Here is a 59,507-nt window from a genome sequence, read left to right as displayed (position 1 = left end):
TTTTGGGTGTAAGGCTTTGGTTGTTTTTTTTTTTTTTTTTTTTTTGCTTTGAATGGTGCTAATCTGGCAGCTGTCCTGTGAATACTCCTCCATTAGCTGCTGCAGCTGAATACAAGCCTATGCTACCTACTTTCAAGAAAGAAAGTTCTTGAAAAATGAACAAAAAAGATTTTTTTTTTCCTGTTTTTGAGGGGTTGTCAGGTGATAGCGGATCTGAAACTAAGTACTTTTGGTCCTTTTATAATTTAGAAAGCCTAATTTGAATAATATTCTAAAAAAAAATGCTCATTGATGACTGGCTTTTATATTATTCGTTCTCTGAAGACAGAAAAGAAAGCTAAATGTCTGCGGAGGTATCACTCCTTAAAAAAGCCCTTCTTCTTCTTCTTTGCTTGAATGAGAAGCATTGTACACAGGCATATGAGTCCTATATGAGTGTCAAGTGCAATCGAACTCAGTGCATTGATAAGGTTAAATATGTACGCATGAGCTGAATATAAATCAAGTTCTGAGTCGAAGCCTAAAGATTCAAGGCTAAATCAAGAAAATTAAGCAGCTTGTCCTCCATTTGATCTGTTTTGATTCAACCCACATGAGATAACGATCAGCTCAGCGATGTAGCTGGGATTTTACTTACTTACTTATTTATTTATTTACACCTTTTATTTATTTATATGTAGTTTTAAATACCACCCACGTCTGCTCCACATTCTTCTTGTCTCCTCACTGCTTAAGATCTAGGCACTGCAGCAGTGGAGCTGACAGTCTTTTTGCTTTGTGATTCAGAGATTCTAAAGCATTGCTTAGTGCCTTTTTTTCATCTGCTAGTGAGGGTTTTTGTACACATGCCAGTCTAAGCAGGAGGCTTGTTTGTAAAATCAGTTTATTTTAGGGTGAAATGTGTAATTTAGAAATTGAACAAATCCAATTGCAGTCAACTTACCAGTAATCAAGAATACCCACGTAGCATGGGTAAGGCTGATGATTGTCTGCCATGATTGCCTTGTAGGGTTTGTAGCAAAGCTCTGGAAGTGTTCCTAAGAAATTCTGGAAGTGTTCCTAAGTGATTTCCCTCTTATCGGAGCAGCAGAACTTTTTTCCATGTTTGCAAATAACATAATGTGCTGTTGGATGGTTGTTCCTCAGGGTTCACTCCTAGGTCCTGTTTTGTTCCTTTTTCACATCATCTCCCTTGATGAGATTATTAGCAGTGGCTAATCTCATCAAGGGACATAAAGACATAAAGTGTCTTTCCATTTGTGTGCTGACGACATTAAATTCAGTAGTCTGCAGGTAATTTCTGAAACCTTTATCATTGCTCGTGTACAGAAAGTCCCTTGGGCCAAACAAGCTCAGTGTTCTGTTTGACCGCTCGGTTTCTCCAGATGGATACTTCTGGAAACAAGTTGCTTTTATCAGTTGAGAGATATTTCTAAATTGACCGCGACGTTGCCCAAATCTGGTGATTAAGATGATTATTCATGTTTTCATTTCCTTTCATTTAGGCTGTAGTGACTCCTTTTTACTTGTCTGCTGTTACTTATGTCCAGTTAGTTCAGAGTGCCGCAGCGAGGCTTTTAACAAAACCTGACAGAAAGGCAAACATCTCACCAGTTGTATCTTCTCCTCCTTGGCTACATTGACAAACGTAGAATTTATTTCAGACTTCTAATCTCAACTTTTAGAGCTTCTAATGGACAGCTCCACCTTCAATACCTCACAGAAATGTTGACCTCTTATTCTTCAGATTGCGCTCTTTGATCTTCTGAAGGTCCCTAAAGCCCATATTAAAACTCCAGGTGACCTGTCCTTTCAGGCAGTAACCCCCAGGCTGTGGAATGCCCTTCCCCGTCTCTCCTTGTGGCCGACTTGGTCGATTCCTTCAAAAAGCAGATTGAGGTACTTTTATTCAGACAAGCTATTAGTTCAGTGTTATTGTTTTTATCAGTTGTTCTTTCTGTCTTTGTTTTATATCAATATATCTGTGAAGCACTTTATTTTTGTCTAAATCTAAAGGTGCTGAATAGATCAAGTTTACTCACTAACTAAACCTCTCTCGAGGTTAAGTCGTGTCAAAAACAGAAAGCTGAGTTTTTGACTGACAGTGTTTTTTGTCTATTTAACGTGTGAATCATACTCTTTGCAGACACGTGTCTCAACTTTCTTGGATCAACTTGTGTCTCAGATGCCGACTTAAAGAAACCTTTTGTGGAGGCGACAGAGGAGATGAGCCTGCACTGCAGCTTCCAATAGGTCTCCCTCTGGAGCACATCTTTATTTAGACATGCAAGAACTCTGCAGCAACTTATGAGAGAGGAAGTGATGTTTAAAGACAATAAAAAAAGAGGCTCACATGTTATGTTTATCTATATATGCAACAATCAAAAAAAGTGACATGAAAGATTTGTTTTTCAGGTATAACATCAGATTTTTTTTTAATAGAAATTAGTTTGTTTTTTGTTTGTTGTTGTTGTTGTTTTTTCCCAGGTTGGGTTTACTGAGGTAGCTTAATTTTAGAACAAAATCACAGCAGAACCACTTGCTGAATGAGGACATCTATGGGTCAAATTAAGTATAGCAGCAATCATAGCACATTCTCCCTTTCTGCTGTGGCACAACAAAATCTAGGTAAATAAAATGTAATAAGTTATGCTATAAAATATATGGGTAATTTAAGCAGGGAACTCAAAAAAGAATGACATTCTGATCCAACTTTCTTTTTTTTTTTTTGTTTTATCACAGCAAAAACCAGGTTGAATATAAATAAATCCTAAAGACGCATCCTATTGTATTTAAACTAATAAAATGTAAGCTAAGAAAGAAATCACATTCTGCTTTATTGCATACATAGCCAAACCAACTATCCCCCCATGACTCACTGCTGGTGGTGATTCATGTTCTCTAACATAATCTTGCCCAGAGTGGGGGAAGCAAGTATGGCAAACATTAACCTACAGTACTTAAGCTGGCGTTTTCTCGAGGGGATTTGGAAGGATTTTTATACTTAGAACTAAGTGGCACACTTCAGAAGGAGGAGCAGACATGCATTGACTAAAGCTACTTAGTGGAAATGACACACTAAATTGAAAATGAGGTTTTTTGTTTTTTTAAAATCTCTTGAATAGAATTCAATTTTGTACACAGCATTGATTTCATTGTTTGCTTCTTGTGTAGATATATAGAGAGTGCTCTACGGTAAATTTGTTTTTCTGTGTGTGTGTGTCTGTGTGTGTGTGTCTGTGTGTGTGCATGCGTGTGGATGTGTGTCACAAATGACTTCACTCTCAACAAAGACCACTTGATTTCTCTACAGACTCTAATTAAACTGGTAACATCGAGAACACTTTATTTCCCAGAAATAGACATTTGCCTCATCATGAGCACTGATTTTGATTTTGATTGAAGAACTTGCTTTGGTCTTCCAGATTTGCCTCTGTTAACTTCTGTTATTTCACACACACACACACACACACACACACACACGCAAAAAAAAAAAAGTTATGTTTTCTACATGCAGGACAATCTTACTGCAGGCAAAGTGGGGTTTTTTGTTTGCTTGTTTTTTGTTGGATGTTTTCATTATTACTTTTCTTTTGTGGTCAATTTATTGCATTCTAAATAACAACCGGAAAGCACTACTTGTGATCACTTGATTGGAGAAAAAAAAAAAAAAAAAAAAAATTTCTGAAAGTATCTGGCATACACTGTTAGGATCTAATTATAATAAGAATTGTAAAGCTTTCAACATTTTGTATACATTTTAGCTATGTTTAGGACAGATTTTCTTCTTTTTTTTTAAGCAGCTATTGTAAAAAATTATGACTTGTACACATTCAAAACATCTATTGCCCTCGGTTGATCATGAAAACCCTGCTACGGACTCAAGTCTTTTTCTGCCTTCATGCGAGATTGTCCTGAACTCAGTCCGTCTTCTCATCGACTCAGAGTGCTGAGCACACCGCCACACAAAGCAGTAACGTGTGACCAGTGGTTCCTATGAGTCCTTCACAGAACAGACGTGTTCATGCAGAGAATAACGTACACGTAGGTAGACTTCATTAACTATTTAAAGGTTGCGCTGGATTTTATTTATGGGTGTTAAAGTAAAGGAGGCTACATACAAAAGCCCTGCATTCTTTTTTGGACCTTTATTTCTGTAATTCTTGTAAAGCGTAAATCCTTCTTGGTGCACTTCACTTTGCATTGCTCTGCCACATAAAATCACGTTAAAAGCCATTATAGTTTATGGTAAATGAATTATTTGTAAGTGTATATTTTACTTATTTAAAGATTACTGGCGTGTTGAAAGGACTATTATTTAACAACCTTCGACTTACCGTTTCCCCTGTTTGATCCAGATGTCACGACAGAGACTTTACCACACTTCAAAATGGAAAAGGCACAAGAACATGCTTTTCAAATAAGGCAGATGTGTGTTGATCTTCACGAGTTAGATATTACAGTAACAAGAAGCAGATAATCACCTAAATGTGCCCGTATGTGCAAACGTAGCGACAGAGTGGGTGGTAAAGTACACAACAGTCTTCAAATCTCACTGCTACAGAAATGCAGCAACAACAGATTCATTTATATGTTCAGGATTTTTACACCAGTTTTCCATAAACCCCAGTAATATTCAATAAAGGGACATCTGCTTTATTGAAACATCCCCATTTATTTTCCTTGTGTTGATAAGCAAAATGTCTACAGACCACTCAACAGTTTGTCACATTAATAAATAAAGAAACGCATTCTTTTATGTGTCTAATCACAGCTGCGGATATCTCCTTAGTTCTGCTTAAGCCCGCTCCCTCAGTTCATTACTATTTCATGGCCCATGGCCACTTTTACTCATAAAACTGCATTACATTATTTACAAACTGGAAACAATTTGACAAACACTGTACTACAGGACAGGGAGTCACAAATTAACAGTGAATTATGAATAAGTATTTCATTTTCTATGCTTTGTTACATTAAGGTCCTTTATGTGGTGAGGAAGCAGGTGTTATCAAAGGAGACATGCCCCACACTGCTGTTTGTTTCTGTAAGAAGGGAAAGAATCAGTTTTTTCTCTTCATGATCTCAGGGACAGAAAAAAAAAGGATGAATAGAGAAACTGGAGAGACAAAACACCGGTACAATCATCAGAAAGTCCCAAGCAACAGGGGATATAGTAAGAATGAAGATAACAAATGACTCTCATTCACACACGTCTTAAGCAGTTCTGATGTTAATCATAACCATTTGCCATTTTCGTCTTGACTCGTGCCTTTCAACCAAGCCTGAAATCCGAGTGAAAGATTGATACACTGATGCTACTCTCCTCTAAGTGGTGTCCAATATCCCTCACATTCCCTTCAGTTTGGATCTTCTTTTTTTAAAAAAGACTTCCCTCCAGGTCCACTTTCAAGCTGGCTACTCCGGCTGTTTGTTCAGATCTATATCAATGTTAGAGATAGGACCCATTCCTCTGATCTCCTCCATCACTGCAAAAGAGAGGGAGCATGCAGATGATAAACACCACACTTTGAAGGGTTTGTGAACCCGAAACGCTGATTGATAGACAGCTAGTTAGCTACTTATAGCTAACTAGCTAAGATAGACAGACAGACAGACAGACAGACAGACAGACAGACAGATAGAGATGTGAGGCGCTCTCCCACAAATGGAGGGAATTTCATATCAGATGATAAAAGACTGTCTACGTTTATCAAAATCTGGATGAATCATTCTCCAGAAATGATGAAAGTCAGTCTAAAAAGATGAGAACTCTTTATATAGCTCATAAACGTCTTTTTTTGTCATTTTTATAAGAAATGTTGCCCTGACAACATCAGTTACTGTTACAGTTTCCTGCAAAAGTATTCACTTTCCTCGACCTTTATCACACTTTGTCATGTCACAACGTCAGACTTCAGTGTATTTTTTTTTGGGGGGGGAGGGGAAATTAATGAGATAAAACAACACAAAATAATAAAAATAATTTTGAAATAATTTTTGGTAACACTTTATTTGAAGGGGGTTGAATAAAACTGTCATGACACTGTCATAAACATGACATAACACATGTCATGATCATGAATGAGCCTTCATGAATATTTATGACTGTTGTCATAAAGCATCATTCGGTAAATTATGACACTTTTAATACAACGTTGACATTATTCAAAATGTCTTTGTTATGACAACTTGATATTAACCAGGAAAGCATTACTGTTTAAACTTTACCTTTAATAACATAAAGTTACCTAATTTTTAAAGTGCAATCATTAATTCTTTTATAACAAATTTATATCAGTAATGTTTTCTTGGTTAATGTCAAGTTGTCATAAAAATACATTTTGAATAATGTCAACTTTGTATTAAAAGTGTCATTATTTACCGAATGATGCTTTATGACAACAGTCATAAATATGCATGAAGGCTTATTCATGTTCATGACAGGTGTTATGCCATGTTAATGACAGTGTCATGACAGTCTTATTCAACCCCCTTCAAATAAAGTGTTACCTAATTTTTTTTACACCTAAAGAATAAATTTCCTTTGTGTATAATTTAAATGAAACTGTATGCAAGAACACCAAAAGGTAAACAAAGCCTTCACAACCTTTTTGTTGAATCAGTTAACTTTACTTTGTTTTTTTGTTTTTAATTTTAAGAAACTTTTAATCAGTCGTATAAAGAAGCACAATTAAACTAGCCCTATTAACTGTGATGATCTGATACAAACATTTGAGCATCACTGAAGTATAGAAGAATAGATGGTAAAACCGCTGCTTTATTTGGGGACAAAATCAAATAAAGCACTGTTTTGATTTTAAGAGTTAAGAGATTGTATGTTACAAAGTAGCAGCTCTGCATTGTTGTTGTATTTAGGAATGAAATAAAAAAGGTGCGCTGTGTTTTCAGCAGTCTGTGGCTATGGTTAGACGGGTAGGTGGGGGGGGGGGTTGAACCGTCAATTGTAACCCTGCAGAAGAAGGAGTGTAAAGCTCTATCGGGACAGTGGCGGTTCAAAGAGTGACGAACGTGACTGCAATTCAATCAAGAGCACAATGATAGCAGCCTGGCCCTTGACCAATAACAAATTGGTGGCAGGTATGTCATTAATTACACATTTTTTTTATGTTCTTCTGGCATTGCACTTTTTGTCTCCTGGAAATGTTCCATTTTCAAACGCCCAGACGAATTCAACCCAACATCGTGGTCTGTTTCCAGTAAAGCTTTAGCATTACAGAGCTCTTGCTTTGCGTCAAATACAAAGATCTGCCACGACGTACACGCTGTGGGGATCCTGTTGTTAGAGTAGAAGAAAAACATGGTCTATAACATCACTTTTGGCCATGTTGCCTCAGACCTACCGGGGGGAACTCCATTCCCAGTTAAATGACGAGCCGCCACCTGTTCTCATTTCATCTCTCTTGCATGCTCGCTGTGCCTGTTGGACCACCGGTGAAGGGCAGACACCCAGGTACTCCGTGAGGAATGGAGGCAGGTTTCCTATTCAGAACTCTCCCCCTGACTATTACCTGATGGCTGCCACCTGTTCACCTTCTTCCACCCCTTCCCCACCACTATCTCACTGCACACACACCTTGCTCTCGTTTGAGCAATAGGAAGACTTTCCAAAGGAAATGTTCTACTGTTGGAGTCACGCTGGGGTAAAGAAGGGAGGCGAGTCGATGATCCTCTATTTTCAGATGCCTCAATTGTGAATTATGATCATCTTGCAACTCCCTTTTGGCCTTCAGTCTGTATAGCAATATTCATTTTGTGTCTGGTGAATTTGGGATTAAAACATGTTTGTTCTTCATTCAGTGAAGCAACTAGAGTTGGACAGAGGCATTACTTCAAGTAACATTACTTATGCAGAATTTAAGAATGATGCATTAAAGCTACCCTTAGATGTAACTTTTTTTTTTCCAATAGGTTACTCAAGTAAATCCAGTTCTACTCCCCTCTACCATCTTTGTCTGATATTAAAATTAGCTCAATGATCTGAAACACATCTTTTTAAAAACCTTGCAAATGCAAAGTTGTATGTAGCATGTCATCATAACTCTGCATCGCTGATCCTTCCAAACAGGAAGTCTTGTAACACTCAAGAATCTCAGTCGCATCATCTATTGCCATAGAATAAGATAATAAACAATCATGTACTACAAAAAAATAAGAAAAAAAAGTAAATCCTGCACAAGGAAAAGCTTGCACATGAGGAGTTACTTCCTTGACAGATTATCAGTCAGATATCAAAGTGGCCAAATCCGTCTTCCCTGACACCCTGGAGCTGAGGCCATCTGGATCGGCCATTTTCTGGTCATTAACCACGCTCGCATCTCCAGGATGTTCGATTTCTTGCTCTCTCGGTGCAAATGAAGCTGGCTAACTCAGTCTTTACAGCCTCCGCCTCTTTGTTTGCTAAATTCTGTCTGTTGCATGGTGCAGGAGAGACGCCGCTTTTGGAAATGGACCGCGATAAAAGGCATCTTGATCTGGGCACCGTACAGCATGATGGCGTGAGCCGCATAGCTGCAAAAGCCGAACTTCAGTAAACATACTCTCTCTCTCTCTCTCTCTCTATCTCACACATACATAAGGGAAAGTGTGAAGGATGATCACAATGACGACCACGACGAGGTGTTGCATCTGCGGGGACCTGCTAATGATGAAGGCAGTCACATCTCTAACGGGACTAATTGGGATTCAGAGAAATCGAATGTAATGATAGATGGAAAAGGACGGCAACTCAGCGGTGCCTGAAACTGCTGGCAAAAGATCAGAGGCATGAAAAGAGCTGAACCCTTTCACTCAGGCCTCAAAGTCATCTTTTGCCAGCAGGTAACTTTGCTTTAGCATTACAAGCTCAGACTCAAGCATCATTTTCTTGCTGTTATTTTTTTTTTTGTGCGTGCCAGTTTTAAGCAATATATATGTTTGCTGGCCAGTTTAGACTGTCAACATATTCCCTGTTAGGAGGTGAAAAATGGGTGCACCACACTGCGCAGCAGATGGCAGGAATGGATCATCAGTCTGAAACAGGAGACGCGTGATGTATGGATTCCCCCAGAGGAAACACTTTCCAAGTATGAGCCACTTTGGGAAGACATTTTGCTCGCAAACCAGCGGTTTTGTGTCCATGCTATGCACTAAAAGAAATACATAAACACATTCAAGCTGTTCATCTTCTGAGATTTAAATGACCTTGTAAAATGATTTTTAAAAAAGGCACCCAGAAGTCGAATCAGTCGAACAACAAATATTAGTACATTCCACCCGAATCGCACAGCTTTGCAGCTCCTCCACAGTTACAGTAGGTCACTTCCAGGTGCAACTAAAAAAAAAAAAAAAAAAAGTTGAACTACTGTGTAAAAAGCTCATTAAAAATAACTCCTTTCAAGTTTGTGAAAACTCATATACAACTTTGTTTCACAGAGTGAAATATTTAAAGCCTTTATTTCTTCGGCTTTTGATAATTATGTCTTAGTGAAGATGAGAACCAAAAACTCGGCGTCCCAGGTAGTGAGAATATTACATAAGATCAATTAAACGGTTATTTTAAGCAGAAATGTCAAGCTTCTGAAAACTATGTTCATTTCTAAGAACACGTGAAGCGGCCTTTTTCTCACTTTCCTCCAACACCCCGTAGATTCTCTACAGGCCTCAGGTCAGGTGAGTTTGCTTAACACAAGGAGTCCAACATTTGCAGTGCATTTGTAGAATCCGTCTGTTTGTAACGGGTTTTGATAGCGCCGATTTGAGCCTCAGTGCACTTCTTATGATTCTACCACAAATTATCCAATAGTTTTTGTTTGAAAATCTTCTCAAATCTGCAATTATCTTTGTTGTCAGTGACAAAAATGTTGAGCTATTTCACAACATTGTATTTTCTTTAGATGCCTCTTTGATCAATGCTTTAATTTTTTAGGGAAGGAGTTTTATGGATAACTGCAAGTGAAATAAGCTTAATACTAACGCGTCTTTTTTTTTCATAGGAGCAGCAGATGGCATGAATCGAGGGGTGTGAAAAATATAAAAATGATCGCTGCAAACCAACATTGCTAAATTTAAAACTTTAGGGATGCTTGCAGAAAGTAATGAAGTTGTGAAAAAAGAACTCATGTATCTGAGCAAGTCATTGCAATGACATAAATTGGAAAATTAACTCTTAGCTGAAAAGTTTATATAAGCATATTAACAAATTTATTGACTGAATATAATTGATAAACACCAAATTTATTATTTGTTTTGTGTAAATTTGACACCTTCCCCTACCTTTTCAGGGTGATGTTAAAAACTTCGAGACTTGACAATTCACGGTTCTTTTCTCTACCAGTCTAGTGCTTTTAAACCTAGCATTTTTGCAGAATAACAGATTAATCTTTTGTTTCCAGCTGATATCCATTGGGTGGTAATTAAAGGAATGTTGCTTTGTACAGCCTAAACAGATCTAGAGAAGGTGGTGTGGTCAGCATCTGTTATCAGTTTTACTGTTTTGGTTAAATGTGCAGAAGGTAACTTTTATTTTAAAAAAATATATATATATATATATATAGAGAGAGAGCTGTTGCCGTGCAGCAAGAAGGTTCTGGGTTCGATTCCCAGCCCCGGTCTTTCTGCATGGAGTTTGCATGTTCTCCCTGTGCATGCGTGGGTTTTCTCCGGGTACTCCGGTTTCATCCCACAGTCCAAAAAACATGACTGTTAGGTTAATTGGTCTGTCTAAATTGCCCCTAGGTGTGTGTGTGTGTGCGCATGGTTGTGTGTCTGTGTTGCCCTGCGACAGACTGGCGACCTGTCCAGGATGTACCCCGCCTCTCGCCCGGAACGTTAGCTGGAGATAGGCACCAGCACCCCTCCCGACCCCACTGAGGGACAAGGGTGTTCAGAAAATGGATGGATGGATGAAAATATATATATATATATATATATATATGTAGTCGTAGATTTACTTTATGTATCATGCATAATAATTCAAATTAAAGTGTAATATAAAGCCCCCTTTACTGCACCCCTTTAAAATTCTGGCTAACATGCTCTTTTTTTTATTACTGTCATTTATGTTCTTAATGAATGATGGATTAGGTCAGCTGGTGCAACATAACAAGCAACAACAACAACAAAAACAACAAAACCCTAGAAGTACATTTTCCTTTGTTTTACCTTTTAATAAACTCTTTAACTGTACTTGAGCCAATCAGTGCACACGGGTCTATAAAAAAAAAAAAAAAAAAGCTTTGTTAATTGCAGTTGTGCTCTCCAAAATCCTGCAGGGGCCATCCACTCTCTGGCTCATTTTTAATGTTACAGCATTCACTCTAAGCCAGAGTATAAGTAATAACTAATTATTTGCATTTGGTAAAATGGATTCAGGCTATCACATTGCTGGGGGAATTTTAATTTGTCCCCGTATGTAAAGCCTTAGAATTTAAACGAGATGTACTATCTATTTAACAAGCCTCAATAAGTGTTAATCGCTGACATTTTTCTTCTGCCGTTTCGATATTTCACTCAGAAACACACGTAGCGACAACGTGTCGTCCAAACTGCCACACAGAAGCGAAGCACTGAAGGGAGGCAACATTAAGTGGAAGAAGCAGCAAGGTTAGAAGGACAAACATCACATTATCTAGACAAAATTCAACACTGAAAAGATGGCGTGTCACCTCATGTCAAGTTCATCTCTTTGAAAGCAAACCCTTCCCAGTTAAACTGAGAGCACGGTAAAAAAAAAAAAAAAGAAAAAGAGTTTGAAAAGTTGCAAATTAGAAAAAAAAAAAAAGTAAACAGCAAAAACAGAGAGGAGTCCTTTTGTGATGATGAAGGCATCTCAATATGACATGCAACCACCAGTGCGTGCCATGAATAAATCATACTGAACCGGGCAGAGAGAGTAAACAGTTATGCATCTTCACCTCAGATGCCTGGAGAGGCCTGTCAGACAAAGAAGTTAACAAAGTCTACCTCCTCATCAGCATGCAAAGCACATTTCAGTGAACCAAAGTCCAATCCTGACACCACGCTCAAAAACCTTCTCTGCCGTTTCTCCGAAGATCTCACACTTTCAACAGGCAAGTTAAAGAAAAGCGTGGCAACACTGCGGCTCGTTTTTGCCCTGCGTCGGCTCCACTCTGATGTATTTCAAGAGCACCCAGATTGCCTCTGTAACTTACACAGCCAGAGCTCAAGGTTTAGCTGCCAATTTGTACTTGCTGCGGATAGACTCGTTCAGACCTCCATAATATCACCTGTTAACACAGCTGCAGGCATGACTCGGCTCCTAACGGGTGTTGCTGCATCCAAGCTTTGCTCTGATGCAAACCGTCTCTAGACTCTCCTGTGAATGTAAAATTGCAGTTGGATCTCAATAAAATTAGCATATTGTCAAAAAGGGTGTTTCAGTCGTTCAAGTGAAAAACTGAAGCTCTTAGAGATTTCGTGTGTGATAAACATTGTTAATGTTTATCACGCACATAAATAATGTATATTTTAAGCATTTCTTTCAGTTAATTATGTCTACAGCTAATAAAAAAAAACTCATGTTTCTCAGAAATGGTATTACATAAGGTCAACAAAAAGGATTTTAATATAGAAACGTCAGCTTGCTGAAAAGTATCCATTTAATGCAGAGTACATTCACTCTGAGGCTTTAGGGAAGGCAGGGTTCTTTTAAAGCAGCGTTCGGCTCGTCTAAATTGCTGAGTCTGGCGTGTCGCATTTTGCTTTTGACGATACTTGACACTCTGCGGGGTTTTGTTCAGGCGAATTTGTTGGCCATTCAAGCACAATAACACCAGGGTCTTTAAAAGTAGGTATTGGTGCTTTTGGCAGTGTAGCCAGATGCCAATTTCTGCTAATAAAAGATCATAACCATAAAAGAGTTTGTCAGCAGATGAAAGTTGTAAAAGTTCCCTGGTAAACCACAGCACTGATTTTTGGACTTCATAAAATGCAGTGGGTCAACACCGGGAAACACCAGACTGAGGAAGCTTCCTCAGGGACTTTTCATTTTGTCTTCACTTTTCCTCTGGACTCTGGGAACTTGTCTTACTGAAATGCAGAATTCCACTTTCTTTGAAAAGATGAATTCTTGGACCACTGGCCGTTTGTCCGTTCCCGTTTCTGATTTGCCCGGTATGGACGCTTCTGATGTCATCGCTGCTTCAGGAGTGGCGAAACACAATGATTGTGACAAAACCTTGAAAATCTTAGCCGAACTCTTCAATGAGGTTTACGTCACAAATCTCTCATATCTGTGTTGTTTCCATCATACTTTTTCTCCCCTCCACTAACCTTTCAGTTAACTAGATAAAAAAAAACAATACTTAGATTCATTTTTTTTTAATTCAAAACAGAATAGTTATCACAGTAATTCAGTTGTTTCTGTTAGAAAAAAAAAAACATGAGTACGCATGATTTTTGACATTAGTTATTGATGTATACATGTAAATAATCATTTTATTAAGACTACACACAATTCCTCCTTTTTTTTAGAATATAGTTTTTATTTATAATTTATAATCGGCAGATACAAAAAACTCTTTAACTGTATCCAAAATGTGCAATAAATCATTGATTTTTTTTTTTTCTCCAAAAGAAAATACAAAAAGACTATCTACTTTGGAAAGTTGACAACCAATGTAAACTGGAGTGAACTGGTAATTCTACAGAGGCTCTACTAATTAATACTAATTCTCTTTTAACCGACTACAGTCATTAACAAATTGCAAGTTTTGCTTTGCTCTCCCAAGATGACAACCGAGTCATTACGTGTACATACATCTAGAGTGGCAACATTCTAGTTCCACCATTGTTAAATACAAGAAAGGCAATAATATCCCAAAGCAGCACGAATGTGTAGAACACATTAAAGGAATTATCAAAATTGTACCAAGATGTTAATGTGAGGAAAAGAAAATGGAAGGTTTTGTACAAACATGTTGTCGTAAACAATTACCTTCAATGACTGAGATGCACAAAGGAGAGAGAGAGAGACAGAGAGAGAGAGAGAGAAAGAAACTGGAGTATGTTAAGTGCTTAACAGCTGTTACTAATTCAAATCAGCAGTCTGAACAAGCGTCAACCTCTGGAATCGAACAATGAAGGCTTTAATGCACAAGCATACCGTCTGAAAAGGATTTGCGTGTCGAAATCAAATGATTATTTCAAAATTAAAATGGAATTATAATTAAGATGGATTAAACACTGTATAAGAAAAAGAGACTAACATTTTGTCTTCACATTTTGACTGAAAAACATCCTCACATACACAAAAGGGTAAAAAGAAATTTACATCCACATTCTTGCTATGATCCCATATCTTAACAGCCAATTAGGAATAGCTTTGAAATTATGCTGGCATGTGACCCCCCTTAAATCACACAGATGTGACCGCCCCACCCCCCAAAGGAAAAAAAAAATAAAAAATTTTACTCTTACAGTTATATGAATACATCATGACAAATCTGTGACTTTTCTTTATAAATCACCATCTGAGGGAAAACTTGAGGCAAAGAGAGGTTCAATGAATGTTCAAGTGCAAATTATGTGTCATTGTAGTCCTTATGTTCCCCATGCTTTCAGAAACGGGTCTGCAGGCAGATAACAGGATACCTCAAACAAGCGTACATTCCTTTTGTACGGCCCCATCCCCCAGATGGCAAATGTCTCAAACGACAATAAAAACAACTCAAACAGTTAAAATAAAAATACATTTCTTGTATATAAAAAAAAAACAAACAAACAAAAAAAAAAAACGTCCAGCCAGTTTGTGACATTAACAAAAAAATCAACAAAAAAAAAAAACACATCTCTCTATACAGCCAAAACACATCTTAAATCCTTCATTCCTGTACAACTCAAAGCTTTAAAACTAAGTGTTTAAACATGCAAACACCGTTCAAAGATCCTATCTAGTTTCCGCTGTGCTTCCTCAGACAACGTCTCCAGCTAACTACAACTAAAACTACACCCTAAAGACCTACCAAAGTTGCCAAAGACCATTTCGCAATACTTTTAAGGACACTGATGTTAAAAAAAGATGACCATTCATATTGTGAGGAGACAATTCCCTGTCAATTATCTAAATAAAGCACTTGCGTAGCATACTGTGTGCTCTTCCCTTTATTTTGACGCCATCAGCTCAGTACAACTTGTGGTAGTGCAGCTCTGAAAGGACAGACTCGCGACAATATGAAAAACGGCAAAAAAAAAAAAAAATAAAACTCTTCATTTTAGAACACCAACGTTGGCATACAGGTTTGATTTAACTTTTATCACATGCCAAGACCCTGACATCCCTTCCGAGGTGGAGAAGACTCCTTGACCAATGTTTCCCAAATCTGTATTTCCCAAAGGCCTGCAACATCTTTCCTAGGTCCACGTCTTCTTTCCAGCATAATGTTACCACTAGTACTACAAATAGATTAGAGATGCACCGAGAAGTCAGCAAATCCCCCGATATTCTGGTTCTGGAAACTAAATGGCCAGAAACGCAAATTTAGATTTTTCTGATCAGCTGAAATATACCCAAGCGTAACCAGATGGTGTTAACCACAGTGATCGGTGTGGAAGTCATTGCTGATGGAAGAAGGTGTTCAAAAAGAAGCAACAGGAAGCACAGAGATGCTACTGGTTGATTAGCAGGAAACAGTCAGTTGCAGAACATGTCGAACCATGTTCACTAAAAATCATGGAGAGCAAGATAAAAGCAAAACTGCTTTAACTTTTTTTTTTTTTTTCGCTTCCATCTGTCATGGAACTTGTTGAATCTATAAATCATGGCAACCTTTCAGAACTCTGAAGATCTTGCATTGTCTTGATCCAGACTGTTATGCTACCTGTGCTCATTTCTACTAACAGGCTAAAGGCAATTTAAACTTCAACTTAGTAATACTGTTTTAAAATTATTAGTAAAACCCTGTTGTACAAAGATGATTCACTCTGTCACAAACACAATGTGGTATCACCTCTTTTACTGAAAAAAATACTTATTACCCCTCATGGCAGGAAAGCTAGGAGGGTGGAAGGAAGTGTTTGAAAGCTCTTCTAGCTGTTCTTACTTTTTCCTCTATTTTAGTACTTAGACATAATCAGCGGACAAAAGCTTTCGAAAAACCACCAATTGGAAATTGATTATTCTCGGTGCATCTCTAAAGGTAACTTAGTCGAGATTTCACATGTCTTTAAGTTGCAGAATGAACGTGGGCAAGGTTTTCAGACTCCCCAAGGCAAATGCAGTTGTGCATTGAATAACCTCTGATACCAAATTGTTTTCTCCCTGTTCAACACCTTCTCCCATGTAGTCTGACCATCTTAAAGCCTTTACTACAAGCAGACAACACAAACATTAGTGAAAAAACATAAACCTGCAGTGGAGATTTTGCAAGATTTCAAATGCACAATTGTCATTTTAATGTTACATTTTCTTTTTAGTCCATACATTTAGTTGATGCCATTTCTAAAAAAAAAAAAAAGCACCTGCATCCAGCATTAGAAGTACCATTAGGCTTGAAAAATGCATAATGACAAAATGCAGCCTTACAATTTTAAAGCTAATTCTCAGCCCCAGCTATTGAAAACATCCTAGTGGCTGACAAAATCTGGACATCTTTTGCTGTTCAGCTTTACACAGTTTGTCCTTGGCTTAGTACTTTAGTTAGCCTAAGAATTTTTGACAAACACATAGTCATTTAATATCTATGTTTGTACATCAGACTTTAACATCGTTATTCTGAATGCAAAGTTTCACTATCCAAAATCCTAAGTTGCAATTTGATCATGCCTAAAGTAGAAAAAAAAAGACATTTCAACATCTAGAAAACTGATAGGCAAAAGATGTGCAAAAGTAGTCAGCCTGCAGAGATGAAAAACCAATTGTAGCAAACATTCATATCTGTAATGTACAATCCAGTTGATAATGCAACACATTTTCAATTCAAAGAGGAACTTTATTTTCCCCCACTTGCTCAACTTTACTGCGTATAATTAAGAAACTTCTATGTTCACAGCCAGACAGCATACATCCATCACAACTGCCAAATGTCTGCTCTTCATTGTTTCCAACTAAGCTTACTTTGCTTTTCACCTCAGCCACATTTTTGCAATAGATTAAGTATTACTAGATGCAGAACCTTCTGAACACCAGAAAAATAAAACCTCACAGAAGAGTGGAATGGACAACGACAGGGTCACTTAAACATAAATCAGGAGCTACCAGAACCGGTCGTCTCAAACTGTGGTTGTCTGTAAACCTTGTGTAAAAATGTTAACTGAACACAAAAGTGCAAACTGCTACCACTGCCCTGTCTGTGTCCTCAGTAGTGCTTCTCCTGTAGGTAATCTTTCATCTTGTTGGGTAAGGGCAGTTTCTGGATGAGGTCTATCCTTGTGTATTGCCTAATGACAAAGCGGCAAAGATACTGCAGGGAGCGCACTTGCATAAACCGAGATACTGGGTTGGTTAGTCTGACAGGGTAGGTTGCAGACCCTGGAAGGCGAGACCTGGAATAACAAAAGGCTCCGTTTTCTGAGTCTCTGATGGAGTGTTCAATTAAATCAACGATTGATGTGTGACCCTCGACATCAGGCTGCTCGTAGAAGCTGAAGCGTCCGTTGGAGTGTTCGATGCGTGTGTGAAGGGTTTTGCTCTGCGATCGGAAGCTCAGGCTGAGCAGGTACCTGTCGTCTGAGCTGTCTCTGACCAGGAACGAACCATCGGCCAAGTTGATCAGCTTCTCCTCCGCCTCCCACCGTGTGATCGGACCCCAGTACCAGCCCTGCCTTGCGAGCTTCTTAAGCTCCTCGGTCAGACTGGTCACGACCATCGGGCCACTGCTCTGGACTGAATCGTACACTCGACTGACTCCAGGAGCTGAATTTGGGTCAAAGTTGAGGTGGTGTCTTACCCTCTCAGCTACCTGGCTGTCTGTAGAGCTGAAGCTGGAAAAAGTCCTAGGGATGTGTCCGTTACTTGTCATGGGTGGCAGAAGGGGGCTGAGGGGAGGTGGGACTTCCACCCGAGAGCTTTGGAGCACCATACCAGCAGAACCTAAAAGAATACTATTAACTGAGGTTTCCATAAAGAGGTCCGCAGGCATCCCATTAACCAGTTCATGCTCCTCCTGTCCCTGCTCGGTGTGGAGGGACCTGCTGTCTGCCTCTGTCACTACTTCCATGGGAGTAGAACCATCGAGGCAAAAGGAGTGGGACCCTTCTGGGTACATTCCATCATCTGAAGGCATTGTGTACTGGATATAGTCCTGGGGCGTCAACCCCAGCTCAACAGGCACATCATTTTCATCGATGTTTAGATGCAGCTCACCGTTTTGTGGTTGTTGGAGATACTTTATGGACTCTGCTTGATCCTGAAAGAGCCCTTCCATCTGGAAGTTACGAAATTCTTTATGAACACCATTTAAGTTGGGACTCGCACAAGGAGAGTGGACCATGGCTTTAACCTTTACCTCCATCTTGATGCATGCTTCGTCCGAGTTGACCGGTCGCAGAGGCCACGGCGAGGGGCTGTAATGGTGACTCCGCAAGGATGCGGATCTGAGGGGTCTCTGGGCTTTTACTTCATTGCTGATGGGCACAGAAGACGACGAAAAGTTGTCATCGTCATCTGTCGAACACAAAGCTGAAGAGCCACCTTTTGCTTTTGCCTTTTGTTTGGCAGACAGCCTCCTCTTTAACGAACCCATTAGGCCCTCACTCTTTGATCGACTTTTATTTTGGCCTCCTTTCTCGTCCTCACAACCAAGATCACTCCCTGAAAGGTCTTTGGTGTAGCACCCTCCAAAAAGTGATTCCTCCTTAGAAAACTCTGTTGTCACTGAAGGCTGCTGGAGCATGACAAAGTCACCCTCCTCTTTGCCCTTTATGCTGAGGGACTTGCGGATCGTCTTAAGGCTTATCTTCTTCATTCTGACAGGCCCTCCAATGTGGGGGCATGGGACGGCTCTCCTGATATCCTGATGAAAGCACTATCCACAATGTCCTTCCATCAGGCCACATGAAACAAGTCATCCATACAGTGGATCCAAAAATCCCTGAAGACAGAAAAAGACACATCTTAGTCGGTTTGATAATAATAGATTCTAAAGTAATACATTTTCTGGTTACATATTTTTTCGTTTCCTTTTATAATTAATAACAGAAATATCATTTCAAAGTTCACAAAAAAAACAAGATTTGGAGCACTCGCACAATTTCCCTAAGGTGCCAGAGATACTTTGCTACGTAAGATAAGATTACTTTCAAAACCAAGTGAAATAATGCTTTAGAATATTTCTATCCATATCATGGTTAAACTATTGGCAATAAAGTCTATGTAGTTGAATAAGATAAAGACTTTTTCCCCCACCTGTTATTGTAAAGTATACATTCACTATTAAGCGGTTAGATTTGATGCAACACAGATCAGATGACCTCTCAAAAAAGAAGGTTGGATCACAAATAAATTATATAAGGTGAGATAATAAATAGTCAACATTGTAGGTATTATAATGACAAAGAGTAAAGGGAGAAAAATATGGTATTTCACTCTACTCACACTGTGTGGTTTTCTAACATTACACAACTTTACTGCCTGGTATTTTCAAATATTGTCCCTCAGTGGGGAAATTCAGATGTGTCACCAGCAAAGTTACAGGAAAGTCAAAAAATGTTGATTTACACAAAACTCAAAATACAAAGGCAAAAGTTAATTATCGAAATTATTAAAATATTGAAAGGCTTTCAGTAGGGGTGCACCGATTGCAGTTTTCTGGCTGATCACCGATCTTAAAAAAAGGTTTACCTGATGATTCTAATTTGGGCTAATTCAGATTCTCTTTCTATAACAGTGTCAGAAGTGTCAGTGGCGATAACACTTAAAAATACAATTATATATTTTTTCACATTAAATACACGTATGTTCATTTTTCCCCCTTGCTTTCTTTTCTTAAAAAGACATTTCAAATTAATGAGAATAATATTAAAAAATGAAGTTTATTTCAATCATTCCTCCTGCAAGGAATGATTCAAAATCAAATCAATAGAAGCTGTAAATCACGCTTGTCAAACTAGAAAACCCAGTACTTGTTGCCCAAACCACTAAATTATGAAAACTTTCATTTTTTACTGAAAAAAAATGAGGCGACAGAGCTGATTTTCAGACCTTTGCAGAGGTAGATAAGATTTGTGAACAAAATTGGTTTCACATGCAAGCATCGACGATCACTGATCATTCAAAATTAAGGAAATTGGGACAATCGATGCATGAATGACTGTAATCCAAGGATTTTGATTTTTTTTTTCCCTGCCTGCATTGACATTCTGTCATTATTAAAAACATGATATCAATCTATAAAAACAGGACTTTTTTTTTTTCTTAAAATCAAAGTTTAACTGCAAAATAGAAGGTGGGGGTCACAAGCAATTTATCATTTGCTAAAATAAGGAGACAGAAAATGTTATGGGTCTAGTCAGAGAAGATTTAAACAACCACAGAAATTGCCCAATTATGTACACAAAATGCTTCAGCCTTTCTGAAAGTATATTTGGCACATTTCCTGCACTACCACATAAAAGTCAACTCTAGATACAAACAACTAATGAAAGAGTTAAAGATGAAAAGAACAGGTTATCCACAGGGAGTGGGAAGACTGTAACCAACTGCAAATGCACAAAGCCACAAAACAAGCATTTATGGTAAGAGCTGCTAAAACCCTCACATTGCCTATCTGAACACTCATGGAAAAACTTAGATGAAGCTTAGATTGAGAAATTAAGCCAGAGAGTTTATCTTACTGTGGCATTTTTGCCCAAAGAATTGGCAGAAATCCCCACAAATAAAAACAACTTCACCACAATTAGTAACTATGTTACCTTCAGTTGTTATAAAAATGCTGGATATGTCGAACATGACTTCAAAGAAATGTGATGCCTTGATATTGACCTACTCTTTTCAACACTCAGCAAGTCATCAGAACAATGCTCCTTTATGATGCCGTTTACAGCCGTTTTTAGGAGCATTTAACTGAGAAGTTGTTGGTAAGCTCAACAGACCCGCACCAGGTGTTTGCTAATTGCTGCTGTCGCTAGTCTGGAGGAACTGAGTGGTGAAACCGTTGGTAGTTTTGCTCTGTGAAGCTGAGTCCTGGCTGGGACCCGCAGTTCAGAGAGGGAGCTTTACGTAAACAGGCGCCGCTTTGTGAGAGCAACTTTTAGACACCCCAAAATGGCTGCCACAGGACATTCAAGGACTCCACAAACAAGCATGAAAGAATCAAAGCAAACACTCCAGGTATGTTTTTGATGAAGTAATAAAATTACATAGAGCTCGAAAACTTAATTTTACAAAACCAACCCCTCCCCATGCTTTAAACATGTAAAAATGTATATGGGAGATGAGTAAAACATTTCCTTTTACTGAATACTCTTCAAATGATTAGGTATGTTAATGCAATAAGCTGACTTTACTTATAAAATTGTTTTACTAATTGACCTAATAAATTTAACAGCATTGCACTGTATTAAGTTAAGGATTCAACTGGAATGGTAAAGGTATATAGCACATTTTCAGCAACAAGGCAATACAAAGTGCTTTACAGGATTTAAAAGGAAATGCAAACACACATTCCATGTAGTTGCAGAATGTGTGTAACTTCATTTGAATCAATCTATATGCTTGGATTGTCCTACTTTTGTGTTCATGGATAGGATTAGTTTGTTTGGACATGAATATAAAAACAACGTAGTCTTGCTTAAACATTAAAATAAATGCCAATCATCATGTTTCACTTTCCAAATCAGATCACCTGGATTCAGCAATAAAATACTATAATTTGTTCATCTATAGTTCCAAAAAGAACTCTAGCCCTGTATGATGAGTTAAATCCGCTGTACTGCGCAGAGATGCATAACAAACGGGAGATTTAATTCAATGCTGCTAATGTGGCTTTAGTAGCTCTTTCATTTTGTGTCTCTTGAGTTTTTAACAAAGGGACACAGAAACTATTTTGGTTGGTCGAGTTTCTGGACGAGTTTTTCAGATGTCCGGTGGCCACGCACATTAACTCTGACTAAGTGGACAAAGCATTTGATATGGTTTGGTGCTTAGTGTAACCGTAAAAATAATACTAGTAATAATAATATTATAATATAAAATCAGCGTGATGTTTGACTGCGAGGAGAGCGCGAAAGCTCCTCACCGGGTTAAACCTGCACGATGAGTGATTAGCACTGGGTCGTTAACCACTAACACACTGGCCAACCGGGAACATAGACATAAACTTCACAGGGAAGACAAAGCCAAACGCTGGGCAGCGTGTTGAGATATAAATGCTGCATAATGTTTTGTTCACAAATATACATCATTCTCACCGCTCGCTCAAAGCACCACTGAAAGAGCGACTACAAGTTATTCCTGCGGTTCATGTAGAGCTGCGTAACCAGAGCTAACGCGGCAGGGGTTAAACTCTTATCTAGAATTCTCCAAAGGATAATAATTCCTCACAGTAAGTTGATGTAAATATCCATACACGTCAGCCTGTGTCCAGTTTGAGTGAAAGGAGGCGTGTGCAATCCCGCTGAGGTAAAACAGCAGCAGCGCGCGAGGCAAAGCGCAGAGGCGCCAGCTGTGTGATTAGTCCGCGCACTGTCGGCTTCAAATGCATAAACTGTAAACCTATCTATTATAAAGCTATCCTTTAGGAATAAATCTGCTCTGCTAGTGAAATGCTAAGAGCAACAGAGACGCTTGCAGCCTGGCTTTAAAAAAAAAAGCGGTTTGATTTTTTATTATTATTATTATTATTATTATTATTATTATTTTCCTAGAAACATAAACAAGCAATGCTTAGCCTGGTGGCAGAGCTAGTAAAGCATGGCGGGCTGCCAGGCTTATAATACAGTGGGGGAATCCCTGTATGTTTTTTCAACATTCAGAATTGTTTTCGTAAATCAGGACCACGTAAAGCTCTCAAACAGAGCTTTTTGATGATCAAGATAATCAAGCTGCAATCTGATTACTCACCATTATCTGCAGGAAAATGATGAGTCAGTTGGGTCAAATTCCACTTCCACCACCTTTCATTTACTGTTGAAATGAGCAAAAGCAAGTTGATATGCAAAGGTCTGCCGATAAAATTCACAAATAAAAGGCACTATGAAAAAAAAAAACACAACACCTAAAGATATGCAAAAGTCATGAACGCCTTGTGCTAAACACTAAAATTAGCCAGGTATGCCCTGACCTGGAAAGGCCTACGGACACAAGAGCATGCTTGGAGGTTAGCTACGTGTTAGCATTCTACTTTTATGCTTTAAGTGTGAATACTCCGAATCCGTTCTGTCGCTTTTTAATATAAAGATATCACATTTCTCCTAAAAATATCCAACAGAGACGCCCATTATGTCATAAATGTTAAGACTGCGTGGAAGCCAACACGAAACTGCTGTTAGCAGACCTGTGAAAAGTATACGTTTAAACTTGTCTAAGGAAGAATACAACACTGTTCCTTACCTTGTCTCTCCCAGCTTTATTTTTGTCGCAAGCAGTGTATTAATGTTTAGTTATATGTCAGTGAAAACTCATTGGCAAAAAATATGCTCCTAGGCGATTGTTGGCTAACGTTAGCGTAGCTACTGCTACCTTACTACCTAAGTCAGTTAGCTTTGTTAGCGTTTTATGTCGAAAACATCACCGCCACCGTCCCTTTAGTTCACTTCTGTGGAAAAATAAAGCACAAAAACACAAACATGGCCTGACTTTGTAATTTTCTTTACACACGGGTACTATTGGCGGCTAACAACGGCATAATTAATGGTACATCTTTTAACCTAGGTCAGCTAACTCTTTATAGCTCACGGCCTCTTCCTTTCTTCCTTTGTTGCCTGTTGAATTGTGGGAGCTGAGTCGGTGTGTGTACACATGCAGCGAATCAAAAGGCAGCAATCGCCACATCCTGCAGGCAGGCGCAGTGGAAACATCAATCCCATAATAATAATAATAATAATAATTTGATTTGTATTCATTTAGTTGGGTTCTTATTTGGTCTATCTATTCATGATGTGTCAGTAAAAAGAAAATTTAAAAAAAGATTTCAATCAGCATCAACCAGCTGCAAATAATAATGTTTTCTGTAATATCTCCTTAAATTATTATAAGTATACTCAGGCTAGTTAACCACTCGAAATCAATTAACAATCTAATCTAGTCAGTTTAAAGTCACTTTTTGTGTGAAAGTATGAAACAATATTTACTTATGTGGTACTAAATATAAAAACATTTGAGGGCCAGCAATACGCTTTATGCTAAACCTGTAACTAAAATCTCTTAAGGACTTACCTTGTGCTTGTAGCCCTATTTGACTCACTAAAACAGGGTTGCCATGTTAAATACCTGGAAATAATGATTTTATTTTGACATATTTTGAAACCCATCCAAACGAATGATTGATATTTAAATTATTCAACTTCCAAGGACTTAGCACTTCTAGAGCAGGAACCAGAAGGTAGATTTGGTAGTACCAGAAATCAAGCCATCCAGTACAGAAGAGCCAGCTCATTGGGTCAATATCCAGTGGTTCACTTTTATCTCAAGTACAAGGGACACTCTTTTTGAAGATATAAGGCTATCTATGTTAAACATAAAAAAACAACAATAAACAGATGTGACTTATGGGTTCATCTTTCTAACACCTACAGTGCAGCCTTCATTAATATTCCCAGTCGACTCAATCAGACCTTGAGACATGATTGAAACAATTCACTTGACATAATTAGGTGACATGTTTGGATCATTAAGTGACAATAAGCCAAAAACTGAATCAAATGCATTGTAAAACCCGGTGAGTCATGGGATTTTGGCAGCCACGTATGCAACCTGAATAGCCTTATTGTTTGTTCTGACTACATCATATATCATATATTAATACCTCAAGATATATTTTGAAATTAGTAGGGTTTTAAATGAGAGATGAAACCTCTTCAAGTGTATAGAATTTCCTACAAACACAAAAAGTCTCTGCAATGTATCATTGTGACATCCATTTATGACTTTCTTAAACACTGATGTAAACCCATTTAGTTTATAGTACTTACCAGACTTTAACAAGTAAAACTAGCACTATTTCACCATATCTTCACTAAAATAAAGGAAAACGGTAAAATGGTTAAAAAAGTAGCCATCAAAGACAATACTCAAGTAAGAGTAAAACATTATTCTGCAAAAAATGGTCACTTAATTATTGAGTAGCTGATAATAACATCTGATTCAATATTTTACAATGATATGATCAGACCAAACAAAAAATATAAAGTTATTTGGAAATTCTAATATTTTAAAGACTACAATGAAAATAAATAATATTTCACACTAGTTATTTTATTATATTTTAAAATATTCAACTATGGAGACATACAATAATGTTTTTGGCTAAAAAATTTGGAATAGTTTGTTGCTTATGCAGCATTGGTTGATAATTTGAGTTTAAGAGCCTAAAAGATCTAAACAATTTACAAATGCATTTGTCTTCTAAAAACTAACATTTACAATTGTCCCAAAAAAAAAAACAGAAGATATTTTGCACAAGATAATTAAAATATATTTTAGGAAAGGCTTGCTTCATGGAAGCAAAAGACAAATGATCAAATGATGACTTACAGCATTGTGACTGTTGGAAGACTTAATATGCACAACCGTGAGAACATCTATTTTCCATTTACACTGTGATTATTTGAAACTTGTGGAATAAATCCTCCACTTTATTGTGTTCCTTGTTGAGAAACCAAAGGAGGCAAGCGCTCTGCCCTGTATGTCTATTGTCATTCATAAAGCATGGATAAACTTGATTCGATCAAATTTTATTTTAATCTTGGAATGAATCCCAGTGAAGTCGACCAACCCCATGTGGTTAAGCACAGTATCATCATTAGCTGAAGAAACTTGATTTGTCTGTCTAAAATACACAGCTTGAAACGCAAACAACGTCCAGACATTGAGCAAGCTGCTCTTCATGATGACTTGATTTCATCTTAAAAGTGTCTGCCAATCAGTTGTGATGTTTTGGCCACAGCTTGATAACTCAATTCCCGTGTCATAGTGTTTTTCCCACTGATGTCACCAGGGGAGCTCCGTACAAAGACAAACACAAGCACAGCACGGAGTGGAGACAGAAGTACGGGATGAAAGCTTCCCAAAAAAATAATTTAAGCCTCAACAAGTGTTTATCCGCTGAAACTGAGACCTCTCTATGTTTTGAATCCTCTCAAATCAGACCGTTAATGGATACAAACTAAGACAGGGTTTTCATCACTTGCCTACAAAGAAGGGAAACAAATTTATTAGTGGTGATCGACAGTTCTGTATGTCGGCCTCATGTGGGTTATCTAGAACCTTTGTTACATGAATTTGTTTCAAATATTTTTATGAAATAAATGTAATCTATTTTCTATCATAGTGTTTATAGATTAGATAAAAGATTAATTACCGTCTAATACTAAAGTATATGGTATCATCTTATACAAATATATTTTATTCTGATTCCCTCTGACAGACCAACAGTAAGTGGTCTCTCAGTGTTGTGAATGTGTTTGTGGAAATCAAGACAATTACAGACAGCCCTGAGCATCCTCTTTCTGAGAACACTTTACAACAAGAGTCTTCAGTCAGAGGCTTCTTCAGATTCACTGTAACATTGACTGCTACATTTGTTTTCCCTCTAGGATTAATCAAATATTTTTGAATTTAATTTGAATTGAATTGAATGAAAGTGATACATAGCTTGCGATATCCCTTACAACTAACTGTTTAGATAGAATATCAATCTGTCAAAATCAATCAATTGAAGTTTTGTAAAACATCTTCAAAATGTATATTCACAGATAATATCCAAGATTGAGCTGTTTTGTGAAGAAGAAAGGGTATAAATTTCAGTATTTGCCCCAAAGGATAGGAAAGTCTCAAGATCATTTTTCATGGATTCATCTGGCTTCTTCTTCTTAGAGACTGGTTTTAAAATTTGCAATGCAATTTTATGTGAAAACAAAGTATGAAACAAACTACCCCTAAAAACAGCTTCTTCTTTCTGAATCATACTAGATCCACAATGCAATGATGACTCCAAATATGTGTTGATTTTTTATTTTTTATTTTTGTAAACTGAAGTGTGGAGTCCACGCAGAAGAAGCAAAAATGTCAAAAAGCACGTCGGTTTAGGCGATATCAAGTGGTGTTGATTTTTTTTTATTTTATAGCTTATTGAATACTCCTTGGTGATCTTCCAGATTTCATTTTGCAATCTTATTTCTCTGCAGCCCACAGCCTTTATTCGGGAAGGTCTTTTAAATTTGCATTCACAAAACCTCAAGATGGCTCTCTAACGACCTGCAAGTGTTTCACACAACGGCAAAACTTGAACTCTGAAATGAAACATTGGTTCCCTAATTAGTGTCACCATTGTTTTAGAAGTGGAATGTGTTTACCGCTGCCTGGCTAATTTGGTCCATATACTGAACATTACATTGTTTTTTCCACGCTGTCAAGTGCATGGCAGTCCTTCCCCAACCTGCTTAGTAGCTGCACACAGACAGGTTCCATGCAAAGACTCTAATTACCAGGCCCTATTAGGGTTGATCAAGCTGCCTCCTCTTGATGTGTCGGCGCAGGAAGGGTAGGCTTGTCGAGTGGGGGTGAGGAAGGAGGGGCTGCAGCTATTAGATATAGAACCAAGGACACTGAGAAGTACAGAATGCAGTGTTTGAACAAGCCAAATTAGACCTGACAAACAAACTTTAGTGTGGTTGATATTTGTTAGTGGAGCGTAAAAAAGGAAGTAAATATGCAGCTGTGGGAATAACCGAGCCTTTCTTATCATGACAGGGTAAACAGATCAAACAGTTTCTAATATCTGGACTGCTTAAACTTTTTATTTAAAAAAAAAAAAAAAACTGTTTGTCTGAAAAGGGATTTATGACAGCATATGAGGGCCTAAAAATGCCCGTTTCACCCAAAAATTGACTGAATATTCTGAATAGCAAGTCAAGATGAACAGCGTACACAAAGATTGGGCTACACCATTTAATGAGATACCACTCCATGTGAGGAAGCTCCTAGTGTTTTCATCTTAATTTCAAATGAACGCTGCATCAGCCATAAATTATTTGCACAATATGTCTGCGCTTGCTACTGCGTGGCTGAGGCCTTTGACTCGACTACTTTGCTGGTGGGAGGTTTGTTGGAGTGGAGCTGTTGTGTTGGGGGATGTACACCCATCTTCATTTCCTCAACACTCCTAGCAGAGTGTTAAGACTGGTAATGCAGGCATGTCAAGTATGCAGCTTTCTTTCAAAACAGAAGTTTGTAAAAATGACTATGGGGATGCGCTTTATTATTTATGACACTGGTTGTTGAACAGACAGTTTGTTTGGCCGTAATATACACGTTTCATTTTTGCATCATTCCATTTGGGAGATGTGATTTTATTACCATGTAAAGTGTTAAATTCTGGACGGCCGAAACCAACAAAATAAATGAATAAAATTGATATTAGTAGGTGCATACCTTTTATCTGTGCATAGATTTTTAACCACCATTTCTTGAACAGAAATCATGATATTTAAAAGTTAAAAGAAATTTAATGAATTGTTAGATTTCAGTAAGTTTTTGAATTGGGCTTAAAGAATTAAAATTGTTCAATTATAGCTAATTAATAATTGTTTGATGTCTATACCTACTTACGCAGCTTCTTAGGAGCCTGGCAGACGGTGTGCACTGTAAACAGGTTGCCAGTCCATCAGAAGGCAGGGCAGAGAATTAAAGAACTAACAGCCAAGCTAGTAACTTTGACTATACCACCAGTATTGTTGCTAAACTAGTCAAAGTTGGACACAAGTCTACACTGTTGTACTCTAATACAGAAACTGCCTTAGCCGCTGCACACCAAGCTAAAGCTAAACACAAACTTTTTAACATAATTCCCGGAAGGTAGCTTGTCAATATATTACAAAAAAAAGAACAAAGATTAAGAAGCTCTATTTGTTAGTAACTTTACCTTTAGTATTAGTGCTATTAGTAGTTAGCAAAAACTTTCTTTTTTTTTTTTTTTGCTCCTACACAGAAACTATTGCTTACATATCATATGAAAATTCTTAACTCTTATTATGCTGACATATTTGTTTTGAAAATAACCAACGTCAACTTTACAAAATTATTGCCTTCTCCTGGACACTATACACAACCAATAGAAATGGATGGGTTTTATTATTATTATTATTATTATTATTATTATTATTAGTAGTAGTAGTAGTAGTAGTAGTAGTAGTAGTAGTAGTAGTAGTAGTAGTATCATTAATTGTTACCAAAATTAGGATTATTAGGATTATTACTGAATATTAAATTTTAAAAAAATTAATGACTAACATTTTATGACTGTAATGGCTCTTTTCTTGGTGTTCCTCATTTTAATAGCAGAGAGTTAAGACTAACAATTGAGAAGTATTTATCTTTATTTGGCAAGGGCAGTATGACCCAAAGGTTGAGCATAGGGGGGAAGAGAAAATGAAGGGTTTTTTTTCTTCTAAACTAATTTCTGCTGATTTTTATATTGCTCCTTTAGCATCTGTCTCCTGGAGATTTTTTTTTAATTATTATTTTTCTTTTACATAAAAAAAAACAGTTTTCTGAAAATAATTCTGAAATTTTACATCTTTAAGCGATTGCAGCATTATTTTTTTAATCCTTTCCATCACTTTCCTTCATTCAAAGATAGGGATAAGTAATAGTTCCCCTGAAAACAGCTCAGGATCAAAAACTTAAAAATTATGAGGATAGAAAAAAAAACAATCTCAAAAGTAGCATAGTTCTTTGTTAGTCCTTGATGAAAGCATACCCACAATTTTCTCTGAGTTATTACATATATAATCTTTGCCTGGAGGCCATATGCTCATTAGAGGCAACCATTATGTTAGGAGCTGAGGAAACCCATTATGCATATGACCAAAGGAAGGTTGTTGTACTTGAACATTTTGGAACCAATGTTGAAATAAAAAAAAACAAAAAAAAAAACATTTATTTAATTTCATGCTGCTGGTCTTTCCTGCACCATGCATTTTACATGGTAGAAGCATTGCCAGTCCTCCATAACCTCTTAGACTTCATTGTAAAACTGCAAAATTATAATAAAAAAAAGACATGTATGTTATTCTCAGGAAAAGGAGAGATACTGTAAAGTCTATAAGTCAGCAAGACAAGTCCAGCAAGTGTATTTCAGTGTACACACTTCGGTCCAAACAATGGCAAAGAATTTTCTGTGTGAAAAAAACTCATGTGACTTTGATCATTCAGCATACTACTGAATATGGTATACTGGAAATAACTTGGAAATAGCTCATTTGACTTTGGAAAATGGCAAAGACATATGCTTAAATCACTAGAAATCATTTTGTAGTTTCCGTCCCCTCAAGCTCCCAAAGCATCACTGTCTTAATATGTTTGTAGAACATTCACTGCAAGGCTCAAATCAATTATAGAGCCTAAATCCCAGTGGAATTCTTTAAAAGTGTGATTACATTATAATGACATCAAATCTTTTGCTAAGCATATTAATTATCACCCTGCTGACTGAACTTATCAGTGTCACATTTCAAGTGTGAGATCTCATGCAGTTGGATTCATTTTTACACAGTGAATGACAATTTTGTTTCAGCAGAATGCTTAAAAAAGTAATGTATACATACTTTTATGCTTCTGAGAATTACTGTTGATGGGGTTTAGTGAACGAATATGTGACTCATCTGTAAACTTTGAGTCGGGGTGAACAGTTGAGGGCAAACGTTCCATGTGAAATACTTGAAATAAAATTTTGACACATGAAATCACAATTAAAAACATATATAATATTAAAGCTTTGTGTAAGCAATATGTGCTGTAGATAATAGAAATAATATCTAATCAATTGATGAAATGTCTAAATCCATTAAACCTCTGTATGAACTGTGTAAACTATATTTATTTTTGTTTTCATTTAATTGTGACATATTTATTGTGACATTTTCAAACAAATGTGCTGAAAACATTCAAATTGTCACAATGGCTGGTCACAAAGACTATAGCTTGGTCACCTGTACAAAAGAACTGCAGATTGCAATGTAAATACCATTTAACCTTTCAAACCTGCTTTTAAAAGTTCAGGAAAGACAAATTAAGTTGATGATGTGTTGCAACACAGAACATTATTAAACAAAACTACTAAAACAACTATGGCTGCTTTTAACATGTAATTAAGTTTTCATGAATTTTTGAAAAAGCTTTTGATATCAATTATGTATTTAACAACTCACTGACATGTTTATTTACTTACAGGTAAATAAATGTTAACTAAAATGAACTAGAAAATACACTGTATGACTTTCCAGTGTTGTTCAAATGTATTGACTTAATTAGAAATGTTTGATGTATTTGTGACATACATTGAAAATGGCATCTGTTTATGGAGGACTCCATATCTATGTGAAGCCTTCTGAATAACAAACAGATTTAATAGACATAATAACATTTAATAGAAAGTAACAGTCTGTTACGTATGTAAGAATGGTTACCTATGCATAATTTCTACATTTTTGTCAATGTGCAATTTTATGTTGTCACTTAAAAAAAATATCTTGTCCTGGCTGCTAAAATTTTGAATATATGTCTTGGCGGTAGGCAAATTTTTCCTTCTGATATTCTGAAAATAATAAATTTCCTACACCGTTGGTGTACCTGAATGCGCCTTAGGTCTGACTTGTACAGGAAGCGCGGTGACGCTGGCGCGGTTGTTGAAAACAAACCCGGGGAAGTTGTTGTTGACATGTCGCTTAAAGATAGAGAGTTCAGACACTCAAACCGCTGCATAGCTTCTAATACACGGTTTTTGAACGGAAAGCCGTGAGGCATCACAAAGCTAAACATGGAGTTATCTCCGCTTATAAAGAAAATAGGTAAGCCGAACCGCTAGCTGAGTTTTGCTCAACTTATCGCTAACACAACCCTAGCGATGAAACCGTTAGCATTTCTGCTAATTTCGCGTAACTTTACGTGCATAACTTTGCTTAAACTCCTTTCCAACTGTCTATTTTGAACTCACTTTACTGCTTTCCTTAAATCTCAGGTCACTCTTTAGTGGAAATTAGAGTTCGAGCGCTGAAGAGCATCTTAAGTAAGCTGGACCATTCCCTCATCACTGTGACTGACATTGTTCAAGAGAAGATGCTGTTTGTCTATCTGCTTGAGTGGTTCAATTTCCCGGAGGTTCCAATGAAGGAGGAAGTCCTTGAATTGCTTTTAACATTAGCAAAGGTACACAATGCAGTATGTTTCAACTCAGTATGTTGAGGAAAAACATCGCTAGATTTGAAAGATAACTAGTTTGTCATTTTTGAACTAAATGTATCAGTTGGACTGAATAGTATTTGATTCTTGTCAACAGTTTCCTGCAAGTCTTTAGTGCGCTCTATTTCTGGTATGTGTAATAGAAATATATTTTATATTAGACATTAATTTTCCCGTGTTGCTACATCCAGCTGGAAGTGCTCCATTAGCTTATTGAGAACAGAAGTAGAATTTATCTAGAATAAAAGCGACTGACAAAGGCTGTACAGTCAGTACATTATATGTTATTGTCAATTTCTTCTCACTGAACCACTGTAGTTAACAACTGAACTCATCAGTTATCCAGTCAGACACTAGAATTGACCATTTTTAGTGATTTACAGGTCAAACTCTGTAACAGAAACATTTTATATCCTAACATTTAAGTGCATAAAGACTAAAATAAATCCTATAATTTTCAGCCAGTCAACAGCAACAACAAAAAAACATACATTTGTTTTACTTACAGAAAAAAAAAAAAATCTGACAAACATAACTGACACATGTCTTGATGCGTCAGTTATGACATATAATGGCATGCATATTTTGCATTCCTCTATATATTTAGCCTCTTCAATAGACTTTCATTACCCTTTATGCCCACATTTGATGCATAGCTTTAATGATACAGTAATTATTTGGAAGAGTGGTTTTGTTTATGAAAGTAATTTTAGTAAACAAATTTTACACACAGCACATGCATATCCGAATTGACAGGTTAACCCTATTGCAAAAACAAACAAAAAATATCTAGATTTTAATTGTAAATGTGAATCAGTTTATTAAACTTTTTCTTTTTTACCTAAAAGGCCATATTATAAATGCTGTAAAATGCATTTGTACACATTTAGTGTACATAGTCCACCATCAACATAGTCTTGTGTTCTTCAGTTTCAAAGCCACAAGATTACATCATTTATACATTTGAGTTAAATTTATAAAAAACTTCAAGTATTGGAAGATCAAAGATGAATTGTGTTTTTGTGTGTTTAATTCATGTCTGTTCATAAAGTTCAAAATAAACAAATATCTATCTTCCAAGTTTTCCAGTGACTACCTTGAATACAAATGGATCAAAAACTTTAGAGCGTCACGTGTTACAATTTTTTTTCTCTCATTTTGCCAGTGTTTATTTTGTTGTTTTTGTGTTCAAAGCATCCTAGTTCAGCGCAGATGCTGAGGGATGTCGGGGCGGTGGACTTTCTCTCTCAGCTTTCTCCTACAATCGAGCCCAAACTGCGAGCTGTCATCGATGGAACCCTGGACCAGCTGTTCCAGCTTCCTGAGCTAGTCCCCAGTCATTCAGCTGTCTACTCTCATGGACCGTGCAGCGCAACTACAACAGGTGTCACAAGCTGAACCAAACATTTCTTTTACCTGCGACTGATTTTTATTTCACTGTGCTAAATTGCAGCTGGCAAGTTGTCTTTTTACCTTCTCTGTTTAGCAGAAAATAGATGTTCTGTGTCTAAGATGTGCGGTAGCAAATGTCCTGTCTCCTCTGCAGCCCCGACACTTGTTCCAGTTGACGATAATGTGCCTAAAATGGGTTATTTCCACAAGAGTATGCACCACAATACAAATGTACCACCTCAGAAGATTGCAGGTAATCTTTACCGAGATATACCGCTGCTTTTTCTAACGGCGTATCCTATTTTTAATATAAAGATTGATTTGTAATTTTATTTTTTCCCCCTCCTTTTATGCATGCAGTGCGTGAATCTGTGAGATGTCTGAAATTTTCTGTATTTCCATGGCTGACTTTAACAAACACGGACCGACACATACTTTCTTCCAATGAGAGGTAAGACTTAACACAGCTTTTATTTTTCTTGTTGTTTATTCAGCTCCTGGCACGCTTCAGTTTTTAAGTTCCAGAAACTTTTGAATTTATGCCCAGCTCTGCTAACAGGATCACATTTATTTTCTGCTGTTCTTTTTTATTTCAATTACTTGGTTATGTAATGTTCATATTCAAAGTTTTTTTTTTTGCGTATATTAAATATATCCACACTCATTAATTTGATGCAGCTCTCTGGGGAGCAGCAACCCTAACATGGTGAGGACAACCTGTGAACTTCTGTGTGACGTGATTCTGCAGGACTTTCCAGCAGAAATTTTCCTGCAAAGGCCTGGAATCGTTAAGGTAGTTTGCATTATCATGTTTAAACATACATGCTTTGCAAAAAGTATTTGTACATCTTAAGCTTTTTAAGATTTTTGTCAGATTGCAACTAAACACATTAATGTATGTTGGGGGATTTTATGTGATTGAACAACACAAATTTAAAGACATGGCTTCAAGTGTAAATTGGACAGAGACCGAATTGGAGTTTCCAAAAAAATTGTACTAATTGTCTTGTAACAGATCTCAACCCCTTTTGCTGGAATGCCTTTAATGAAACCAAGTGACATCAAATGCTTCGTTGTATTTAATTAAATCTCAACAGAAATACAGTGTTGCTGCACCGTATGTATTGATACACCTGAAAAATAACTTTACAAATCAAGGATAAAGAAGGTCATCATCTAAAAATGAAATGTCTGCGTTCAGTATTCCAATTAAAACATGAATAATTGCAAAACAAAATAAAAAAAAAAGAACTTAAAATCAATGTAAAGTTGAAAAAAGTTCATACAAAATGTATTAAGAAATGTGTATGGAGTTTAAAAGAAATATATAGATATTTACAACTTTTTAAAATCTGCATTGAGAGTCTAATCATCTGCACACCATTTCTTCGAAGCTTGGTGATGGCAGCATCATACTGTGGGAATGCTTTTCTTGAGCAGGGTCAGAAAAGCAGAAAAGTTGATGAAGAAATGGATGGGTGTACAGCAATAGACATTATGTATTTAAAATTGTTAATCTAGAAATTTGCACCGCTTTTAAATGCTTTGAGAATATTCTTAAACCGAAAGCGACATTTAGACATACTGGAGAAGAAATGCAAGACTTCTTCTTTTTCTGCAGTTGCTAGAATGACCTAATTTCTGTTAGATTTATGTGATTGCTGCTTCACTGTAAAAAAAAAAAATCAAACCAAAAAACGGCTTTCTTTTGGAAAACGTCGGCTTTGGATACCGTGTCCTCGATCCTGTTGGAGCTTGTGGGGTTGCAGTTCTCTCGAGGTTTATTTTTCTTGTGGGTAGAAGATTGCTGTGAGGATACATATTGGCTACCATGTACATCGTGGAAGGTGTGAAGGTCAGTGCTGCTGGGGCGTTCTGTTGCCTTACTCCTACCAAGAAACAGTCGTTCACACTTTGAATAGCCACTGACCTTTTGGACTCAATACTGTGGAGACGTGTCAACAAGGGATGCCGACATTCTTAAGTCTTCATTCTGTGACAGGTTCAGACGTTCCTCGTTTACAGATGCCTCTTCATTTATCTGTTGTTTTTTGACATATTGAAAAGTATAGATTGTAGCTTGATAGCATCAGAGTGACTTGTTGACTGGGACTTCGTCTGAGTGTTTGAGGGAATATCATTTTGCCCAAATGAGCAACTATCAGTGTTGCAATTTGGTTAATAAAGTAGGGCTTAAAATTACATCGGTCTCAGGGCAGCATTAACACACTGTCACCCAGCAGTCATATCTAGGAAATGCTTTTCTTTGTGTTGCTTTCCCCTTTTGAGTTCTTACTTCAGTTAAGGGGGAAAAAAACAACAACAAAAAAAAAAAAAACGACTTAAACTTAGACGCATGTCTTCATTAGCAACAGACGACAGGAAATTAGAAGTGTGAACAAATTACTGCTTTAGTAATTCAATTTCCAGTTGCCCTTTTTGTTTATTGATTCCTCCTATATATTCACTCTCATTGTCTGGACCAAGATTATGTATTAAAAGATGTATATCATTGCTTCATGGATTACACAAACTAATACAAATCTATTCATGAATAAATTAGATATATTTTTTTCATTAGTTATCCAGCAATAAAGTACGATGACAACTGATGCTTCCTTTTTATCTATTCTTTTTTTTTTTTTTTTTTTTTCCCCGAACCTTTTGTTGCTGCTCAGGGTGGGTTCAGGTAAAGGTGAGGTCAGCTACCTCCACTCATCTGCTCTGTCCTGCCTGCGGCAGCTTTGTGTGGGACTGAAGAGGAGGCTGCGCTTTCATCAAGATCCAGGCTTCTACTCAGCAAAACAGGGTAAAGGTCCTGATTAACTGGCTCTATGTATAAGCCCTTCTGTTTGTCTGCTCCTTGCCATGTTGTTGTTAGTTTTAATAAGACATTCATTGCCTTTGTTGAATTCTACAATGCAGAAAGAAAATTAAATGTTCACTCGTCAAAATATTTTGGGACTTATTTATTCTGGAACTCTTTGCATCACCTTTTAAGAGGTTTAGGTTTGTGGTTTCCAAAGTGTGGTCTGGGGGTCATAGGAGGCCCTTGGAATGATCTTGTGCAGCTAATGACCATAATTCGTAGTCGGCTGATGTAGGTGACTTTATTTATTTATTTATTTATTTATTCTTTAACATTTTAAATTGTAATGAAATGAAAAATGTCAGTCACACAATATTTCTCTTTTTATTTATTATAATTCATAATAGAGCATAATTCTTACTTTTATAGACACTAATCTTGTATGATCAATTAAGAAAAAACCCATTTACAGTACAGCCATAAAAACCCAAAATTAATCTTATTGTTGACCAGGGTTTATGCAAACTTGCCCAGAAGTATAAAGACAATTTAGTGGAACATGTTGCCATATTATTATTCTATTTTTTTCAAGTATGCTTTTTACATAGAAAAAAACCCATCAGATGACAGAAACAATAATGTCAAATTTCTCTGTGACTGTTTAGATCCGGTGTCGCAGAACTCGTCCTTCTCTTACACCCAGGAGGTTCGGGGGAACCAGCGCTCACAGGCCTCCTCTCCTGCGGCCGAGTGCTCTCCTCGGCCCTCTGTGGTGGGTCGCACAGGCCAGAGAGCCAGGGGAGACGGTCAGGACGGAGACGCAGCCTCTAACAGGTGTGCCTCTAACTAAGATCTTCATGTTTTTAACTTTACAGCGTTTTTTTTTTTTTTTTTTTTTTTTATGGATAAGTAAAATAGTCAAGTGTGACTAAGAATATTTTCTGCTTTTCCAGCATTATCAGCAACGGAAGCCCTCTCAGAGCTCGTTTTCGTTTCATTTATGATGGCAAATTCTGTTGCCCGACCCAGCCTGTAATTCTGTAATTCTTTAATTAGCTTGATCCGAAGGGATATCAAAAGATTATGTGTGTGATTAATCCAGTGGCAGCTCACACGGAGGCGGGGCAAGGGCCCCAACCCCGCAACAGACGCCCCGTTCCCCTGCAGACGCAGCTCACCTGGAGCTTCCCGACCTGAGCATGGAAGACGTTCTGGAGCTTCAGTTGCAGCAGCTCAGCGTGGCCCAGTTTGCTGTTGCCACCATGCAGCACGCCATACCGCTGCTGAAGACAGGTGGGAGTCTGTTATTTTTGCTTTCTTCTCTGCTTGAATAAACTTGAAATATTGTAAATATCCCCAGTCCTGCTTCCCTACATCAGCTAGATTCTATCCGGTGTTATTTGATCTTGTCAAAAAAAAAAAAAAGAAGAAAAAAAAGAAAAGAAAAAAAAAAGAACCCCCTTCCTCTGCTTTTGTTCTGCTTCTCTCCTCCTCTCAGAAGGTTTGCATGCGTTCCACCGTGTTCTGGAGCTGCTGTGTGATGCTCTCCTCCTGCTCGGGGACAGCGTTTGCGAGCTGGTCTGGGACGATCGCAGCCTGGTGGGGATGGAGCTGGCAAGTCAACACAACTCATGACAGCCTCTTATGTAGATGAATGGATACACTTCACTGAAACGGGGAGTTGGCTTGGCCACCAGACAGTTTGTCACAGACACACAAGCATACGGTGCTCAACTGTCAAGGAGAACCGTGGGCATGCGAGCGAGCTGAATGAATTATACTCGCTTGCAAAGAGCTGCACGCGCAAACTTATTGTCTGCAGCACCTGGGTTAATCAAGCATCATAACTGCTGGGTTAGAAAACGTCTTCATTCATTATGTATGTTAAGTCAAGACAATAGATCGTGTTAAAAAGGCTTGTGCCTTTTAACCACACAGGGTTATTTATTATATTCGCTGGCAGCCTATGGAGTATGTTTTCTGCTGTGGGATTTACGCACTTGTCAAGCCGGGGCCCCCGCGGCCCTCTGCTGTTTAATACATACTCAGAGTCGTGCAACCTAAGAACTATTTTGTTATTTTTAGGTGGGGAGCAGCTTTTGTTTGCCAGACCCCTCCGTTTCCCTGTGGGATCGAGCCCAACCGAGCGATGCACAGGACCTGCACTGCCCCCTGCTGGCGTATCCGCTCTATTGTTCTGTGTCTGCATCCAGAACAAAGTGACTGAGAATAGATTGTTCCAATTTATTCATACTGAGATAGGGCGGATCTGTATCTCGTCCCAAAATAACCCTGAAATCTGATTACATTCAATTCCTCAAACCCGGGAATGAACAATTTTTTTTTTCCCTTTTTTTTTTTCCCCTCTACTGGCTCCTTGCCAGGAGCGCTGTTTGAATCTGAGAAAATGCGCTCGCTGGTGTGTTGGTGTGCGTTTGTTGCATGCGTGGCTCTTATCTACTTTTCTGTCAGTTTATGCTTTGGTTTACATTTCTCTCTCTGTTTGTTTCAGAAAGAGAAGCTGCAAGCCTGCATGGAGCAACTGGGGGATATACTCTTCTTTCACCAGGACCATTCAGCAGAGGCCCCTCACAGTTCCCAGGTTTCCCACAGAATGGCCTATTTAGGGACTGCCATGTTTACCATTAGACTTTTACAGACCATACTCCCTCCAGAGAAGGTGTGTGCAATGCCTTGCCAGTTTTTCATGTTCATGTTTATGTTACAACTATACTCTTTAATTAGTTTTAGTTGGGATTTTTGTGATAGACCAACATGAATGGTACTGAATTGGAGGTAGGAGGGAAATGATATAAGGTTTACAAATTGCTACACAACAAGCAATCTTAAAAGTGTGGCATGCTTTTTTATTCAGCCCCCTTTACTCTAAATGCCCTAAATAAAACCCTGGACAGCTAGTTGCTTTCAAAAGTTACCTATTATCGTCATAAGCCTGCATGTGCTTGTTCTAAATGAAAATCAGCCCTTTCTTCTTTGATTTCCAATTTTGACTTCCAACGATTCACTTCCTGCTAAAGAGCCCCCTGGTGGTAGAAGAAAAATCCACAGAAAAGCCTCACTGGGCTACAAGCCGCATGGTTCAAAGTGTGGGGAAAAAAGTAGCGGCTTAAAGTCCGAAAAATACGGTACTTGGATCTTTTGATGCTTCCAAAGATTTAAGTCTGTGGCGGAGGATCGTCTCTAACCCAAAACATACAGCTGGAGATGGACCTGTCTGGTTCACATCTGAGCATATCATCTGCTAGACTGTCACAGTCAAAGTCCTAAATCCGTTCAGCAATAAATTTCTCTGCAATATTTTGTGTTGGTCTGTCACACAAGATTCTAAGAAGATACTTGGTAGCTTTAGGTTGCGACACCACAAAATATTAACAAAAACCAGAATCAACAGTTTTGTGCTCGTGCCACCAAATCACCAGTTCATTGCTGTTTGTCTAAAAGTTATTGTTTTTGTGACCTCTGAACAGGCCAGTGAAAACCTCCCCGAAAATGCAGCAACAGCTATTTTCCACTTATGCTTGGACTCGTCACTGGGAAGTCTATTACCCAGCATGCAAGAGACAGCTGTGGCCTACTTGGAGCAAGTGAACTCAGACAGCCACGACCTCTACCGGAGGGTGAACAGAGCTGCGTTTTGGATGGAATCGACTTGTAACTTTGTGAAGGAGGCACAAGCTGAAGTATGAGCTGCAGAACGCATAAGCCCAAGCATCTCTTGAGTCTGTAATCGATCACATTTTTCTTTCTGAAGGGGGAAAAGAACTGGTTGGACCTAGTAGAACTTGCAGACCACGCCATAGACGGTCTTCCATTTCACCAGCACCTACCAATCGTCAAGGAATGTGTTCACATGTGCTCTTACTTGTAAGGCAATCATCTATATGTTAGTCCATTTTGATGTTTCATGAGATGCTTTGAAATAATTTGACTTTCCTTGATGAGGTGGAAGTTTGATCAGCCCAGCCCCCTCCTCCAGACTGAGAGCCAGAAACTCTTCCTCAAGCTGCTGTCCCATCCCTCGCCGCCTGTCAAAACAGAAACATACGAGTGTACTTTAAACCTGGTCAAGGTCAGAGCATGATGTTTTATTGGTGGCTGTTGTTTAAATGAGCATAAAGGGTCATGGCTGAAACATGCCAGCCGTATGTTGCTTGAAAAGGGGAGCTGTGCCTGCTCGCTCTCCGGTACCTAAATAAGTAAAATAGAGACAAATGAGGTAGAGCTCTTTGACAGCATGCTATAAAAGCCCTGCTTGACATTTTAAATCAGTCTCTCTTTTCATTTTGCAAATCAGAGTCTAGAATTGAGAGGGAATTGTATTTCATGAATGCGAGCTCAAGTGAGAGGATAGTGCTAATTTATGATGTGATTACATGTACCCCCAGGACTGCCTTGGCATCCAGAGTCTATCGAGACAGGAAGCAGCGGCATGCGCCGGTGTTAACTTCCTTCTCCACCACAGGGTCCTGTATGAAATGAGTGTTTTTGGACTGCAGGACTCTGCTCAAATGGTATTTGGATCTATGTTTGTGTTCTATGTTTTAGATGTAGGAAGGGGTTTTTTGTGTATTTTTTGTTCAGTTTTGTGTGTTAAGTGATTGTTGCTTCTTATGACTTTGTTTCAACAACGACTTTCTTCTTCTGTTAAAAATGTCAGGATTTTAAGTTCTACACCAAGATTTTAAGGAAGCTATGTATACTTTTGTCTCCTCTTCATAATTACATGCTATTTTGTGTTAGACTAAAACATAAAATTCAGATGAATGGAGTTGTAACATTGCAAAATCTGAAAATGTTCAAGATGGTACAAATCCTTTTGGCAAGACACCATCTATCCAGATAATTTAATCACGTTTAGTACCTGATCGCATCTGTTTGACTTGTGCTTGCTTTGTGAACTCAGCTCTTTACCTGTGATCTATAGGTGAACATTGCTGCCAAGGATATCCTGCTATTCCTCCTCAAGGGACGATTAATGATGACGGCTCGAGCCTGGGACAGATTCAACGAGGCACTTTACCCGGTCATACCCATATTACAGGTGTTGTTCACTTTGCGGAGATTACAGAGTTATTTCACTGCTGGGCTCTTAAACCAGCCTCCTGTTTGGAACTCATTGCACTATTTACATAGGGATATGACGGTGCGCGTTCGAAGAAGCTGTCATCTGTAGGGGAATGTTAATATTCTCAGAGCATAAAAAAAAAAAACTGCTTATCATGCCGCCTATAAGGGGAAAAACATGGTCATTCCCTCATTTACATGCTTTATGCTATATTGTTTCCTTTTTTGGGTGGCAGTAACAAACTTTTATTACTTGCTCAGTTTCAGGCAACGGGAAGCAGCCTCCTCATGAATATACATGAGCGTTTGACTAGGCTGTCAAGTGTGATTTAATTCAAACAGGCCATTGCAGGTTGGGCCCTCTGTGTCAACAAGAGATGAAATGAAACTACCCCTAATCAAAGTGATGCAGATTTTACTTACTGTTGCCATGCTTATCAGGAATTCCCCCTCTGTTCACTACTTTGTCTTCCAACCCAGCCTGACAATTACTTGTGTTATGTGTTTGTGGCTGTATTGGCAGGGCTATGCCAGCACGGAGGAGTCACTTGGAAAGTGTGTCCTGCTGATAAGTGACATGTCGGATGTGACAGGAGACGATGTTTTCCCCACCACAGACAAGCTGAAAGCAGCGCTCCGACTCCTCTTCTCTAAACAGCCCACGTAAGTCGGAGCTCTGGGTCTTCCCATTGTCTGAGCTCGTTTGATTGTTAAGTGCTCAGACATGTGTAGGTGTTTTTGTTTTCTTTTTCCCCTTCATGCATGCATATGTTTGTCTGGTATGATTCTTCTGCATCTTTCTGTGAAGGGTTGTTAGTCTGATTTTTTCTGATCTGAGTGTTTTTGGTTGAGGACAAAAACAAATGGCAAAAGGTGACCGTTTTGCTGTTTGACACATTTAGCTTCACGTTTTTAACTTCACATATAGCAATCTGCAAAATATTCACACTCCTTCAACTTTTTTTTTTTTTTTTCACATTTTGTCACAGCAAGCTTTTGTGTATTTTATTGGGATTTTCAGTGAAACTTGAGCCCCCATGATCTCCTGTTACTTCGCATGCTGGCTAAGCCTGCACAATGCATCGCCTCATCGCAATAGGAAATAACACAAATTACTGTTTGGAATGCAATTATTGTTTTACTGAAGTATTATAAAATCTAATTTTGAGGTCAATAAATCCACCAAATCCTCTATTAGATATGCATGATTGTTTTTCTGTTCTACGTATGTTGTTTGTAGTTAACACCAGTAAATATCAGATACATTTTAGATCATGTTTTTATTTCCACCTCTAGGCATTTTTAATGTGGATGGCTTGTAATGTTGGTATAATTTTAACAGACAGAGAGGTGTGACGTTGCAAAAATTTCACGTATTACTAATTTCAAGCAATTTACCTCTAAGGGTTTGTTAAGGTCACCTAAAACTTGCTCTTGACAGTGTCAGAGTAGCTGCAGTGCATCACATCCTGCCCCACCTAACCAGCCACGCTGATGCAAACCCCAGCAGCGTATTCACAGATCAATCAGTGGCCGCGTCTCTTCCCAACCTCTTCTGCCTCAGAGACCCTGTAGATGTCACTCTGGACACCATCAATAAGTCCATTCTAAAGGTACAAAGCCACATATAGAAAAAAAATGACAAAAAAAAATAAATTTAGGAGGCAAGACAGTTATTTTGTGTGTTTGTTTATGTTTTTTTTTTTCTTTCTTAGGTGGAATCAGTAGAAAAGCTGTTTTGCATCCTGGACTCAGAGACAGTAGACATCTCTCTTCGAAGATCGGCAGCAGAGCAGCTTTTTGTCGTGCTACAAGGTGAGAAGCCTACAAAATCTTATTAGATTAGATTAAAAAAAACAACTAAAAGAACAGTATTGTTTATATGATTTATATCCTTGCATACTTTTTGAGTGACCCACATCGTCTCTTTCTTGCATGCAGACAGAAAGTAGTTGCTAGCTTTTTTTGTAATTTTAGTCGAAAGTGTTATGCTCATTATAAATTGAGAAGAAAAGTTTAAAAGTTTGATGACTGTGTGTATTTCCTCTTGTGAAAAGTGCAATTGGCAGATGCTTCTGCTGCATTTCTTCCTTACCGCTGCAATATGTTTAGGCAAACAGAAAACGTAAACAAATGTTTGTTGCTGAAATTTGATCTCTTTCTGTCTCACAGACAAATCAATGCACTCGGTACTGACGAGTCTCGGCATCACAGAGAGAGTCATTTCTCTTATCACAGACAATGTAAATGGCAACAAGGTAAAAAAAAAAAAATACAAAACTTACACCTTTGGCAAGAAAGTAAATAATGATTGTTGAATAAATCCTTTGAGTCAAGTCGAGTAAAACAAACCAGTGTATGTGTGTTTGGTTGAAGTGTATGTGTTTGTGCTTGTGTGGACTAAAGCCACTGAGGCGTGGATGATTGGAGAATGAAATGGCCTATGCTAATAGTGTCAGACAGGCCGTGCTCAACAGTGATTTCTGCCCTCAGCCCAAAATTACTTCAGTCCGCTGATCATTTCCAGTTCTGGAATCAGAAAGCGCCGCAGGTGATTGTTCAACAAGTCTAGCTAACATGTCGGAGAGTGGATAATGACGGCATAAACTTAACTAAGCTATCATAAAAGAGACTGTTTACAGGAGATGCACCAGTCAGTAAATTGTGGCTTAGCTTAAAAAAAAAAAAATTGACAGTGCATCTACATTCTGCAGCTTCATATGTTATTAATCTTGTACTTATGAATGCGTTGCTGCTCCCCAGAGCCTCGATTGTCTTCTGGAGCCGTGTGTATGCATCTTGAGAAAACTGGTGTATGCCGATCCGTCTCTGAGGCACAGCCTGGCGCAACACAACCGCCTGCTCCTCACACTGCTCAGGGGTACGCAGAGCAACACACCTCATTTAGTACCAGCCACACACTCTGTGTCGAGTGCCTCGTGAACAAAAATCCCCAAGTCGTCCACTTGTGTGTTTGTTTTTAGACATGTTGTTGTGCTTCAGTAAGTGGCATATAATATGAAGTATGAGTATATATCTATGATGCAACTTGTTGATGTGTTGCTCAGCTTTAGTGCTAACAGCTTGATTTTTTTTTAAACAAGAGTTGCTGAAAAGTAGTGCAGCTAAAAAATGTATCTTATAATTTGTAGCTCAGTTCTTGTTTTCTTTATATAATATGAAAATTCACTTATACGAGCTGTTGACTTGAGTTTTAAGTCTGATTTGGAAAAGAGAGATTTCAGCTAAATATGTGCAAAGTTTTATACATGCTAAATTAAATTTTTTTAAACTTCAGTTTTAAGCCTAAAGGTGTGAATTGGGTTTCAGATTCATATGTTAAAATATGCATTCATTAACTTTGGTTATTATATGGATGTTTTCTTCCTTGTAGCTTCCTTGATATTGAAGGAGATCAAAGGCAATAACGCTGAGGTGGCCGTCCTCATGTGTTTGCTGCTTTTTGATGAGATCGCCTGCATTGAAACATGGTTGGTTCATGTTTTCTCACAATTACATTACAACAACACATTTTCCTGTATCAAAGTTACATACCAGGGTTTTCTGTGAATTAAGTTCAACAAATTTTAAATATAGTTTGGCTCCTGTAGTACAACATTTAATGGACAATTTTTTTATTTTTATTATTACAATTGTTATCAATCATTATTTATTCAAGAAAAATAATGCAACACCTCCACAAACAAGCTACAATGACATACAACCATACTTGTATAAACCTGAACTGACAGCTGGATCTCCAAAATCTAATGAAAACTCTTCAGATTTGGATTCACGGAAAATGCCAAAAACAGGCAACTGTTTTTTTTGTTTGTTTTTTTTTTAATGTTCTCTGTTTAGACTAAATAAATAAATAGCATATTTTATGGTTTTCTTCCACCTGATGTTAGCTTAAAAACCATTTTTAGGTTTCCTTTTATTCCAAATACAAATCAGAGTGCTTTTTTCTTTGCCTTTTATGAACTTTGTGAAATTTTGATGTGCCAATCAACATTTATGAACAGAATGTGTTTTATTTGAATTGTACAATTGTTTGTGAACAAAACGCCACTTGATTTTACTTTAAAAATATATATTTTTCATTTATCAGGTCAGATAAATCCACTTCAGATGCGACTCTTTCACCATTTTCTCTACCAGTAGCTGCAGTACGGAGGTAGGCCTCGTCAAGAGATGTGAAACAAAAAAAAATCACTTTTCTTAGCTTTAGCTCATGATATCATCTAACAAAGGATAATACCCAAAGATCTCTAATATTTCACCGTTGTTTCCTAAAGGTACAACATTCCCTTCAAGACAGCAACTCACCATGCGGTCAGCCCGTACTGCTGCATCTTGGCTCCTTCCTCTGACCTTTTGTCCCTGAGTCTTGCCCGCCAAGCCTTGCAGGTGGCCTGGAATGCTGCATGGCATTCTGGGATAGATAATCTCCTGGAAAAATCAAACAGTGTTGCCTGTGATGCTGATGGGTAAGGCTCTGCCTTTAACTTATACTGTGGAATATTTAAAAATTATTTTCAGTGTACTAATGTCTGCAGTAGGCTGCACAGTGGCACAGTTGGTAGAGCTGTTGCCTTGCAGCAAGAAGGTTCTGGGTTCGATTCCCGGCCCGGGTCTTTCTGCATTGTTTGCTTGTTCTCCCTGTGCGAGGGTTTTCTCCGGGTACTCCGGTTTCCTCCCACAGTCCAAAAAACATGACTGTCAGGTTAATTGGCAAATTGTCCCTAGGTGTGAGTGTGTTTGTGCATGGTTGTTTGTCCTGTTTGTCTCTGTGTTGCCCTGCGAGAGACTGGTGACCTGTCCAGGGTGTACCCTGCCTCTTGCCCGGAACGTTAGCTGGAGATAGCAACCCTCCCGAGTCCACTAAGGGACAAGGGTGTAAAGGGTTCTGCGTAGTATCTTGGCTGTGCCTAGAACGGCACATTTCTATATCTGATGCACTCCACCGGGCCATCCACCCACCTACCCACCTACCTACCTACTCATGTCTATCTTCTCAGGATGTGATGGAGTAGTGGGTGTTTGGTGTAACTGTCAAGTTTTGGACTTGAGACTACGGGAAATGTTGCTACTGAGTGGGTGGTGAAACTAGCGTATGAGGTGAGGAGGGGTTAATACGGGATCTTTACAATCATGTATTTTAAGTGACGGGTGGCAACCCCAGTCTATACCATAAACATCTGATTAAGATTAGAGCCTAAATACGTTTTATTTCCAAAACAGAAAGAGGCTACGCAATGTTAGCCAGCTAACAAATTACTATTGCTATCCTATCATATCAACTAACAGCTAGAAATAAACCAAAACATGTACCTTTGTAGTCAAACTGGCATTATTCAGAGAGGAATTTGTCCAGTTTAGATTATGTTGATGAAGACAAAATGTTTGCAAATAGTGATATACCTTCAAATCGTATTTGTGGCAGCTGCTTTAGAGTCCAGAAACAGTATTAAAGCCACACACTGGAACTAAAGATACACCCTGTGTCCAGTCAGAATGGAATTTTGTGACATCACTGTGAAAAGGGTCCCATTTTCTTGAAGCGGGAAAATCAATCAACCAAAGTGCTGGAACTCTCCTGGGTTGCTAGGTGACGAGGGTGTGGAGGGGGAGGGGCAGAGTGCCACTGGGGTTGCTAGGTAACGGCAAAGTGCGACTTCTCAGGAGCTTTTTGAAACTGCCTGTTTTACAGACACTCGGAAACTGTCATTTATTGGCAAATACATTTAAGCATTTGGGATGTTTCAAATGGAAGTACAAAAAAAACAACAACAAAAAAAAAACTGAATTTAGCATAATCAGTATCTCTGAATTTGCTGGAGCTTGTTTTTATTCTCACCAACTTCTAATTCTTTCACAAACCATTATTTTTAAGAATTATTTTCCCATTTTTTTATTCCTATAATTTTATTCCTGGGAAATAAAATAAAGCTCCAAACATGTAAATTTCCAACAACAATTTTAAATGAACTGTATAACTTAAATGGCAGAGATGAGGTTGTGACAGACCTTCCAGTCTTTTGGCCAGTGAGCGGGCGAAGAGCACATTGGGGAGCTTGCTCTTAGCGTAAGCTTGTGGATCGCATTAAACCTCTATTTTAACAAAAATGCTGTGTTAATAACAACATTTGAATTATCTGATGTAGCAGAATAATCGCAGATGTGTGTCATGTTATTACAGACCAAGTTTGTTACAAAATGTCATTTCTAAACAACCAGTTAGGATTCACAAATGGAGAAAAAAACAAAACAGTAGTAAAAACTCGAAGAAGTAGGCATTCAAAATGTGTGATATTATTTGCCTGATGATTTGAAGCATTTTACAAAAGAAACAGGGAATCAGGGGAAATCTTACACTTCACTTAATCTAAAATGCACTAAAAACATGGAGATTTTTCATAAAAATGTGTACAAAAAAGCTGATAACAGAATAATTATTATCCATCAACACATGTAGCTGATCATTTCGTTTGATTTTTTATAATCTTGTTAAAACATCAATGTCGTTCTTGTCTTCGTCTGTGGGAGACTTTTCGTTGATGTTTGCTTCACTCAGTATGGTTACCACTGTCGATATTGTGGCATTGGGATCCAACAGCTTCACCAGAGGTACATTCACTCCTCTCTCCTGAAACATCATATTCTGCAGAGTCATTGCCTGCATGGAGTCCATGCCTAAGGATGACAAAGGGTAGTCATCACTCAGCTCACTCTGATCAATGCCTATTGTCTCGCTGAGCAAAGAGAAAACATATTCTTTTGGTGAGACAGAATCACTTTGTTCGGTTTTAGACTGTTCCTCTTTGGATCTTTGGAAAGCCTCATTGACTAATGCAGAAAGACGTAAGGTCAAGGTTTTATTTTGAGAGAGGATGTTGTATCTGATGTTCCTGAAGTGAAACCTGCAGACAGCCTGCTGGGGCCGATTCAGGATGAGGCATTGCTCCAAGCATTTATGGACTTCTGCAACACCCAACACCATCATCCCCTTTGCCTCCAGAAAGCGATGGATGTGTTTCTTGTTGAGGAGCAGACCGAGGTTCAGAGCCCCCCAGTTGATGGACTGCCCAGGCAGCCCGAGTTTGCACCTGAAGTGGCAGAACAAGTCAAGAAAAGAGTTTGCTGCTGCGTAGTTTGTTTGGGATGCATTTCCAAGGAACGCTGAGATGGAGGAGAAACACACAAAGTGGTCCAGATGGCAGTGCTTTGTAGCATGGTGTAAATTTAACACCCCACTGACTTTGGGTTTAAAAACCTTCTCGTAAAGGGTTCTGTTAAGGGTCTCAATCAGACCGTCATGGAGGACAACCGCACTGTGAAACACCCCTTTGATTGGGAAACCCCTAAACTTCTGCTGGATTTCAAGGATGACCTTGTGCACACTCTCAGAGACAGAAATGTCACACACCATGCTGGTGATGATGTTTCCACATTGCTGCTGAATATTGAGTATTTCTTGCTGTATTTCTGCTGTGGGCTTGCTCCTGGAGAGAATCACGATGTACTCCCCTCCTCTTTCTGAGATGAACTTGACCGTTTCAAAGCCCAGGCCAGAGAGACCGCCTGTCACAAGGTACACTGCTCTCTTTCTGAACAACTGCTTCTTCACTGGCAGCAGCTGAATTTCAGTCAGTGCGGTCTTGTCCTCTTTTTCCAAAGCAATCACAGCCAGTTTCTTTGAACTGAAATATGATGATATCTGTGGTTTTACATCATTACTTTTAGATTTCACATTCTGAAAAGTGAAGTTTTCGATAACAAACTTCCTGCTGAAGTTCAGAGACTTCAGCCAGTGATAAATGTGAGGTGTGTGTGCTCTCAGATAACCCTTCTGCAAAACAGTTTGCATCTGAACTGTTTGCACATGAACACTTTCCTTTATATTTTGGCACAGGTCCTGAACAAGGAGGGTTTGCATTTGAGATTCACAGAGTACTACGACATGCCGAGCACCTGGGAAATCGCAAGTTTTCACAATGAGAGACTCATCGAATAGTGGCAGGATGACAAATGCATCCAATTGATTGACACCTGCAAAAGATCCGTTACACTGTGTGCTTAAAATCACATTCCAACCAGATTTATGCGAAGTAAGTGCAAAAACTTTCACAAGAACTGAATCAGTGTTGGGGCAAATGATCCCCAAATTCTGTTTGGGTTTAGGCAAGACTCGATGAAGCATCTCCCAAGCCAACACAAAATAGGAAACACAAGGCGTTTCTTGAAAATGTCGGAACCTCTTGATGCTGTAGCACACGTCCTCTGGCACATGAACCTTACTAGCTGCCACAACTGGATAACAAGAGGCAATGTGATCCCCAACTTTGAGTTTTCTGACATCTTTTCCAACTGCAGTGACAGTACCACTAAAGTCGAGCGCAATTAGCTCATGCTTCTGAGATGAATGCTTGTTCCAGTAGAGTGTCTGACCAAAGTTTAGATGTGAGGCACTGACTGGAAAGTAATCAGATGAATGAACGCATATTTTACTTAGTCGAATTTCAACTGATGTGCCGTTGATTGGATCCGTTTCCTCGTCGCTAGGAATGGCATTCAGTTGAGTCACTGTATGTGCGTCAGCCGTCTGAAAGATGCACGATTTAGAAGTTGTGGAGGTGTAACTACTTTCTGTATGGTCATTGTCTTCCAGTGGGGTTCGGACTATTGACGGTTTTAAGATCAGCCCGTCTTTTATGACCAGTTCTGGGTACTTTTCACAAGGATGTGATCTGAGGACCTCAGAGAGAGCTTTAATATCCTCAGTAAAAATTGAGCCTATGTCAATCAGTTGAAAAGAAAGATCAGGGATCTCTGCTGCAAAAGACCTGACCATTCCAGCCAGAGCAAAACCTGGACTTATGTGATCCACAGTGATGTCAGATGAGCGATAGGTCACTGCTCTGATGGCTTTGGGGAACTGAATCCACTTCAGCTCCTGGACAATTTGCCGGAAAATCTCACAGCAACTTGCAAGATCATGCAAGATGACATCTGGTGATTGTGATGTAAGATCTTCTTTGCCCCACAAAAATAACACTTCATCAAAGTTTTTCTTAATATCTGGAATGCTGAGGTTTGAAAGAAGAGATGGGAATCCATTGCTTAAAATATCTTTTGCATGTGTGAAGGAAACAAATCTAGATTTTTGGTCTAAATGCGGTTGTAGAGCTTTTGAGATGCCTAAATGATCAGAGAACACCAAAGCCCTTGGGGGCTTTGAAGAAGTGGAGCTTTCAGGGACAATACTGAAGTCATTATGGTAGAAGTACTCTTCAACCACCTGACATCGATTGCCGAGATACTGGATTATCACGTGTTTCACCTCAACCAACACTCTGCCTTCCTTATCTGCAAAGCAGCCACAAACCTCAAAGTGATCTACACCCACATCAGTTGCTCTCAGGTAGATAATCATCTCGTTCTGCAAGGGTTCAAACACAGCAAGGCTCCCTATTTTGGCAGGAAACCCCAGCCTGCCTGCAAATATATGCTCAACAGTGACAGGGAGAAGCTGCATCAAGTAATCCAACACAACAGGATGAATGCAGTAGTCATGCAAATGTGGTCGGAGCTCTTCTGGAACTGAAACAGCTGCAAAGGCCTCTTTTAGATCCTCACCATAGTGCACAATTGCTTTATTCTGGAAGACATCGCCATACTGGAAGCCGCCTTGAGAGAGATATCCATAAAACTCCTGAAAACTCACAACAGAGGTGCATCTTTTGGAGATCGAGCTTACCGAAATTGCTTGTTCCTCAGTCTGCCTCTCTCCCTTTTGAACCACTGTGCCTGAAGCATACACCGTAGAAGAAGAAAACACTTTGAAGCCAGTTTCTTTTCCTTTCTGCTCTACTTGGACCCTCATTTCAGTAGAGTTCTGTGTCAAAATAAATGGGCTGTGAAACTTGACACTGACGTGCAGCGAGCTCAGGGGCACTTTTGGTTTAGTGGTGGCCATGACCGATGCCAGACCCAACTCTGTGTAGAAGGCGCCGGGGATGATGGGTATGTTATTGTGCCTGTGCTCCTTCAGGTAGAAGGTTGAGTCAGATGTTAAGGCACAGCTGAAAATGTTGCTTTCACTTCCAGTCTGACAGAGAACAGGATGAAAACTTGCTTTACTGTTCTGGGCAGCTCCGATGATCACGTCTCTATCGGAACAGTCAAACTGGTACTTTGGGAAAAACAGTGGTGTTGTCTCATAGCCTTTGTAGAAGGCGGTCCAATCTACCTGAATGCCCAGTTCGAACAACTTGGAAACAACTGAGATGACTGATTCATGATCTTTCTTAGGTTCCACTGAGGCAACAACTGCTACGTTGTTTCCAAGAGTTTCCATAATGTTTCTTTGCAGTGCTCTTCTTGGCCCTATCTCTACAAATACTACACTTTTCTTCCCTTTAGCTGCTGACCTCAAAGCTTGCTCAAAAGCAACGGGCTCACGGATGTTCCTCGCCCAGTATTCACCCGTGCAGAAATCTCTGATATTGGCTTCCCTTCCTGTAACTGTCGAGAACAACTCTGTGTCAAGCTCATTCTTATGCAAGGTGCCAATTGTGTCCCTGATTTCCTGGAGAATTGGGTCCATCATGTGGCTATGGTAAGCAACAGGGACATCAAGCACACGGAGGAAGAGATTCTGATTGTTTGATGAGTTGCTTAGCTCTTTTAGGAGGCTCTCGATTGCATCTGCTTCTCCTGAGAGAGTGCAGGACTGTGGGCTGTTGAAGGCTGCAATGCCAAGTCTTCCAGAATATTTAGGGAGAATCGAAGCCACATCTGATACAGCCATGTTGCTGACCACAAGCATTTTACCACCAGGAACTTTCCCTTGAAGGGAGCTGCGGAAGAATATGACTTTCACAGCATCTTCGAGAGACAAGAGGCCGGAGCAGTGAGCAGCAGTGACTTCACCAACCGAATGACCGAGCACAGCATCAGGTTTGACACCACAGTGCCTGAGAAGGGTGTTAATCCCAACCTGAATGGCAAAGAGGAGAGGCTGGACAACGTCTGGGTTTTTGATGTCACTCCTTTCAAACTCACACTCAAGTGTGTCCAGGATGTTTAGGGAGCTCATCCTTTGGAAAATGTGAGTGATTTCTTTGATTTTTTCTCTGAATACAGGCTGGCTTTTCAACAGCTGCTTACACATGCCGTGGTAAGTGACACCATTTCCGCAGAAGACAAACACTAATCTTGGATCTGAGAGAGCCAAGCTGACATTTTTGCCAACACTGGCTATGAGCTTCTCCTTTAGATCACCTACAGATGAAACCGCAATGGCCTTTCTGTATTTATGATTTTGGTGACTTCTCCTGCAGGCTGATGTGTACAAAATAGAACCAAGATCTACGGTGATACCATCCTCCAACTGTTTTATGGTGTCTTCTATCGTCAGAGTCAGAGATTTCTGTGAATTTGCTGACAGGACAAAGTATTTCACCTGCTTCTCCCTGCTATGTTTTTTTAAGCTTGTCTGCATGTGCTGTTTGACGATGGCATGTGCATTCGTTCCCCCAAAACCAAAGTTGTTCACCCCTGCAACCCTCGCTGCGGTAGATTCCCATTTCTCAATGTTCGTGGGAATTTTAATATTCAGGGATTTGGTATCGACACTGGAAGTTTCATCAGAGTAGAAAACAGATGGGACGATAGTTTCATGCTTCATCATCAGCAGAACTTTAATTAGTCCGGCCACTCCTGCTGCTGACTCCGTGTGTCCGATGTTGCTCTTCACCGAGCCGATCCACAGAGTCCCTGACCCGGAAGGTCTGACTTTGGCAATGACGTTGGAGATGCTTCCTGCCTCTGTCGGGTCTCCCACTGGGGTTCCAGTCCCATGAGCCTCAATGTACTGGACATTTGCAATGTCAGTGTCTGAGTAGGTTCTACGCAGCAGTTCCTCTTGTTGAGTCATGGAGGGTTTAGTAATCGGACTGACAGAGTGTCCATCTTGGTTGACTGCGGTTTTACTGATGATTCCCCAGATGTGGTCATGGTCTTGAAGAGCCTGCAAATTGAAAACGGGACCAGGATGAAACAAAAAATGAGGAAAAGAACATTGTGTAAATGTTTTATAGGGTCAAATATTCATGGGATTAGGAAAATTGCTAGCTGTAATTTTCCAATCCAACACAACTTGTATAATGTGTTAGCTAGTCCAGTGGACTAAAGTTGACATATAGTTAGATAGGTTGCATATCTCATTCACTATAATTAATTAATTGTCAAAGGATAGGAACATTGGGTGCATTTATAAAACTATCAAAAATCTTAAACATAGGAATCTTAAAATCAGAACTTAATATTATTGGACATTGATAAAATAGAATCCGTTTCTTTAATCACTCTGCAAACCTTCACCTTTTTCAGTTGCTTCAGGAGAACCACCCCACAGCCCTCTCCTCTCCCATAGCCATCTGCTCTGCTGGAGAATGGCTTGCTCATCCCTTGAGGTGAAATCATCTTGGCCTTGCTGAGCGCCACAAACACTCTTGGCTCAATGATGCAGTTAACCCCTCCACAAACAGCCATTTCACAATCACCTAGATAAAATAAATCTTATAAATAGCATCAATAATAAAGCTGCCTGTTGATTTGGCAGGCAAACCACTGCTGCAGGACAGACCTTGTTTAATGGCATGGCAGGCAAGATGAAGAGCCACAAGTGAGGAAGAGCAGGCACAGTCTATGGCGAGTGACGGTCCGGTGAAGTTAAAGATGTAGGAGACTCTGTTGGCTGCGATGCTCATGGCGAGTCCGGTTCCAGTAAAATGGTTGATCACAGTTGGGTGCACGTGTGCAGCATTAGTCTCGTAGTCTCTGTTCATTATTCCTACCATAGAAGAAGAAAAAGAATTATCTCAGCATCTGAATAATTTTTAAAGGGGGACAGTTATTCAAAACTAATACCATGCACATTTCTATGCTTCTACAAACACCCCAAATACTTGAAAAAACACCACTCGAGTGTTTTTTTATTTTTTTTTATTTTTTATAAAGCAATAAATGAATGTTTTTTGGTACTTTTTCCCTCCCAAAACCTTCTGGTTAAACCACAATACATCGTTACCTAGCAACCTAGGTGGAATTCAGTCCGTTACCTAGCAACCCAAGAGGAACTCCAGCACATTTGGTCAGCTGGTTTTACTGCTGTGCAACGTCTACTGGAAAAGACAAGTGTTTTATTGTTGACTTTTTATCCAGAAACCACTTTCTGGATCCTTGTTGGTTGTGCGGGAGGCTCTACTTCTGCTTTTCAAAGATGCACAATTATATAACTGCGTATCGGTTTGCAGCCGTTTTCATGTGTGAGTGTAAACATTGAGTATGGGGGCGTTGCCAGCAGCAGTTTATTTGGATTTAAAGTGACAAGACGCCCTAAAACAGCTCAAAATATTCAGAACTGACCAGATTAAAATCTCACTATCTAAGATGATTTATTGCAAAAATGTAATGAAAATGTTTTGTACAGCACATAAAAACCTATCCTAACCTGTTCAATAAGCATAGTAGGTTAACTTTAACATGGAACTAAGGGTCGTATGTTTTCTGTGTTTACCAATAAACACTCCTGTCCTGGTCCCGCTGGCTCTTTCCATGGGAATGCCGGCGTTTTCCAGAGCTCTGTAGACACAATGGAGGAGCTGTTTCTGCTGAGGATCCATTTGCTCCACTTCACTGTCACTGATGCCGAAAAACTTGTGGTCAAATTCATTGAACCTGGAAAAGTATATAAAAATCTAATATTTAGAACTGTTTAAACAAGTTCAATTACTTTACATATAATCTGGACCTAAGCAGTACAAGTTAAGATTTCCAAATTGTTATGATTGCTGTTGTAATTGAGATTAATTTGATTTGTTTAGCCAATCATTCAGAAAAAAATATGGATGTTAATTTTTCAAAGTCAAGTTTTCGCCATGTTATTCCTACATTTACAAATATCAGAATTCAAAATTAAATGTTTATATTTACAATCTACATATTCAAAGTGCTATGTCAGTAAATACAAGTTTACAAACTAAATATTTAGTTTACAAACTGAATATTTAGCTTGTGAATACTTAGTTTGCAATCTAAATATTTAAAGTGATAAGCCGGTAAATGCAAGTTTACAAACTAAATATTTAGGTTTCAAATTTAATATTTATTAGCTCCAAAATCAGTATTTATATTTCTATCTAAATATTGAGTTCCATACAAAATATTTATGTCTAAGTAGACATTTAATCTTTAAGTTAAATATTTAGTTTGCAAACTAAATGTTTAATTTTCAAACTAAATATTTATTTTCCAAACTTAATATTTAGCAATCAAACTCTAAATATTTATTTTGAAAGTTAAATATTTAGCTCAAAATTACATATATAGTTTTAACTTGTAAATATAGGAATAGCATGGTGAAAGTATGACGTTTTTATGATGGGTGAAATTATTTTTTACAGTGTAACTTTACTTGAATAAGACCCCATTAAACGTGAGGCTGAATCAAGAACAAACAGACTCAAAGAACTTTTGCTGAGGTTCGTACCCGTCGATCAGAGCGGCCCTGGCTGTGCAGGTTTTCCCTGGTTTGGTGTCATCTGGGTCAAACCAGCTCCCAACGTCAAACCTCTCTCTGGGGATTGAAACAGAAAAGTTCCTCCCTTCCACCAGAACCTTCCAGAAATTATCAAGTCCCTCTCCTGTGGGTAAAAAAACACAATATGTGGAGAGAAAATATTGTTTTAATTTTCAGTTACATACTCGTATGTCTTTACATTGCACATCTAACACAATAAATCAATAATACATATCACAATAAAGAGATGATCAGTATCAATAGATAATACAGCTAATATTAAGTATATAGAATATTCACTGGACTTGTTTCTTCAAGTCAGAAGAAACATACTTGTAAAATCAAATGATTACTTTAAAGCTAAACTACAGTTTCTGTGACTAAAAGTAAATATAGTGCAATTAATCTGTTAAGAGACTATAAAAAGACTTAACGGTTAATTTTCTAACAGGAAAAAGACTCTTAAAAAAAGCCAGAACTACAATGGAGTTGTTTCAATCAAAACATATAAATGGCCCAGTCAAAGTAGAGACCTAAAACACCTTAAAAATATATGAAAGGACTCAAAAAATGTATTATTTTGTAAAGAAGTGTGGACAAACACTTCAACCTCAAGATGTACAAAAAGATTTTGTTTTTCTTTCTAAAAAAAAAAAAAAAAAAAAACTTGGATCATTTTTCATTTTGTTTACATGTTGCTGAGTAATATTCAAATATTTAAACTAAGCTTGTGCTGAAATAAAAAAGATGACAAAAAGAATAACAAAACCAAATAATTTGAAATAAACATAAATAAACATAGTCAATATAGACCTAATGTCTAGTGATTCTGATTAGTGTAAAAATATAATCGTAAGAAAAACAAAAATATATATTATTTCATGATACTGGTTAATTATTTATGTTTAATTAACCTAAATATTATTACTAAAGGAGAAAACCAAACTTAAAGAAGCTCTGAAATTATCTTTACCTCCTGGAAAGTTGCAACCTATTCCCACCACAGCGACTCCATCCTCTGCTTCTTCCATCCTAAAAAAACTTCAGAAATAAAAAAAAATTAAATCCTAAATTACGTTTTTATCATCCAAAGCATTAAACCAGCCGTCTGTTTTAACTCTGTGTTTAAAGTCACGGTTAAACGTTCGGTTTATTAACGCCTGGATGCGCCTCAGCATCCGTCCCTCTGGAGATGTTATCACGGCTCACTCATATAGCAGCTACTTTATGAAACATTAATGACTGATTGTATATGTTTCCATGGTGATGAAGGATCCAGTAAACACATTTATGACAGCCTGCAAGTGACTAGGCCAAGTTTAATCAACATGTTATACAATAGAGAGGCTGTGTTTTACTTAAACCTGCTGTAACAGAACAGAATATACTTTAATGATAAACTGCTCCGTCCAATGTGTTATGTTAAAAATATAAATATTTATACATGTATACAATACAAATTTTAAGAGTCATGTAATTCAAATATGACTGAATTAAAAAAATGTAATAAATACTATGAACAAAGAATCATCTTGTTTTTCATTTTTACATTAAAATCTTTGTTTTTATGAGTTTCTGCCTTATAAACTAATTATTGCTAAATACCTTGTTTGACAAAAATGGCTGCTTTAACATTTATTTTTAATAGACAAATTCCAGCTATAAAAACTCACTTTTCAATTCAGTCTGCTTGTTTTTAAACAAAACCAATAACTTGGAATATGTGGAAAAATATACTTCCTTAAAAAAGTAAAAGATGTAAAAGTCCTACAGTAATAATAAATTATTTTAATAGAATATACTTTATTGATTCCAAAGGGGTTCTCCCTGTGCATGCGTGGGTTTTCTCCGGGTACTCCGGTCTGTCTAAATTGCCCCTAGGTGTGTGTGTGTGTGTGTGCGCATGGTTGTGTGTCTGTGTTGCCCTGCGACAGACTGGCGACCTGTCCAGGATGTACCCCGCCTCTCGCCCGGAACGTTAGCTGGAGATAGGCACCAGCACCCCTCCAGACCCCACTGAGGGACAAGGGTGTTCAGAAAATGGATGGATGGATTCCAAAGGGGAAATTGGTTATTAGCTGATAAGCTGCCTTATAAAGTAATTATTTGTAAATACCTTGTTTCCCAAAAATGTCTGCATTAATATTTATTTTTGTAGAAAAATTCCAGCTGTAAAAATATTTTTAAACCAATCACTTGAAATATGTAGACTTATGAATACTTCCATAAAACGATGCAAAAGCCACAGTTGATACTATTATAGATTATACTTTACAAAAATGAGATTGCTTGGTAATTGACAAGCTGCTTCATCCAGTAAAATGGTCCCCACAAGACATCAAATACAGAATACACACCCACACACAACAGTGATGATGAGCCAGTGATGTCACTCATGCGCTATTACATCACTGATGACTTAGATCCATCTTCCTTTAATCCTAAGTCATTTGCTGTACATTTCAGAAGAAGAACACTTGATTCCACATACGAACAATTTTTACTTTTCAGCACACAGTCAAACCAATGCTCTGCGTGCGCAGCAAGTGTCGGTTTGTGCAGAACTTAATGACAGAGAGCCCAAGTACAAGGAAGTGAGAGAAGAAGTGGAATCATCAGAAGACATACAAACTCAGAGGAGAAGTCTCAGAGGAGAAGTCCAGGAGCTACTGACAGAGCTGAAAACAGCACAGAAGACTTTGGATCATCAGACCAGAGAAAAGGACGATCTCTGGAAAGAACTGGACAATCTGCGAAGCCAGCAGGTGACAAACCGCCAAAGCAAAGAATCGAGGACCTGTACAGGAAGAACAAGGAGTTGATTCATGAAAATGCTCTGCTTCGAGAAAGGCTGGCTAAATCGGAAGAGGAGAACCCGGAACCACAGTCACTTGTGAGAAAAGTCGGCACATGGGCAGGGAACATTTTAAAGACCATGTACCAGAGTGGAACTCTGAGATACTGGGTCCCATCATGGATCTACTAGTTCCACTGGTTGGTCTGTAAAACTGGTGCTTGCTCTAACTGCTGGCTCCTTCATTACTGGTTGTTCTGGTTTAACTGGTGGTTCTTGAGTTACTGGTAGTTCTGATTTAACTGGTGGTTCTTGAGTTACTGGTAGTTCTGGTTTAACTGGTGGTTCTTGAGTTACTGGTTGTTCTGGTTTAACTGGTGGTTCTGGAATTACTGGTTGTTCTGGTTTAACTGGTGGTTCTTGAGTTACTGGTTGTTCTGGTTTAACTGGTGGTTCTGGAATTACTGGTTGTTCTGGTTTAACTGGT

At 38.4% G+C, this 59,507-nt stretch overlaps 3 protein-coding genes across 6 annotated transcripts; 1 reads left to right on the top strand and 2 right to left on the bottom strand.

The window, feature by feature from the left end:
* Nucleotides 1-13,589: 13,589 nt before the first annotated feature.
* socs6a (suppressor of cytokine signaling 6a) lies at nt 13,590-23,904 on the bottom strand. 2 transcript variants are annotated; one of them, XM_015021029.1, is made up of 4 exons: nt 23,507-23,904; nt 23,018-23,080; nt 18,465-19,049; nt 13,590-18,383 (listed from the first exon to the last, which is right to left on the bottom strand). In XM_015021029.1, exons 3-4 carry the CDS (start codon nt 18,921-18,923, stop codon nt 17,316-17,318), a joined length of 1,527 nt encoding a protein of 508 aa, XP_014876515.1. In that variant the 5' UTR covers nt 18,924-19,049; nt 23,018-23,080; nt 23,507-23,904; the 3' UTR covers nt 13,590-17,315. The 2 variants fall into 2 exon arrangements, with proteins under 2 accessions (XP_014876515.1, XP_014876514.1); XM_015021028.1 differs by having other exon boundaries at nt 13,590-19,049.
* A 7,864-nt stretch (nt 23,905-31,768) lies between these two features.
* LOC106938841 (rotatin) lies at nt 31,769-46,169 on the top strand. 2 transcript variants are annotated; one of them, XM_015021024.1, is made up of 24 exons: nt 31,769-31,962; nt 32,133-32,320; nt 33,548-33,737; nt 33,900-33,998; nt 34,106-34,196; nt 34,424-34,537; nt 36,403-36,554; nt 37,220-37,388; nt 37,657-37,847; nt 38,056-38,168; nt 39,067-39,234; nt 40,043-40,255; nt 40,327-40,439; nt 40,518-40,644; nt 40,961-41,086; nt 41,500-41,616; nt 42,163-42,302; nt 43,081-43,252; nt 43,355-43,454; nt 43,812-43,897; nt 44,403-44,520; nt 45,034-45,130; nt 45,751-45,816; nt 45,938-46,169. In XM_015021024.1, exons 1-24 carry the CDS (start codon nt 31,932-31,934, stop codon nt 46,131-46,133), a joined length of 3,177 nt encoding a protein of 1,058 aa, XP_014876510.1. In that variant the 5' UTR covers nt 31,769-31,931; the 3' UTR covers nt 46,134-46,169. The 2 variants fall into 2 exon arrangements, with proteins under 2 accessions (XP_014876510.1, XP_014876509.1); XM_015021023.1 differs by having other exon boundaries at nt 34,424-34,538; nt 36,404-36,554; nt 38,053-38,168.
* A 511-nt stretch (nt 46,170-46,680) lies between these two features.
* Nucleotides 46,681-57,635, bottom strand: LOC106938842 (phthiocerol synthesis polyketide synthase type I PpsD-like). Of its 2 annotated transcripts, none has more exons than XM_015021025.1 (6): nt 57,200-57,635; nt 56,197-56,350; nt 55,225-55,385; nt 54,292-54,498; nt 54,021-54,208; nt 46,681-53,673 (listed from the first exon to the last, which is right to left on the bottom strand). In XM_015021025.1, the coding sequence occupies exons 1-6, from the start codon at nt 57,255-57,257 to the stop codon at nt 48,139-48,141; spliced, it is 6,303 nt and encodes a 2,100-aa protein (XP_014876511.1). In that variant the 5' UTR covers nt 57,258-57,635; the 3' UTR covers nt 46,681-48,138. The 2 variants fall into 2 exon arrangements, with proteins under 2 accessions (XP_014876511.1, XP_014876513.1); XM_015021027.1 differs by having other exon boundaries at nt 54,027-54,208.
* Nucleotides 57,636-59,507: the final 1,872 nt, after the last annotated feature.

Source organism: Poecilia latipinna, unplaced genomic scaffold, assembly GCF_001443285.1.
Source record: "Poecilia latipinna isolate Pla-1442-1.1 unplaced genomic scaffold, P_latipinna-1.0 Scaffold2707, whole genome shotgun sequence".
NCBI lineage: Eukaryota > Metazoa > Chordata > Actinopteri > Cyprinodontiformes > Poeciliidae > Poecilia > Poecilia latipinna.
Note: the sequence above shows the minus strand (reverse complement) of the source record. Positions and strands in the feature narration are given on the sequence as shown.

What these genes read in the sequence shown, in the direction of transcription:
- socs6a (XM_015021028.1), bottom strand. Translation starts at nt 18,923, where the DNA reads ATGAAGAAGATAAGCCTTAAGACGATCCGCAAGTCCCTCAGCATAAAG.
- LOC106938841 (XM_015021023.1), top strand. Translation starts at nt 31,932, where the DNA reads ATGGAGTTATCTCCGCTTATAAAGAAAATAG. An exon ending in GTACTTTAAACCTGGTCAAG is followed by an intron (nt 40,645 to 40,960) that starts GTCAGAGCATGA and finishes ATGTACCCCCAG; the next exon opens with GACTGCCTTGGCATCCAGAG. An exon ending in TCAATAAGTCCATTCTAAAG is followed by an intron (nt 43,253 to 43,354) that starts GTACAAAGCCAC and finishes TTTCTTTCTTAG; the next exon opens with GTGGAATCAGTAGAAAAGCT.
- LOC106938842 (XM_015021025.1), bottom strand. Translation starts at nt 57,257, where the DNA reads ATGGAAGAAGCAGAGGATGGAGTCGCTGTGGTGGGAATAGGTTGCAAC. An exon ending in AGGTTGCAACTTTCCAGGAG is followed by an intron (nt 56,351 to 57,199) that starts GTAAAGATAATT and finishes TTTTACCCACAG; the next exon opens with GAGAGGGACTTGATAATTTC. An exon ending in CAGGACAGGAGTGTTTATTG is followed by an intron (nt 54,499 to 55,224) that starts GTAAACACAGAA and finishes CTTCTATGGTAG; the next exon opens with GAATAATGAACAGAGACTAC.